General features: G+C 48.5%; 1 protein-coding gene across 3 annotated transcripts; it reads right to left on the bottom strand.

The window, feature by feature from the left end:
• Nucleotides 1-6,605: 6,605 nt before the first annotated feature.
• TRAF2 (TNF receptor associated factor 2) lies at nucleotides 6,606-48,508 on the bottom strand. 3 transcript variants are annotated; one of them, XM_077835923.1, is made up of 11 exons: nucleotides 48,438-48,508; nucleotides 38,840-39,060; nucleotides 36,803-36,881; nucleotides 34,824-34,922; nucleotides 23,982-24,143; nucleotides 20,891-20,965; nucleotides 16,028-16,102; nucleotides 14,010-14,369; nucleotides 12,168-12,345; nucleotides 8,517-8,665; nucleotides 6,606-7,329 (listed from the first exon to the last, which is right to left on the bottom strand). In XM_077835923.1, exons 1-11 carry the CDS (start codon nucleotides 48,453-48,455, stop codon nucleotides 7,111-7,113), a joined length of 1,635 nt encoding a protein of 544 aa, XP_077692049.1. In that variant the 5' UTR covers nucleotides 48,456-48,508; the 3' UTR covers nucleotides 6,606-7,110. The 3 variants fall into 3 exon arrangements, with proteins under 3 accessions (XP_077692049.1, XP_077692048.1, XP_077692050.1); XM_077835922.1 differs by lacking the exon at nucleotides 48,438-48,508 and adding an exon at nucleotides 45,200-45,266; XM_077835924.1 differs by lacking the exons at nucleotides 23,982-24,143; nucleotides 48,438-48,508 and adding an exon at nucleotides 45,200-45,266.
• Between the last annotated feature and the right edge of the window lie 4,215 nt (nucleotides 48,509-52,723).

The raw sequence follows: 52,723 nt of genomic DNA, 5'->3' as shown, positions 1-52,723 counted from the left end.
GAATTAGGAGGGGAAGCAAAAGTGGATGGGAACCTGGGAGGCAGTGACCATGAGATGGTCGAGTTCAGGATCCTGACACAAGGAAGAAAGGAGAGCAGCAGAATACGGACCCTGGACTTCAGAAAAGCAGACACTGACTCCCTCAGAGAACTGATGGGCAGGATCCCCTGGGAGAATAACATGAGGGGGAAAGGAGTCCAGGAGAGCTGGCTGTATTTTAAAGAATCCTTATTGAGGTTACAGGGACAAACCATCCCAATGTGTAGAAAGAATAGTAAATATGGCAGGCGACCAGCTTGGCTTAACAGTGAAATCCTTGCTGATCTTAAACACAAAAAAAGAAGCTTACAAGAAGTGGAAGATGGACAAATGACCAGGGAAGAGTATAAAAATATTGCTCGGGGATGCAGGAGTGAAATCAGGAAGGCCAAATCACACCTGGAGTTGCAGCTAGCAAGAGATGTTAAGAGTAACAAGAAGGGTTTCTTCAGGTATGTTAACAAGAAGAAAGTCAAGGGAAGTGTGGGCCCCTTACTGAATGAGGGAGGCAACCTAGTGACAGAGGATGTGGAAAAAGCTAATGTACTCAGTGCTTTTTTTGCCTCTGTCTTCACAAACAAGGTCAGTTCCCAGACTCCTGCACTGGGCAGAACAGCATGGGGAGAAGGTGACCAGCCCTCTGTGGAGAAAGAAGTGGTTCGGGACTATTTAGAAAAGCTGGACGAGCACAAGTCCATGGGCCCAGATGCGCTGCATCCGAGAGTGCTAAAGGAGTTGGTGGATGTGATTGCAGAGTCATTGTCCATTATCTTTGAAAACTCATGGCAATTGGGGGAGGTCCCGGACGACTGGAAAAAGGCTATTGTAGTGCCCATCTTTAAAAAAGGGAAGGAGGAGGATCCTGGGAATTACAGGCCAGTCAACCTCACCTCAGTCCCTGGAAAAATCATGGAGCGGGTCCTCAAGGAATCAATTCTAAAGCACTTAGAGGAGAGGAAAGTGATCAGGAACAGTCAGCATGGATTCACCAAGGGCAAGTCATGCCCAACTAATCTAATTGCCTTCTATGATGAGATAACTGGCTCTGCGGATGAGGGGAAAGCGGTGGACGTGTTGTTCCTTGACTTTAGCAAAGCTTTTGACGCGGTCTCCCACAGTATTCTTGCCAGCAAGTTCAAGAAGTATGGGTTGATGAACAGACTACACGGTGGATAGAAAGTTGGCTAGATTGTTGGGCTCAACAGGTAGTGATCAATGGCTCCATGTCTAGTTGGCAGCCGGTATCAAGTGGAGCGACCCAAGGGTCAGTCCTAGGGCCGGTTTTGTTCAATATCTTCATTAATGATCTGGAGGATGGTGTGGATTGCACCCTCAGCAAGTTTGTAGATGACACTAAACTGGGAGGAGAGGTAGATACGCTGGAGGGTAGGGATAGGATACAGAGGGCCCTAGACAAATTAGAGGTTTGGGGCAAAAGAAATCTGAGGAGGTTCAAAAAGGACAAGTGCAGAGTCCTGCACTGAGGATGGAAGAATCCCATGCACCACTACAGACTAGGGACCAAATGGCTAGGCAGCAGTTCTGCAGAAAAGGACCTAGGGGTTACAGTAGACGAGAAGCTGGATATGAGTCAACTGCGTGCCGTTGTTGCCAAGAAGGCCAATGGCATTTTGGGATGTATAAGGAGGGGCATTGCCAGCAGATCGAGGGATGTGATCATTCCCCTCTATTCCACATTGGTGAGGCCTCATCTGGAGTACTGTGTCCAGTTTGGGGCCCCACACTACAAGAAGGATGTGGAAAAATTGGAAAACGTCCAGCAAAGGGCAACAAAAATGATTAGGGATCTGGAACACATGACTTCTGAGGAGAGGCTGAGGGAACTGGGATTGTTTAGTCTGCGGAAGAGAAGAATGAGGAGGGATTTGATAGCTGCTTTCAACTACCTGAAAGGGGGTTCCAAAGAGGATGGATCTAGACTGTTGTCAGTGGTAGCAGATGATAGAACAAGGAGTAATGGTCTCAAGTTGCAGTGGGGGAGGTTTAGGTTGGATATTAAGATAAACTTTTTCACTAGGAGGGTGGTGAAATACTGGAATGCGTTACCTAGGGAGGTGGTGGAATCTCCTTCCTTTGAAGTTTTTAAGGTCAGGCTTGACAAAGCCCTGGCTGGGATGATTTAGTTGGGGATTGGTCCTGCTTTGAGCAGGGGGGTGGGACTAGATGACCTCCCGAGGTCCCTTCCAACCCTGATATTCTATGACGATATGGTGATATGGTGCTGGCCAGGCAGATTTGCTAGTGTCTTTCAAGGCAGTTGTGTGAAACGGACAGCTGGAGCTGTGATACAGCTATCCCATTACTGACTGGACTCAGAGGGGAGGTTGTATGAGGCTAGGATCACAGGCCATCACTGGTCTGTTTCCCAGCTAAGAAGCAGGTATCCACAGCTGGCTCAGTGAAATACACATACAGCCACATTTCAAGCTGGTAATTCTCAGTGCATCCATGCACAAAACAGCACCACGGCAGGAGCTTCAGTACAAGTCTCAGCTACCTTCCGCCTGCCTCGTCCATGCGTACTTTACATCCTCTGAACAGCAGCACTGGGGAAGGAACAGCCATGCCTCCATTGGCTTTCCAGCCCCCACCTTTTCACAAAGTGGGTGCTGCATGGCACAGGTGGCATTTAGCCTCTCAAGCACTCTGGAATTTTGTGGACACAGACCCTGCTGCAGCTGAATGCATCATAGCCACCAGCAGGGGGAAGCAAATCAATTCCACTGATGGTAATTGAAGGGAGGCAGTAAGCTGAAATAATTGGGGGGGGGGGAGGGTAGGGTAGGGGGTCCTGCATGGAAAAGCCATCAACCTTAGCACAGCTGGTAAGCGATGGGGTGGGACTCTCAGCCCTCTAGAGAACAACATGAAAAGCAGGAAATCTTTCAAGTGACTTCCTCAGAAACTAGGACCCCTTCTCTCCCCCTCCACTCTGCTGTGCTTAAACGGGCAGCAGCCCAACTGTGCCCTCAGCTGGAACAGGCTTGCTCATGCAATAGGACCCTCTTCCAGGAGATGGATATAACAGGTGGTTCCTTCTGTGCCAGAGCCGGGCTCCTCTGGTCAATATTACAGCCTGGATGGAACTAGGGGGTCTTCTCCAGCATGGGAGCACTGGGGCTCTAGCAGGAAGCCAGTGCAGGCTTTTGGGTGAATTTATACTAGGAGGGAAGGTGCAGCAGTGACAGCGCAAGCATCCCCCAACACCTCGTGTGTCACACAGGAATCAACGGGGCCTCCACTAACAGCATCCAGGCCTGTGCAGCAGGGCGCAATCGCTTGCTGGAGCCACCACGCTTTGCACAAAATGTGGTTTAACAAGCACAGCAGCAGCCATTTGCTGCACAGCAGGCCACTACTGCCACAGCACAGAACAGCAGGGGAGTCTGGATGCTGCTCTCTTTGGAGTCCTCTCCCCTCACTGTTTAGGATAGCAGCTCCTGGGGGCAGGGGCCCAGCACGATGTGGAACAGGGCTGTTTCTGCAGCCCCAGTCCCAGCCATCCTAGGGAGGCTTTGAACCTTGGCCAAAAACTCATCCCAACACCTCTCCACAGGGAGGGAGAGCCAGACAGCTCCAGCACAGCACCTTGGTCTCTCCTGCCACAAGCACTATATAGAGCTGGCTTTGGGTTCCACCCCAGCCACCAGACTGAATCTTGGACAGAACCCACAGCAGATGCCAATATACAGTATGTGCCAGAGACGCCTTTCAAACCTCGGGGTCCCTGCTAGGGCTTTAGGCCAGAAATCTCCACTTGTCCCCTTACTGCCTGACCGCTCAACCCCCCCAAAGGCAGCTGTACTTTAAATCCCCAGAGCTTGCTGTGGAGGGACAAGCCCAGCAGTGACACTGATGTTTCTCAAAAAGCAGGCCCCGGCCACTGAAGACAAAGCTAATACTTCCCAAAGCAGGGGAGAGCTCACCTCCCACTGCCTTCTGCTGCAGCAGTTTAACTCTGCCATGGCCTTGTCAGTGGACCCTCCCAGGGCTGGAGGACGGTAGTACAAAGAGTCAGGCTGGACCCTGCGAACAGCCAATCAGCTGCTCAGTCTACAGGAATGTGTGGTCTCCAGCCTCCTCAGGTAGGGAAAGCACTCTTAGCAAGTGCCCAAAGGCTCAGGAGAGTCACTGCAAGGGGGATTTGGAGAGTGCACGTAACAGAAAACAGGCTCCTGGCATAACGGGGAACAGGCTGGAGAAACAGCTAGTTCCTGAGGGGTTGGGCCCCATCTGGGCACAGTGTTCTGAAACTGAACAGCCCCCAGGCCTGTTGCCACTGGGCATGCAGCAGCACTGCCTCAGGGCAGGGAACAGTGGCTGCAGTCAATGCAGGGCTGGGAGAGCAGAGAGACCCAGACAGCTTGCTGTGGAGTACTGCACAGACTGGAAGCCTGGGGCGGTGCAGGCACTCAGACCCCAGCCTGCTCCAGTGACTCTCCAGTATCTAGAAGTTGGTCTTTAAACTGAGCTGATTTAATTCCCTTTGACTCCCATGGAGCGGCTGTTTTACATCTGTTTATTGGCAGCTGGAGATCATGGAATTGGCACCTCTTTGGATGGGGAGTTCTGCATACAGATAATCCTTTCCCTGCCCCCATCCCTAGAGAACCAGCCACTGCTCCTGGCCCAGAAATGAGAGATGTGTAAATAACGGCTCAATAATAGTGGCCTCTCAGCTGGGGAGCAGTGCAGTGCTGGAGACCCCTGCTGGCTTACTTCTCTGTGGGCACGAGCCAATATGCACCCCTTTAGTCCTGGCAGAAGCTTCCCGTCACCCTAGCCTGGAATCAAAACTCATCTCCACTGACTGATTTCTGACCTCAGCTGAGGTGTCAGGAAGGGCTGGGAGGAGCATGGGGCCAAGTGGACCGAAGCAGGCAGCTGCCTACGCTTGAGTGGTGGCCTACAGTGAGACAGCCTGTCACTGGTCCGAGCTAGGACAGCGTGAAGGCAGAAGTGTCTCAGCTCTGTAGACCAAGTGGGGAACACACAATTTCTCTCTTTAGAGGACACATCAGCGGGGCTATGGCCTTCCTCCACGGAGAGGGCCACAATCTCACAACTCTGGATTCCCTTGCATTTGCTAACTGGTGATCGTTCCACAGAGAATTCCTTCCCCTGCACACAGGCAGCGGATCACTGATGCTAACTGGAAGTGGGGCTGTTGCTCTCTGGGGGCTCCAGCCAACCACCGGGAGCACCTCTGACATGGGCAGCAGGGCCAGCCTCTTTGCCTGTCCTCCAGGCCAGAAGAGCAGGGGAAGGGTTGGACAGGGCTGGGACAACACCTGAAGGATGGTTCAAAAAGCAGCTAGCTGGGTGCTTTGGCCAAAGAGAACCTGAAGGTTTGTATTGGTGGGAGAAAACAGGACCCATGGGGAGAGGAGACAGAAAACCACAAATAAGGCTCTAAAGTGACTAATGGCCACTCTGGAGTTACAGGTGACCACCACAGAGTAACTCTGAGGGGCCAATTAGCCACAATGGCAACACACTGAGGGGGACTCATTCTCCACGAAATAGAAAAACAACTGGGGCCAGAGTGCAAGGAACTCAGGGAGGGAAGCGTACACAGGGAAAGCCCTAAGACAGTTTCTAACCAAGCAGTTGCAGACTGGCTGGCTGGAGAGAGCACACTGAGCTGGCCAGGCTGCTCTGGAGAGCTTGACCGCGAAGGAAACCACCAGTCAGTGCTACTGAAAAGCTACACACAGCAATCAGGGCTGCAGTGGCTGTTAGTCCCCCAGCCTTGTAAACAACTAACCCCCCTTGACAGAGTGAAGAGCCCAAGAGTTCACATTCAAGATCTCCTGCCGCCTGGGGGAGGACACTCGGTGGGGGACCAACGACTCCAGGCGAGGGAACACCAGAAGGGGCCTGCCTGCAAAGGCAAATGGAGAGATGTGCTAAGAGCCAGGATGAGAGCAGTGGGGAAAGGAGCTAATGAGCTCACCCCCTCAGCTAAACCCTCATTCCTGGGGTGCTAACCAGCTCACACACGGGGTACCAAGGCTGTCCTGCCCTAAGCCCAGCTCCCGGCGTTAACCATTAACAGGCAACAAATTAGATTCCAAGGCAACTCTGACTGGTCAGGACCCGCTCCAGAGAGTTACAAGACTCATTTGTTTGGTCGTTAAAAACACAAGCTATGCCAAAGGCACCTGGAACACCAGAGCAGTAGGTTCTATAGGACGCCTACACTGAAAGAAAGGAGGAAAATATTCCGCAGGTGCTGTCCTCCCTCACTCTACACTTCCCCTCCCATCAGATCACTTACAGATAAAACCCAGGCAGGGGTTTGGGTCTCTGACATGGACACTGGGAACAGCTTCCTCTTGCCCTACTGACATATGGCCCCACTCAAAGTGCCTCTGCAGCTATGTCTGCCAAAGAGAGGCCAGTGAGACTCTGCTAAACGGCTTCCCTCCCCCGGAGAGCTAACAGCTATCTCTGCCGTGCCAAGCCCACATACCTCCTCTGCCTGCTCCTAGGCCACGTCTTCCCTCACACCCTCATGTCAAAGATCAAACCAACCAGCAACACAGAATTACAGAACCTTTAAGCAAAAACACCAGAGAGAAACCAGCTCCCTCTAACACGGAGCTCTCCTAGGAGAATGAAAGGGCCTGGCCAAAGGGAGATGTGCAGTGATGCTCTGGGCAAGCTGAATGCCTGTTCCATTGTAGGAGTTGTGCATTAAACAAGTACATAAGAGCTGCCTTCGTTTTAGCTTGAAACCTGGGTGCAGGGAGCCCTGGTAGCTGATTCCTGCAGGGGATCATCCAGTCCCCATTGATCATGGATCAAACTCAAACTAACTTCAACACAAGCCTCTTCTCAAGGAAGATCTGCACTACAGCAGCTGGTGTTTTGACACCAAGGGAGGGTTCCCATCAGACACTGCATTTCCACTCAGCGGAGCAGGTCCCTTCAGGGACGGGGCCAGGTCTGGACTTTGCCCCTGCTTTGGGGCATGCTGAGGGTACAGCACAGGGCGAGCCCTGGTCGGCTAGCACTGTGCTCAGTGCTCCTGGTGGGGAGGAGGCTTTAGAGGCCTGTGAGATCTACGATGGCTTTAATAAAGATGGCGTCGTCACGCACGTAAGAGTTCTTGGCCTCCATCTTGGAGACTGGGCAGAAGAGTGGGCAGCCACTGGCAACGTTCATCTCGGTGACGGGTCGCTGGAAGGACGATGATGTCACATCGGGTCGGAAAGCGTCGATAATGTGCTCCCGGTTATTCTGATCCAGCAGCATCAGGGTCACCTAGAGGTGAATACAAAAGAGAAAGAGCATGAAGCAATATGGCAAACATGCAGCCCCCTGTCTGTGACTCCCATTCATTTTAACCTTTGGAAAGCTGCAGACACACACACAACCTTACGCATTCATGTAGCGGCAAGCTGGGGTAATACCTGCGTTCAGGCTCAATTCCAAGCCCCAGCAAGATCTACACCCTGCAAGAAGGCTCCCTGCTTTCTCCCAGTCTCTGCTGTGCCACAAGGGAAATTCTACACTTGGTTCAGAGGGACTGACAACTAGGGACTTTGCTAAATTCAATCCGAAAATGAAGTCCGCGCAGCAGCCCGGGTAGCCAGCAGCTGCAGATTTTGATATTCAATTTGATCCTGCCCCATCGCATGCATGTCCCTTTGAGATAAGCAAGGCACATCACACTGCTCCAATGGGTCGTTTCAAGCACCGCATCAGTTTATACCTGGTTCTTATTTTTAAAGTTTTCTTCACAACTGCCAAGGTTTAGAAATTTAATTTAGAAAATAAAGATGACAATTCAGATTAAGGGAGCACAATTCAGGGTCCCTAAATATCGGAGAACACAGAACGTGGTTACTATGAAAGTTCTGCTCATTCTCCAAACACATCCCACTCCTGACTGTATCTTTGTCCCTCTTCTCCTTCCCCTCTCCTCCGGGCCTCTCTTGCAGTATCCTGGGCTTTCATCATGACAGGAGCCTGCATTGAAGAGCTCCCCCAAATGCAGTAATCCTCAAACTGTGGGTCGGGACCCCATTTTAATGGGGTCGCCAGGGCTGGCTTAGACTTGCTGGGTTCTGGGGTGGAAACTGAAGCCTGAGCCCCACCACCTCGGGTCAAAGCCGAAGCCCGAGGGCTTCAGCCCTGGACAGTGGGCCTCAGGTTACAGCCCCACCTCCCACCCCTCAGGGTGGCAGGGCTTGGGTCTCCCCTCCTGGGGTCATATAGTAATTTTTGTTGTCAGAAGGGGGTTGTGGTGCAATAAAGTTTGAGAACCTCTGGCCTAGTGTCAACGATTGCATTCTCTGTCTCTGCTTGCTGGAGTGCCAGCTCCCTGGTGTCTAGGAGAACAGGCATCTGAGGGGCCGAGTGGGGCTAAAGCCAAGGGAAATACATCAAGAGGCCTGGCAGGCCTTCCAGGCACCAGGACTGGTTCTGCACTCACTCCCAGCACCTACCTTCTGATTGAAGGGCCATCGCAGAAGTGCATCGTTGGGTCCTTTCATCACCACAAAGAACAGAGACAAGTGGGTCCCACGTCCAGTGCCGTCCCCGTTTAGGTACACACGCAGGCACATCCTATAGCCATATTTGCTTGTGTAGAAAGCTAAGTGATGCAAAACATTGAGAATAAACAGGGGTGCAGAACAAGGGTTAGGGCAGCAGGGGAGCCCAGATGGTTCCCAAACAGTTTCAACTGTCTATTGACTTTGGCTTTTGAAGCATAAGTAGGAGCAGGCTCCCTGAGCTGGGGTCCCACAGGAGCAGCTCCATTGGGTGCAGATAAAGGGGGTTAATAAATGATGGCACATGTATTTAAAAGCACACAAGACACTGGGGCCCCAGTACATGAGGCACTAGGCCCAATTAACATGCGTCCACTGTTAAAAGACAAGAACAAGGAGTTTGCTGACCTTTAAAGGATTTCCCTCCACTCTTCTGCTGCCCTGCAGAGACAACTCCACTCTGAGAGATGGAGCTGGAGCCTATACCTGCTTAGGAAACAATCCCACTGCTGCCTATGTTCCAGTGACAGGGCCAGTCACACCTGTGCAACCCCATTAAAGGGAACAAGGCTGAACAAGTGTCACTGAGGGTCTAGTCTGGCCTACTCCCCTTCATTAGTAGCAATGAGTGTACAAGCAGGAAAGAACCCAAACTGTGTTTGAGATCTCAGGCTGGCAGACAGAACACTCGCTCAGGCATCTTTCTACTTGTAAACTAACTACCATTGACCTGGAGTCTGGGGCTCAGATACTGAGCCCCACCGGGCCAGGAACACTCAAGTTACTTTAAAACAGTGCAGAGGTGTAGTTTTACATTCAGCCACCGCCTTTTGTTCCCTCTTTCTTTAAGCTATGCATCTCCTTTTCCACAAGGAAGGGGACAGCACACTGCGCGTAGCTGCGGCTATATTGCACAGTGTGCCTTTGAAGGAGTCATGCAGGGAACAGCCCGTTCATAACGATGCACCAGTGTGGATACACCAACGTGCTAACGCTGGCAGAATGTGAGGGGAATGGGTAGCTTGTGTGCACATGGAGGGTAATACGATCAGGCCCGTCTTTAAGGGACTGGGTGCACTGTTATGACGGGATGCACAGGGGCAGTGTGGTCCAGTGGGTCAGACACCGAGCTGGGACTTAGGAGAGCTGGCTGCTACTGTTGGCTCTGGCACTGACAAGTCACTTCATCTCTGTTCCCCACTGCTCCGTCTGTCGGTGCAGACTGTAAGCTCCTGGGGACACTATGGAGCTGTGCAGTACTCGGCACAATGGGGCCTGAGCTCAGCTGGGGCCTCCACGCATTACTGAGATGTTCATAATCCAAAAACAAACTGAGGGAAGAAGGGGAAGGACAGCTGAGCAAAGTACGAGGCAAGCTCAGGTGAAGACAGACCAACCAGCAGAGTACCGGAGATATGTATGCTAGAAATCTGCACCAAGTGTCCATTTAGCTCAGTAAGGAAAACTACGCACCTACAAGGCAATTTTTAACCAATCCTAACCTCTGTTTCTCTGCCTCATTTCTGCATTGCTAAAGCAACATCAGGACTGCAGCTTCCTGCCTGGTGGTGGGTCTAAGTAACATGCAGGAAACACAAACCTTTGAACTCAGGGCCTGGCAGGTAAGTTTTTCCTTCCCCATAAACATTCTCTTCTCAAGTGTTTTTCCATGAAAAAACCTCTCTCTCTCTTTCATTTCCAGTCCCTTTCAAACCAAGCACAACACATTGCTTTTCTGTGGGCCTTGGGGCTTGAACAAAAAAAACCCCAAACCCTGTTTGTAACAGGATCCACAAATGTCTATGCTCCCTTTGTTGCAGCAATTTTAAAAAAAACACTGTTCCCACAGCTGTGAGATCATCAGTGATCCTGGCTCATTAATAAAGATGTGACACAGGATGTACGAATTAATATCTTATATAAAAAGAAAAGGAGTACTTGTGGCACCTTAGAGACTAACCAATTTATTTGAGCATGAGCTTTCGTGAGCTACAGCTCACTTCATCGGGTGCATACTGTGGAAAACACAGAAGATGTTCTTATACATACAACCCATGAAAAAAATGGGTGTTTACCACTACAAAAGGTTTTCTCTCCCCCCACCCCACTCTCCTGCTGGTAACAGCTTATCTAAAGTGTGGGGGGAGAGAAAACCTTTTGTAGTGGTAAACACCCATTTTTTCATGGGTTGTATGTATAAGAACATCTTCTGTGTTTTCCACAGTATGCATCCGATGAAGTGAAGTCTCTAAGATGCCACAAGTACTCCTTTTCTTTTTGCGAATACAGACTTACACGGCTGTTACTCTGAAATATCTTATACAGCATCTCACTCCAAAGTGTTTCCTACTAAAATGCAGCTACTTCTGGGGAAGAGTACAGGCATCAGCCAGCATATAGCATGTTACACAAGAAGTGAAGTGGGAGTGAGAGAGGAGACATTTAGGCCAAGGAAACTGGGTCAGACCCCTCCAGGGCTGTATGAGTTTAGTGCCCAGAGAGCAGACAGGATGTAAGATTTTAAGGTCTCATCTCAAAGGCGCACACCAAATGGCATGGAACTCAGTGTGTCTGCTTCGGAAATACAAAGGGCAGAGTTGACCCTGCTAGAACGTGGAGTCTAGGGGGTTTCAAGGCTGATCACTGTTTTTAAGAGGAAGCCTTACTAGATCAAACACAGTTATGGGAAAGCTTCAGTTCCACTGAAAAACTGGAGAAAAGGGATTTTCCAAGGGGCAAAAATGTTTTTGATGGAGAATAAAAAAGTCCCCATACAATATAAAAATAACCACAACTGGTGATGTAAAACAGTTCTTTAGATTGTCTGTTTAAACTAGTCTGTCTCTGGCTTATGTGCAATTCCAAGGACTGGCTGCTTTAAAAAGGAATCGTCCTGCTGCTTTAGAAACAGAGCTGTTCCTGTCGGCACAGACACAGACTCCATAACCCTCGCTAGGGCACTAGCAACGCCAGGGCTCATTTAGTACTGAGCCCCTCCAAAGAGATGGGGTCGGGAGTGCTGGGATGCTGCTGCTTTAGCAAGTTCACAGCTCAGGCAAGACCAACACGGGTAGTGATCTGCAGACTCTCTTTAGAAGACCTGGAATGATGCATGGCTGGGGTGAGCATGCTGACTATCTGAAGAGCAGGCAGCTGCGCAAGCCTCGCTGGAGATATGCATGTTTCTCGATCCCTGTGCAGTAACACAGTTTAGTCTTTGGACACACTGTATATTGTCATGTTATGCTCTAGGTACCTCGATTCCTTCCCTTGCTTACCAGCTCCCTGATGGCCCTAATTTTGGTTGTGCTGTGTAAAAAGGGCTATTATTGCCGGACTATTTCCGGGCCTAAGAGGGCTACATTTCCTGATGGGAAAGAAAAGTCTTCTGCGTGCAAGGAAAAAGGGATATCTTATAGCAATGCAATTTCACTTATCTCACTGTAACAAATCAGTCTCTAATGCATTCTTGGGGGGTGAGGGAAAGAACTTGGGAGGAACAATCTCTGCATGCCACATGCCCCTTTCAACACTACTCAAATGACTGGGCACAGTTGGAGCATGGAAAGCCTCACAGTATTTTGCTAATGTCTAGGTAACAACCTGGAGAGAAGATGGCAGGACAGCGGCCGGCTATCGCCTCCTGACGTTTTCTGGCAAAGTCTGAAATCTTCCAGATGAAAACGCCATCATAGGTGGAAGCTTCCATGTCACGGATCTTTTGCTCCATGTCAGCCATGGCCAGATCTTTCAGTCCAGTGCTCCTTTCCAGCTGCCGGACCTGATCAGTGGAATACACAGTGCACCTTGTTTAGAAATATAAGTTGGTAAGGGACCCAGGAAAGTCAAGGGATCCTGTGAACCTCATTCAGGCCTGATCTTTGGGGGGGGAATGTTCTCCAGATGTGATGGTGGCCAGGAGAGGGAAGAAATCCACCATTATTGGCGAACTCACTAAAAATAATTTGAGATTGCCCTGCTGCTCTTGAGCAAACAGTTAACCAACACCTCTCTTCACTGCCAGAGCAGGGCACTTTCTAGCTGTGATGGCAGAATCCGGTCAATGAAGGGTGAGACGGCCTAGAGCCAGACAAAGATTGCAGAGCATACCGTAAGGAGGATGACCTACGTAACAGGTCTTTTCCTGCTCTAATGTGTATGCAGTTTTGAAATGGCATCTAGATCAGTGGTTCCTACACTTTAACAGCCCGCGAACCCCTTTCACTAAATTGTGAAATCTCGTGAACCCCCTCCTAAAAATGAATATTTCCAGGGATTTAAATTTAAATTTCCTCCGCACTCCGTGGGGCTCCTGCTGCTGGACCCCGTTGACCGCCCTGGTCAACTGAGCTCCACTGAGCTCAGGTAGCAGGTCCTGCTGACCACCAGGGCTCAGGCTGTCAGCCCCAACTGCCTGGCCCCGCTCTTCCTCGGGCTTGGGCTGCAGCCCCAAGCGCAGTGCTGGGGTTCGGGCGGCCGGCTCCCCGGCTGACAGGGGCAGGGCTCAGGCTGCCAGCCCAAACTGCCTGGCCCCACTCTCCCTGGGGCTTAGGCTGGCAGCCCCGCGCAGAGCGCTGGGGTTTGGGCTGCCGGCTCCCCCGCTCACGGGGGCAGGGCTCAGGCTGCCAGCCCCAACTGCCTTGCCCCGCTCTCCCTGGGGCTCAGGCTGTCTGCCCTGCAACTGGGTCCCACCTGCTGCCTCCAATGCCCGGGGTCCTCTGGCCGCCATGAGTGAAATTTTTCTGGTGAACCGCCCGTAATGTTCTGCGAACCCCAGTTTGGGAACCACTGATCTAGATACTAGGGTGATGGACATCCTGAAAAAGTTTAAGACTTAGTCTACACTCAAAAAGTTATACTTGTGTAACTATGTCAGTTGGAGATGTGAATTTTTACCAATATAGTTATACCAGTATAACCTCTAGTGTGGACACATGTACACCAGTATAAAGATGCTTTATTAGCTTATTTTGGTTCCCAAAGCAGAATAAGCTTTGACAGTATAACTGCATCCACACTAGTGTGGGGCAGGGGGAGGTTTGCTGCTTTAACTACGCTGGAACGTTTCAAGCAGAAAACCTTTCTAGAGTAGACAAGCTGAGGATGCAGGTAAGACTGCAGAAATTGAGGTTCTCCCACTATAAGGGTGAGGAGCTGACCAGGCTCAGGGGTCATTACAAATACAGGAGGGATCTTTCAACATCCAGAAAGCTGAAATGCTGCCTCCTCTGTATACCTCACAGGAGTACGTGTCCAGAGAGCTTTTTCTCAGAACATCTCAAATATACTCATAGCTTGGCTCCTGATAGCCGTGAGGTCATATCACAGACCCCTGAACACATTACACTTGCACTAAAGCTAAAAACTTTAATTACTGGGACAATTGATTTGAAAGATGTTCATAGAACACAAAGAATCAGAAGCCCAAAGCCAGAGGTTACAGACCTTGTTACTGAGCATTTCAATTTTCTCCTGATCCAGCCGATGTTGCCGGCTATACGCCTCCACTGTCAGAGACACCCTTTCCACTTCCCGATTCAGCACACACACAATATTTTCAAATGTGATCGTCTTCCTCTCCAGGGCCTCGCACCTCCCCTGCAGCTCCAAGGACTCAGAGAGCTCTGATTCAGAGCACAGCGAATTGGTTGTTAAGAGCATGGAGTTGTCCTGCATTGACCCACGGGTTGGGTGGTGCTTTAAGTCTCCAGACTCAGCCTTGAGGCGGAGCACAAAGCCCAGCAACATATACAGATGCTCCCCCACACATTTGCTTTCGTGCTCCAGCAGCTTTTCATTTTCCACCTGCAGAAAAAGAAATACTCATTCCCATTTGCAGCAAGTTAGCTTCCCACTATGGCACGAGATCCACAGGACCGATTCATCCCCTCCGATTTACAACTGTAACTAACATAAGCAAAGGGTAATGCAACGAAAGACACAGTTACAAACTTGTTGTTCAACAGCAAGCAGGTTTTTTTTTTTAAAGGAAAATTCTAATCTTACACAATGACAGATGTTGAACATTCACCCCACTGTAGATATGATAAAGCTTTGCCCCCCTTCTATAGCACCTTCAGTCCAAGGATCCCTCAGAAGCACTTTACAAACAGTAGTGAATGAACCCTCTCGAAACCTCTGGGACGGGATGTATTACTATTATTATCCCCAAGCTGCAAAGAGAGAAAGTGATTTGCCAAAGTGAGAACCCATGTCGGCTGATACCCTGTCCTGTGCTTTACCCATAAGCTCAGTCATCACACAGAATCAGGAGTCATTTATTTATAAAATCACATCTGTAATAACACCATCCTCCCAGCTACTCAGGAATTACATGAAAACCGTCTAAGACCTACTCTTTGGCATGTTCTGAATGGAGGTGTTTACTACTCTCCAAATTCTCACTGTCTGAAGAGTCCACACTACGAAAGACTGCCCCATCCCTCCCACACACACGCACCCGAGCATGGCTTACTCCTCAGGCATTACCAACCTCCTTTGGCACTTGCCCGCAGCAGTGTGCTATGGCATGCTACTGCATAGCTGAAAGTACCACTCAGCTAAATTGCTGCAGGCAGATGCCAAAAGCATTCCTCTGGGTTCTGGCTCCAACACCAAAAGGATCTAATAAACCAATCCTGGTCCTGATCCAGGAAGGTTTCTTTATTGCATTCAGGCTGATTTGTACTTTCAGCTCCTAAAGGCTGCTGGGCTGCCTGGTCTTGGATCTAGTGAGTTACAGACAGGCTGAAATTATTTGCAATTGTGTAGGGTCAACAGGAGGGTCGTGTGCAAACTGCTTGCAGGTTAGGGCCCAGAATGAAAAATGTGTCCTATCCCCAGGGAGATAAGCCTCATTGGGCAGAGCCTCACAGTCTTTAAAGGTAGATTATCACCGTGGTTTGGTATCCAGGAGTGGCAGTCTGACTTTAAGCACAGGGAGTTTGCTATTCACCGCCCGGGAGAGCTTACTGAACGGCTTCTCTTCCATTCCCCACAACACCCGGCTCCAGAGACAAGAGTGACTATTAGCCTTCATTGGCCAAGCTCAGAAGCCTGGACACACTTCCCCACAAAACAGTCTATAAGAAGATCCCTGAACCATGCTCCCAGGGAACAGGAGCACCTGCTTTCTCTGAATATTAGCATTCTGCTACGAGGAATTTTTCTGCACTGAGGAAACAATCACTTCAAATCAATTAATTCTCTAGATACATCCAGCTCTGGATACTGGACAGAAAATCTTAGACATAAGTTGCGTTCCCACTGCTTAGCTAGAGCATCAGCAGCACTCAAATTTCAACCCCCCACCCCCACCATAGGCCAGCTACATTTCACTTCACTCCATCTAGAGCTCTGTGTGTGTGGATGCAAGACGAGCTGGGGCAACACTCAAGTTATACCAAAAGCTAACACTGCAGTGAAGACAAGGCCCTAGACAAATATTAAGAAACTGGCCTTACCATCTCAGTGCAGCCGACAACGTGAAATCTGCAAGGCACTTTACATTTGCCACAAGTCTTCACATGGTCCTGAAACTACAGAAAAGGGAAAAACAACATGACAAATATAAGCCTAATTCTTCCATTTTACACACCCCAAGAAACTCCACGCCCTACACCCAAGACAAGACAGAAAGGTGAAGATGAACTAGAGGATAACTGACCCTTTACTGATCATGACACAGTTGTGGTCCATGAAGCTGATCCAACAGTGCTTAAGGGCCAGAGAGTTGATTCACCCAATGGTATTGATCGGGCACTTCCTCTTTAGGTGCCCCAACAGCACAGGACACAATGCAGGGATTGGCAGGGCCCAGGGGGAGCAGGGATAATCCCACCTGCCACTTCTGCATTTGCTCCTTAGTGAAGATACAATTGACCATCGCCTGCATAATGAGATCTGTCTTCAGTGACTGTCCAAGGGAACAGACAAACATGGCAGCCTAGAATCTGGCCAAACAAAGCTGTACAGGAAGCCCTGGGATTACTTTGAAGTGACCAGTTAAAACAAGATGCCACCTACTAAAGGTGGGGGCCTCATTGCAGCTCTCATCATAACTCAAACATTCCTTTGCAACTGAAAATGAAGCTCCTTTAAAAAAAAAAAAAAAGGCTTCCCAGGAGCACATACAAAATGTGCCAGATCAATGGGGATTAGTGTGACCAATGACACACTCTTTCAAAGTGATGCCATATGGCAAGCCCATAAACTTTGTCAGGGGAGGAACAGCCATTTTGGACAGATGGACATTCATCCAACTTTGTGCAGGTTTCACAATCACGTAATTGAGCAAATAAAAAAGACAAGCCAACAAATGCAAGAAGGTTTCAAGAGTAAGAGTGACATTCCACCCTTAGCAGTCCTGCTGCTGCTTGCAAGCACTGCATGAAGCCACGGGAGTCCCAAAGCTTCCCCTCTCCCCCGCATATTTTCCAGTTCACTCCTTTGGTGTAACTGTGCCTGCGGGCTGTTGGAGATGATGCACTGTATCAAATCCATGACTTTATACAATGATGGCTCCTAAGGCAGTGTGCTGAGATCACATCACAGCTTGATATTTTTATTTCCAGCTAAGCATAGAAGACCTAAGAACTAGGAGCATGCTCATGTTATTTCTTGTTTGAATCCCTACTACAAACACTTTGCCACAAGCAGGTGCCCTCTTTCAGGGTCCACTAATCCTTTCATAGAATCATAGAATATCAGGGTTGGAAGGAACCTCAGGAGGTCATCTAGTCCAACCCCCTGCTCAAAGCAGGATCAACCCCCAATTAAATCATCCCAGCCAGGGCTTTGTCAAGCCTGACCTTAAAAACTTCTAAGAAAGGAGATTCCACCACCTCCCTAGGTAACGCATTCCAGTGTTTCACCACCCTCCTAGTGAAAAAGTTTTTCCTAATATCCAACCTAAATCTCCCCCACTGCAATTTGAGACCATTACTCCTTGTTCTGTCATCTGCTACCACTGAGAACAGTCTAGAGCCATCCTCTTTAGAACCCCCTTTCAGGTAGTTGAAAGCAGCTATCAAATCCCCCCCATTCTTCTTTTCCGTAGACTAAACATCCCCAGTTCCCTCAGCCTCTCCTCAGAAGTCATGTGTTCCAGTCCCCTAATCATTTTTGTTGCCCTCCGCTGGACTCTTCCCAATTTTTCCACATCCTTCTTGTAGTGTGGGGCCCAAAACTGGACACACTACTCCAGATGAGGCCTCACCAGTGTTGAATAGAGGGGAACAATCACGTCCCTCGATCTGCTGGCAATGCCCCTACTCATACATCCCAAAATGCCATTGGCCTTCTTGGCAACAAGGGCACACTGTTGACTCATATCCAGCTTCTTGTCCACTGTAACCCCTAGGTCCTTTTCTGCAGAACTGCTGCCGAGCCATTTGGTCCCTAGTCTGTAGCGGTGCATTGGATTCTTCTGTCCTAAGTGCAGGACTCTGCACTTGTCCTTGTTGAACCTCCTCAGATTTCTTTTGGCCCAATCCTCCAATTTGTCTAGGTCCCTCTGTATGCTATCCCTACCCTCCAGCATATCTACCTCTCCTCCCAGTTTAGTGTCATCTGCAAACTTGCTGAGGGTGCAATCCACACCATCCTCCAGATCATTTATGAAGATATTGAACAAAACCGGCCCCAGGACCGACCCTTGGGTCGCTCCACTTGATACCGGCTGCCAACTAGACATGGAGCCATTGATCACTACCCATTGAGCCCGACAATCTAGCCAACTTTCTATCCACCTTATAGTGCATTCATCCAGCCCATACTTCTTTAACTTGCTGGCAAGAATACTGTGGGAGACCGTGTCGAAAGCTTTGCTAAAGTCAAGGAACAACATATCCACTGCTTTCCCTTCATCCACAGAACCAGTGGAGACAGGAAACACTGTACCTCAAACGCAGCAAAATCTGCTACTTCTCAGCACGGCAATGGCTTTTTGGTAGCTACCCTCCAGGACCATGCACACCCTTTGGAGAGAAGCACGAACAGCTACACTGGAGCATGGAGTTGTTAGTGCTAATCATAGCGCACATGGGAGCCCGAACAGCACTGACACACATCATCCTGTTTTTAAACCTTCCTTCTACCAGTTAGATATGCTGGACCTTTACCGGATGACAATTCACAGCCACATGCTTCACTATGTGGAAATGAAAAGGCGTTTGATTAATTTGACAAATACTTCCACACCCAGGTGACTCACTTACTTAGGGGGCTTGTCCACACTGGTGCATTGTGCACTAACTGGCTGTATGGACCCTACTGGTGCACACTAAAAGTTCCCTAGGTATTACACTATGACCTCGGGGGGAACTTTTAGTGTGCAACAGCAGGGACAATGTGGACCAGTTAGTGTGCAACATGCTAGTGCGCACTAGAATTTACACCCCTCTAGTGCAGACTAACGTACCAGGTAGATAAACCCTTAGTGATTCAAGTTATTCTCTGAGTTACACGCAGCAGCGTGGTTACGCTGGGACAATGTCTACTGTGGAGCAACAAAAAATTTGGAGAGAAAGGAAAGAGAGATGAAGTTAAAACTTTAAACAACTGAAAGTCCCACTCCGTATTGGTACAAGTCTGGGTCAGCTGTAATGGCTTCAGATTTCAGACTCAGGCAGATTGGCGTCCAATGATCACAATGCCAGGGCTATAGGACAGAGGTGGGCAAACTACAGCCCACAGGTCACATCTGGCCTGTGGGACTGTCCTGCCTGGCCCCTGAGCTCCCAGCCGGGGAGGCTAGACCCCAGCCACTCCCCCGCAGCCACAAGGACAGCGTGGCTTGCACCCGCCCACCTCCCAGGCTTTCCAATAAGCCTGTCCTGCCGCTCTGAGAGGCACGGTAAGGGGGCAGGGGAAGAGGGGGTTGGATAAGGGGCAGGAGGTCTCGGGGGGTAGTCAGGGGGCAGTTGGATGGGACGGAGGTTCGGGGGATGGCAGTCAGGAGAAGGGGGGAAGGGGTTGGATAGGGGGTGAGGTCCCGGAAGGTCAGGGGGTCCCAGAGGGGGGTGGGACAGGGAGCGGGGGGGTTGGATAGGGGGTGGAGTCTTGGGGGGGCAGTTAGGGATGGGGGTCCTGGGAGGGGGCGGTCAGGGGACAAGGGGGGGGTTGGATGGGTCAGGGGTGTAGATAGGGGTTAGGGCAGTCAGGGGACAGGGGGGGTTGAATAGGGGGTGGGGCGGTTAGGGGCAGGGGGTTCCGGGGGGGAGGGAGGGGGCTGGTCAGGGGACAAGGAGTGGGGGGGGGTTGGATGGGTCAGGGTTCTGAGGGGGGCAGTCAGGGGGCAGGAACTGGGAGGCAGTAGATAGGGGACGGGGGCCAGGGTGTTTGCGGAGGTACAGCCTTCCCTACCCCGCCCTCCATACCATTTCGCAACCCCAATGTGGCCCTCGGGCCAAAAAGTTTGCCCTCCCCTGCTATAGGTGTTGAGGCCTCTACTACTGTCCACTTTGAAACCTTCTTTACCCAACTTTTCAGACTCTCTCCTGTTCCCAGTGGGAAGCCCATCCATTTCAGCTGCCTCAAGGCAGCTTTCAGTTATTAGATGGGAGAGTGACCGAGGGGTTAACTTTTCCAAGGTGACTCACAATCAAGGTTTTAGAACTTCAGTGCCTCATCACTTGTCCCAAGAGTCACTCATTGGGCAATCGCTGTGGAGTCCAATGCTAGGTCTGAAGGGTTGTAGGTCTTTCATTTAGTGGAATAGCGGTGTTCCTTCCCTACTAACTACAGCAGTTAACGTAACTCTATCATCTAGGATACGTGTTGTTGTGGCCATGTTGGTCCTAGGATATTAGAGAGACAAGATGGGTGAGCTAATATCTTTTATCAGGCCAACTTCTCTTGGTGAGAGAGACAAGTTCTGAACTCTGTGTAAGCTTGAAAGCTTGTCTCTCTCTCCAACAGAAGTTGGTCCAATAAAAGATGTTTACCTAGGATAAGTTACCCACTATGCAAGGATGAAAGAGTCTCTCTGGTCATTGTGGTTAGCACCCAAATACAGCATTAATCAGAGTCTGATTTAGGTGGAGTTACTCACTACTCATGAAAAAACATCAAGTAATTATAGTGCATCACAAATTGAGATAACACCAGTGCTAAGAGCCTTATGGAACATTGTAACTGGGTGTGAATGGCAGCTGCCTCTCAAAATTAAATGTGTTCAATTGTTTTCCTTCACTCCTCAATACAGACTGAACACTCTCATGAGCTAGCTCAAGGGTCCCTCTTCTATGCTCACAGAATTCAAGTCACATTCTGTCAGAACTCAAACCACATGCAGCGTGTGCTATGAAACAAGAATGTTCAAATACCTTCTCTCTTGGAATCTTCTTTTTCCCACAGCCCTCACAACTCAGTGGAAATTTAGGGCAGATCTCATCGTGAGCCTGTAAAAGAAGTGACAAGAGGCCATTTGTACAACTAGAACAGCTTTGATAAGGCCACTGTGAAGAATGCAACTCAATGAACCCAATACTTTATTACGAATACATTTTACTAGCAAAAGGCCTGTCATGTGACAGCACATAAATCAAATCCTGGCCTAATCGTGGTGTTTCTGTATGTCAAGTCATGTTTCTACATTGCAGTTTCCAGGCTGTTATGGTGTTTGAGTGCCTTTGTGCCTTTCCAAGTACTCAGCATTGATTTAAGAGTGTTAGTTTCAGCTCATACTAATTGTGAGAAAAATCAAATTACTTCTTTGATGGAATAACATAATCAAGAGGAAACTACAGTTGTAGCTTTGCCTGGAACTCACATTTCAGGAGATTTATGTGAAAAAAACCACCCTCCTGATAAGAAGTTTCCATGATCTGCCAGTCCTAACGGACATCAGTTGGCTGAATTAAAACCCCAAAGCCACACTTGACAGCTACAGATCATGAGCTTTCCAATGTTGCCTCCCATGTCCAGATCAGTTCACCAAGCAAGTGCTTCTCAACCAACCAGACAGACAATCATATTTTAAAGATAAAAATTTTTTAAAACCCTACATTTGTTCTGCAGTAAGAACTTTGTTTTAGGACGGAAAAGAGAATACACAAAAATGACCCTAGAAACCTGATTTTTTGACCCCTCAACAGATAAAAGTAAAAATTAAGATGGGAACTCTAAACATCCTCTCATCTTTTCATCTCTTTCCTGTAGTGCTGAAACCCTCTCTTCCTACATTAGTTCTGTGATAAGCAAAATGTCTAATCACTCGATCTTGTGTAAGTTAAAATCTCCTACCCAAAAGGGAAATTTAGACAACGTGTTTTAGTACTCTTCGTATGTGCCAGATAGGTTACGCCATCTTTCTGATATTCTACTGGAGTTCTATTGCCTATACGTATATTGCAAGTCAGATTAAAACAGATTAAATATATAGAATTGTTCACTTAGTACTAGAAACTCATTCATTTTAATGAACTTCCTTTTATAAATACACAGTTCTTTCTGTTGTCTAAAATCTGAACTATTTGGGAACCTTGCAGGTCATGTTCATACTGTACAAAACTCACACTCTTAAAGACTTGTTTTGTTTTTTAAACCACTAGCTACATTTCTACCGCCACATCAGAAACGGAAAAGAGAAATCCATTTGCTAACTCATATTAATGTTTTACTAATTACTCTTTTCCTTCCATAGATTAAAAGAACAGTATTTGAGCCAAGAGAGCAGCTGCAATGTCTTTGGAGATGTGAATGCTACAATCTACTGACAGTTCAAACAGGCTGGATTAACTGTGTACGTCAATACCAAGGATTAGTAGAATTCTGTAAAAGTTGGTGTGGGGTGTGTGACTTCAAACCCCTCAAAACAGAGGGGTTGATTCCCTCCCTACCCAGCAATTGCTCCTATCCTAAGAGGGCTCCAGACAATTTCTTCATTCCCTTCCTTATTCCATAAAATCTTGATAACAGCACCACTTCACTTCAGTAAAGGGAGGAAGGTTTGACCTCAAATGCAACTATTTCAAAAGGGATAGCATATACAATAGATGATCTGACGAGGTGGAGCTGTAGACTCCCTCAAGTCTGCCATTTACAAACAGGTCTCATTTCTACCCCTCTTCCCTCCAGCCACTCTCCCTTCCTAGCCCTCTCATTCAATCCCCACCCAGCTCCCAACCAGTCTAAGACTGCTGCACAGCATTTATCTTCCATGAAGGAAAGAACATTTATGTTCTAAGTAGCAGCCGCAGATAGTGCATGTTCAGTAGAGTCTATCTGAGAGATACACTCTGTTCATGCCAGCAGGAAGGGAAGTACTGATTGAGCACAAATCTGCTCTTATGGTGTAAATGAAACTGCACTGTGCTGTATCTCTCTAAGACATCTACAAATATTAGCTTAAACAGGCACATTTCAAAAAAATTCCATACAAATATCTGAATTTTTTTCTGGATTCTCCACTGGTTTTCCCCGCACTATATCCTTCTCCGCTCGCAGCACAGGTACCATGGAAAGCTGTTCAAAGCAAAGCTATTTTTTTACTTCCTATAAAAGGAAGCCACCCCACCCTTGGGCCAATGAGGCAGAGGGATATCATTCAAGAATGATGCATTACAATCTAACCCCACCGGGATGGAGCAATCATTTACAGCCTCCGCCAGCTGGCAAGGTATGCTGCCACAAGGGCAAATCTCTCTTTTTAACTTGAATGTTCAAGGTTTCATCTCCATCACTTTTAGGCAGCTTGCCATTACTCTCAGAGTGGGCTGTATAACAACAAAGTCTCCTTTCCCATTACATTATCGCCCTGTAAGCAGATTGGGAAAATCCAAGAGAACAGAGGGGAGTGGAAAGGCTTTAGTCTTGCTTAAACACTAAGGGGCTGATCTTGCAGCTACCGAATTCCAATCAGTCAGTGGCAAAATGGCACACATCGTGGTTTCATATCAGACCCTAAGAATGCAACTGAACCAACAGTTCAATGACAACCCTGGGTAAAGTCAGCATCTTGCAAAGCAACATCTAGCTTCTCTCATTCAAGTAAAGCTTGAAGTATTCATTAGTTTGCAAATAACTTCCTTTCCCTAAAAGCGACAGTGAAACAGCCCAGTGATTGCTCCATTGTACAAGCCACTTCGAGGATCTCTACACTGGAGTTTGTGGTCTTCTTTTAGCTTAACTGATTGCCAAGTCACTCAGGATAACTAAGACCCTTGGAAGTGCCAATCTAGACACTTTATGAACATTTGTTCAGGACACAAATGATTGTGATTTACCCTAGCAGCTAGTTAAAACAGGACCATAAATTTCAGACTAGACAGATCCTTGCTTCTCTCAAGAAGTGCTAATACAATGATCTACCTCTAATGGAGAGTACTCACACTTGCTCACTTGCCTCAGGGTGCTTGTCTAGATGGGTCCCAGGGTAAGGATACCTGAAGTGTGCTTATGCTGGGACTCTCATACCTTAATGTCTGGAAAGTAGAAAAGCGATTTGCAGTATTTGCAGTTGAGGCTTCTCTCGGGGCATTCCCGCTCCGAATGGCGCTCCTTTTCATTCAGTTTGATCATTCCCTTACATGCCAGGCACTCAATTAGCATGAACGGGCAGTCCCCTTCATGGCAGCTCTGTGACAACAAGAGCAGCACATTTCAATACAACCATACAAAAAACCCCACAAATGCAGATGCTTTGAGATGCGTAAAGCCCATTTCCTAATGGCTCTCAGGATGAAAGGGCCTTCTGAGCCTGCACAAAGAGGGCAAAGGAAACTAACAACTTAATTCTATTTTCACTAAGACTATGTCTACACTATGCACCTTTTGGCAACACATCTGTGCCACTACAGCTGTGCCACTAAAAGGCACACAGTGTAGCTGCTGTTTGATGGCAGGAGAGAGGTCTCCCGCTGGCAAAATCATCCACCCCCAATGAGCGGTAGTAGCTTTGTCAAAGTGTTGTTCACACCGGCACTTTTCATCGGCAAAACTTGTGTCATTCGGGGAGTGTGTTTTTTTCACACTCCCGAATGACTAAACTTTTGTCATTCAGGTTTCAGTGTAGACAAAGCCTTAGTGTCTTATCCGAGTGTTATCCAGAATGGGGGGGTAGGGGGGCTGCCAGAGACACAAGGGACACAGCAGAGTAGTGGGGGTAGAGTAGGCTGCATAACCCCCAACACCACTGCAAATGTTCTCCCCCACTGCAGGTTGCTCCTTGAAGGCCATACTATGCTGCCCTTGGAGTGCCCTACTGTAGCTGTCCACAGGAACAGCCTGCATACAAAAAGCTGCAGGCTCTGCCAGCAGCCCGATGGCCCAAGCTTCTCTTCTCTGCTCCCATGGCCCTCAGCTCAGCCATGAGATTACTAGAGACCACGTGGCCTTCTGGAGAGACTGGGGAATGCCATCAGGAGCAGAAGCCACCATGGGAGGGAAAGAGGGAAAGCAATAAAAGAGGAAAGAAAATGAACAGAGAGATTGCAGCCGATATTCTGTATAGTCACCCATTTGGCAGAACTGTGCTCCAGAATCTCAGCTTTTATTTTAAAAGTTTCTAGTCCATATAACTGTGGAGAAAAATCTTGAAGAGGTGCCCAGTACAATCTGCAGATAGATGTCTGCCTTCATTTGTAGAGAGGCTGAAGCAATAGCTCTATGAGGTGGGACCAGCCTCATTTATCACAATCAGGGCTCCAGGGACTCCAAGATTCTCTGGCTCTGGAATGTGGCATTTTTCCCAAGATGCCAAAAAAATTCAGCATTTTTGCCATGGAATTTGTCACTCTGCTACAGCCAGATGACTGATATTTTGTTTTCTGTCTCCCTCCTTGCTGTGGCTATCTCTCCCACTTTCCTCATAAGTGGGTATTAACTGGCTTACAGTGCATACTCCTGACACTGCTCCATGGAGCCTGGCAGCAGGCGGTTGGCAAGCTGGAGCCCAGCTTGCAGCCAGAAGTGTCAGCTGGTGAATGCGGCTACCTAGAGAGCAGCAGCACAGCAGCTGATACCAGTAACAAGCTCTCCTTTTTCTAGGGCACTTAGGGGAAGGAGGCTGTGGGCCAAGCCACTTGGAGGGCATGACAAATAAACCATCCTCGGAACGAATCACTGACAAAAAGAATTGAAGATTAATTTTATGTTGTGTTTTCTACTGTGAGCTTTGGCTGTGTGTGGTAGGGGGATGGAAATGGGTCTCTGCCTATCAGAGGATTTTACACTGCCTCCTATCACTGTAGGACCTGAATGCCTTCCATGTAACATCCATAGGAACAACCAAGTTCATAGTTGATTTCATGAAGTCTCTGGCTCTCCCTTTTCAGGGTATACACTCTGATTGGGGAGGATTTGGATTTTAATTTTTTAGATTTTATTGATTTATTTTTAGATTGACTTTTGGTATAGGGGGCTTTTAGGTTGGTTCGGGTTTATTGGACACAAAGGAGTTTCAGCACTTTAGCGTCGTTCTCATGTGGAAAAGGCCTTTTTGAAGAGGATGGGTTTTGCAGCATTTCCCAAAGTCCGTCAGACTCTGGATTTGCCTAATCTCCACTGGAAGTTCGTTCAAAACTAGGATCCCCTTGACAGAGAATGCTTTGTCCCTAGCTCTCATGTCCTTTGTCCTGGGTTTTATGATCTACATTGTCCCAGAGGAATGCAGCTGTTGCAGTGGTTCATATACCAAAACATGGTCTTGAACTCGCTGGAGTTTGATCCATGAATTGCTTTGAAGCTTAGGACCAAAATCTTAAACTGAAGCTGATTAGGAGCCAGTGAAAGGACTTGAGCATGGGCCTGATGTGCACACGGTGGCCTAAATGAAGAAGGTAGGCAGCTGCATTCCGTACCAGCTGGAGCCTATGCATTGTCTTCACATTCAGCTTCATATACAGTGAATTTCATTTCATGGCAAAAGAGTAAATTAACCTTGCTAAGGAAATTGGGAATCAAAGCCATGGAGTACACAAGGCCCTGGATATAGGACATAGTAGATAGCACCCATCCATCACCTGACGCAGCGCTCCAACCAAAGATATTGGGAACTACTGGTCTGAAGGTACCTGCTCTGCAAACCATCACCTTGGTTACATTTAACAGCTACAGATCACAGTTCTTTGGAGACCACCATCTCAGTCTCTCCTTTGTTGCTAATGAGGACATTCCATTCCCAAGATTCTTCTGACAGTACTGAGATTTCTCACACTGCCACTTTCTGGTTTTAGCTCAGTATTCAATGGTTATCTCCACCAGCCAAACAGTATAGCTTAAAAGCACCCAAATACTGCAACTCTGAGGGGTATATGGTCAACTTGCTGAAAGCCCGACAGCCCTGCCTGCTTTGAATAAAGAAGCAACCCTCCTCTTTTAAACACAGAGGATACTTCAGGTCCCAGCACGCAATGCTTCATCTTGATTGAAGCTGCTCAGTCACTTGAATTGAATTGGAGTATTCCATGCTGCCACTTTTCATCTCTATTGGTCTGGCCTCCATACGAAAGATGAGGTCACCAACAAGTCATAAATTAGAACTCTGTGGACCACATCTGGCCAGCCCTGACAGGACACAGCTCCCACCTCCCTTCCAATTTTTAGGGAAGGATGTGGGCAAGGTGAATCAGCCAAATCTGTGTCCCAAAAGTATGGGAGTTTGGACATTAAATATTAATTTTGTTCTTACTTTAGTCTGAGGAGGGAGGCGGCTTTCAGGAAAGGAAATGTGTGAGGGAAGAAAATGCAAACATAGTCAGGACCAGTGCCCTTTACGCACTGGAAAATCCGCACCAAACCAGGTTTCCCCCAAACAGGGTTTACTTTAGATCTCAATCTTTTGAGTTTCTTAAACGTGAACCAAAAGCACCAATTAAATTCCATCAGCTTTTACACAAAAGAAAGAGTGTGATAACAGCCTTGGCATTTCTCTGAAGAAAGTCTCTGAGAGTGCAAAAATGTCAATTCCCAACTGACTGTTAAATGTTGCCTGAAAACTTAAACAGAACTGTGCTCAAACTAAGGCTGCAAGGTGGGGTTTCATCAAGGCTTTAGAAGGGACATGTGACTGATCTGAATGTCCAGGATACTGAATTACAGCATTACATTTTCAGAGAGCCAGATGCTAGAAGTATTAATCAGCAAAGCCACCACAATATCACTGAGTTGTTTTGAGAAGTAAACACTGACATATCAGGCCCTTTCAGATGGGGCTTTCCAATCCCCTCCCACACACATTTTCTGGCACTCCCTGTAGCTTACCTCCCACAGAGCAGGTTGGACAGGAAACAATGTACATCTAGGCAATCAGCTATGCAACCTTTACCTCTAGGACTTTAAGGGAGGCCAGTTTTCAAGACTGTGGATTTCAACCCTAGCTCTAGAGTAGAGGTATCAAATCACTAGACCAGGGGTGGCCAACCTGTGGCTCCAGAGCCACATGGGGCTCTTCAGAAGCTAATATACGGCTCCTTGTCTAGGCACCGACTCCGGGGCTTGATCTACAGGCACCAACTTTCCAATGTGCCAGGGGGTGCTCACTGCTCAACCCCTGGCTCTGCCACAGGCCCTGCCCCCAACTCCACCCCTTCCCGCCCCCTCCCCTGAGCCTGCCATGCCCTCTTCCCCGCGCCCCCGCTCCCCGAGCCTCCTTCATGCACGAACTGCTGATCAGGAGATGCAGTAAGGGAGGAGGAGGCACTGATCGGCGGGACTGGGAGCCGTGGGAGGCTCTGGGAGTGGAGGGGGGCTGCTGACACATTACTGTGGCTCTTTGGAAACATACATTGGTAAATTCTGGCTCCTTCTCAGGCTCAGGTTGGCCACCGCTGCACTAGACCTTCTCTCCAAAATAGGACTTCCTCGAGCCATCTCTAACTACAAGTACAGGGCACTGCAACAAACATTTCCACTCAAGAAAGTGGGATCTGACTCCCTTGCATACAACTTTGATCACCATTTTCAGCCTATGAACTGGCTGAAAATGGTGCCCCAATGCTATAATCCAACTTGGAACCAGAAGCTTCCAACAGGGAAATACAACAGAAGTTTCTTCCTAATTTCAAAGACAGAACTCTGGTGACCTGCCCAGCATCACAGAGTGCTCCAACCACAAAGCTTTAGATGCAATATCTTACTATAACAAACACAGAGAGTGCTGCAAACCTTTTAATATTAATTCCCAAGGAGGAAAGAAAAGGAGGTGAAGCAATTCCAAGGGCCCGCAGGTCTGTACTACATTCCAAGGAAAGCCCATTGAACTAAGACTCCACCAAGAGCACTGAAATCTCTCTAGCAGAAAAACTACTCTGGCCAGCCACAAAACTTCAAGAAGTAACTCTGAAGCCTGAACCCTGTGGGATGGTACGTTAGCTTCCCCTCTACCGACCGAATTAAATTCTGGAAGGGGAGCCTTTGCTACTCACACAGATATTCAACTGGATGTTCTTATTCTCTTACACAGGCTCAGCTGAGCTCTGATGAAAGGCTCCAGGCCTACAAAACTGTTTGTAATGCAAAGTCCAGGGTATTAACATGTGGAATTTGAATCTGGACCAGGACAGGTTAAGATCCAAACAGACAAGAAAGCTCATCTATACTTATTAGCTGAACTCAACTCACAAGGAAGGTTGAGTCTCTTTTAGACCAATTTACTGGCTTCTCCCTCCTGGCCTTTATTTTATCTGAAAACAGACCAGCAAGCCACAGAACTACCTGGCAGACTAATCCAACCTCTCATTTAGTCTACTTAAATATTGCTCTCAGGATTAGAAGGGCAGATCCTGATGCTCCACTCAGGTCTCCCTAGCCTTCAAATGACCCTATGTTCCCCAAGAAGGAGTCTAAATTAAAGCAAGCCCTTATGTCCCTGTCAATTTATTTTAAAATCCTGCTGATGATTAAGAAAGTCTCTCTCAGAAGCTGAAGGACATTCACTTCCCTCATCCCTCTGTTGCAAGGTGGGAGAGAAGTGACATTTCATGTATTTTTAAAGTGCCATTTTATTGCTGTGTGAAGAGTTGAGGACTTAGACGATCCTTAGGAGTCTGTCTGTACCTACTCTAGGTACATATTTGGCTCCCAGCACCATCATATCTCAGCACCTGGAAGTCACAACGATATATTTTCTTGGTTATTTCTCATGCTCCAACTGCCTAACTTCACAGTCTTTGCATCTCTCATCTGTGATTTTTTCCCCTTTCTGCAAAGCACCTGTTTTTAAAAACCCTTTACCCTAGCACACTTTCTATCTACACACACATATTGATCAGTGAGCTTTCATGTGGAAACAGCTTTTAGTGCACAAAAGAAAAAATCTCTTCTGAGGCAGTGTCCACATGTTCCAAGCATTTACCAGCATATTCAAAACACAGTAAGAAGAAAATTGTATTTAAAAATTCAGCTCTCTTCTGACAGTGCTGAATATTTTAATACTTTTCACAATAGGAAGAGTTGAAAGAGACGGCATGAACTTTGCCCACACACTCAGTTTTAAAAACATGCTGCATTTGAAACATGACCTTTGGTAGCTTAAACAGGAAACAAAACTTGGAGAGCTGAGGAAGGACTTTAAGGGCAAAGGGCTGAAAATTTTCAGCTGCAGAAGCTGGTCCTCTTCCTCTCCCACCCCTGTGAAATTACTAAAATGCCAGTGACACAATCTCCTAATTTATAATCAGAGGGCAGTCAAATGAGTTTCTCTTGATGCTAGTGGCTGCGAGCTTTTAAAATGAACAAACAGTGAATTATCTTTTAGGTACTTTCCATGGTCTGTCTGAAATAGCACAGCAAGGGGCTTTCCATGGTGGGAGTGTTGCTGCTGCTGAAGGCAGCAACACACATTGCTGCTTTCAGATGACACAGCACGGCTTTAGGCACGCTATACAGAAGAGCTCTGACACCACAGCACCCTTCTGCAACCCCTGCTCACCTAATGACTGTATCTGTACTAGCCAGAAAGGTACACAGGTATGTAGGAGGCTGGTTAGACCCTGCGTTGACATATTTGTTGGGCTCTTCCCTTCACTCTCAGTACCACTCAATCCAACACCTTGCCACAATGGGGAAGAGATATGAGGTATCAGATAAATCAACTACTACAGTTGCCATAATCCCTCTCCAGCTCCCTCCAGACACAACAGTCACTACTGCCATGCCCACAATCCTTGCTTTACTCCTGTGGGAATTCTGAGCCATGCCGAAAACATGTCCACCTGCAGATTTCTTTGCTTCCTTGCAGAAAGTGATGGAGAAGCCAAGGGAAGCCAGGGGGGATGGGAAGGGCAGGGGATGCCCATGGGCGTAGTTTGGGGAGGCATTGCCCCCCAAACAGAGGCGAGGTGTGGGGCGGCACACAGAGTCACGTGCCTCTGCCCCCCCCTCCGTTTCTGCGAGCACAGAGCTGCCTGGCTGAAAGAGGGTGCCACTCGGTTCAGCTGACTTTGCAGCTGGCTGCCGCCTCCTGAGTCCCAGTGCCAGCTTGCCTTCTGTGTGCTGGGAGACGTCCTGTTTTCGGTATAACCGTGAGTGCCTGTGGTGGGGCAGGGAAAAGGGGCTAGTGTGTGGGAAAGGAGCAGTGGGGAAGGAAGGGGGATGAGATGGGGGGGGCAGGGTGATAGGATGGGGAAGAGAAGGAGATAGGGGAAGCAGGAGCCCAGCATGCGGCATCCCCTTGGCAGCGGCTGAAGTAGGGGCTCCCCTGTTAAGCAGACCCATCAAACTCCCATCCCAATGAGCCCCACCGCCCCTGTACGTGACCACCCCACTGAGCCCCAACCAGCTATACCCAGACCCTCACCCTGACGAGCCCCTCCTCCCTTGCACCTGGACACCCCTCTGAGCCTCAACCACCTTCGCCTGGACCCCCCTGCAGAGTCCCATTGCCCCTGCACCTGGACCCCCCCAACAAGCCCCTGTGCATTCAGATCCCCCACTGAGCCATCCACACCCAGACTGCCCCACACAGAACCCTCTTCCCCACATCTGGATCCCCCACACTAAACCCTTCTACAGGCAGATCCTGCTAGGCTCAGCTTGCCTGCTCACCCACACCTGGTGTGCCTGGTGCAGAGCCCAAGTTGTTTCTGGGGCAGGCTTGACCCTTGCGCTGTGTCAGGGTTGGGTGCAGCCTCACTGCTGAGTCCCTGTCCGGCGGGAGGGGGAGCAGAGTGTTGGAGGTGGGAGATCACCCTGCATGCAGCTAGTTACCTGCGCTCCCCACTGCCATGCTGGAGCCTCCACATTTATGTATTGACAAATACCATTTTCAGAATGTTGAAGAATTTTAAAATATTGTGCATAAAATTTTTATTTTTTGGTGCAGAATTTAATTTTTTGGTGCAGAGCTCCCTCAAGAGTATTGCTTGTCGCTCAGGATAGAGTTCCAGGCTCAGAGCTGCACAGCATGGCAGCCCAAGATGCTTCCACTGGACTGCCTCAGATGGACTTAACTTTATTTTAGCAAAATAATCTTCAATGTTTTCTGATCGTTAAGAGCAGATTAAAGGAGAAGGCTAGTGCTTGTCAACTAATATCTCACATGCATACAGCACATTCCATTCAGAAGGATCCCAAAGTGTCCTCTCAGCTCCCCCACCCATGAATAGCTTCTCTCACTACTGGAGCACAGACACCTCTCGGGTGAAGTGGGGTAGTAATATACAGTCCACAGCAATACTACAGAATAGTTTGGGATGGGAGGTGAAGAAGAATCCTGTATCACTCTTTACATGCAAGAAGGAATTAAGAAAGTAGAATGTAATTACCCAACTTGGAATTTAACCAGGACACCAAGGCTAACACCCCTAATCTTGCAAGAATGCTATACGATTTTTAAATGGCTACCAGAGGTCAGCTCTTCAATTGAATGTCTTATCCAAAAGAAGTTACTTCCAACAGCAAATACTCCTTATCATGCTAGGTTTTGGTGCAGCACTGACTGGCAAGGAAAAAAGCTCTCTCATGAATAACCAACAACATGGCATGTGGCACCTTGTCCTTGGAGGTGTCTCGTCCAAGTAGTGACCAAGCCCAACCCTGTCTAACTTGTGAAATCTTACAAGATCACACGGACATATGGCTACAGAGGATACCTCTTTGGCCCTACAGAAACTGCCCTCATGCCCTTTTTTGGAAATAAAATAGAATTAAAGTTCTCAAACAGTCTCTCAAACCTATTTCCAAACTAGTCAGTAGCTGTTTAAAGTGAGGGGGCTAAATACCTTCCTGCCAGACGTAGCTCCATTTACCTTAATTGAGCTGGGCTCACTTATGCCACAGTTGAATTTGGTCCCACATGTTAAATTGAGGCACAAAATTTCATGCTAACAACTGCCAGTCATACAGCACATAATTGAACTCGGAACCCAGCAATGCTAAACTGAATCCTCAGTAAACACACTGGTATCCTGAAGCTGCTATCTCTAATCTCCTCCCTATAAATTAGAAACGCTACCAACAAGCACTAGGGTTAGATCTTGAATTTAACATTTATTTCAGTCTATTGCATAAATACCCCATGACACTCATAGATCTAGGGGTGAGATTTTCAAAGCAGTCTAAGGGAGCTCAGCACCCAACTCCCACTAAATTTCTAGGCTGAAATCCAAGCCGAGAAGTATTAGAGTATTGGCCAATTAGAGCCCAAAGTGCAGATAAAGTTCTCTACTAGTGGCCACTAAAGGCAAACCAGAGGACTCAGACAAAATCAGAAGTAAACGTAGTTCTTCCTGCCTCCCTGTAATGGCATTGCTAATAGAATCAAGATGTCACATTACACAGATTGATCTTAAATGCTTTGTCAGGAGTAAAACATCACTTCCTCACCCCAATTCCTCAGGAGTCACCTGCTATTATCTCAGTCCCTTCACTCAGTGGTTCTCACGGTCTGGGCTATGATTCCAGTGTTTCCAGAGGGTTGTAAAAATTTCCCAACAGACCAAGTTTTCTTTTATATTTATTTGTTTAAGTTGTTCCTAACCCATCTGATTGCAAATAAATCCTTACAATGCAAATTACTGCAGTAGACTCTATTCACTACAGAGTGCTGGGAAACATGCCATTCATGAAATTTTCAATGGGGATGTATCTTTCCAATGAGATCAGTATCATATGTATGTATATGTGCTAATGGTCACATTCACTGGGCCATAAAAACTGCAGATGGCATTGAACACAGAATTGGTGAGGTTCTGATGCTAAGGGAAAGAGGGGGTACAGAGGACATTTTGTCCAGCAAGCTGATGGAAGAGGTTATTTTGGGGCACACCCACTGAATCCATGACTCTATGGACCTCTTGACCAGGCCTCCTGTGTGTTGGGGGATGGCCCCACCTTCCCAATTACTATAGTCCCTGGATGTAAAAGAGCAGTGGGCAGGACAAAAACTATATCCACTCCACCATCCCCAAAACAAATTCATTTATTCAGGGCTGAAGGTAAATGCCTATTTTGGCCATAATATATGGCAGAGACAAACTGGAGAGAATCCAGAGACCAACACAAATGATAAAGGATTTAGAAAGCCTGCCCTCTGAGGAAAGGTTAAAAAACCTGGGTATATTTAGTCTTGATAAATGGAGGCCAAGGGGGGACCTGATAACAGTTTCTAAATATGTTAAGGTCCATTATAAAGAGGACAGTGATCCATTGTTCTTCGTGTCCACCAAGGGTAGGACAAGAAGGAATCAGCATAGTTTGAAGCAAGGGAGATTTACGTTAGATATTAGGAAAAAACTTTCTAACTCTAAGGAGAGTTAAACTCTGGGAATAAGCTTCCAAGGGAGATTGAGGAATCCCTACCATTGGAGGTTTTTAAGAACAGGGGGACAAACACCTGGCAGGGATGTCTAAGTTTACTTGGGCCAGACTCAGCACAGGTGGTTCAACTAGATGGCCACTGGAGATCCCTTCCAGCCTGATATTTCTATGATTACAGTTTTTTGAGGAGTTTTTTTGGGCTGATGCAGCAAGAAGGATTCTGGGATATGGTGTCTTGGAAGTAAGAAGCGAGTGATTTTGGAGGTCATAGAAGGAAAATATGGTTGGTTTGAGGGATCATACAAAGTATTTGAAAACTTCTCCAATCAGTCTACACCCTCACTAGGATACACAACCACCTAGGTTAGATTGGAAATCTCTGAAAGCTCCAGGAGGCCAGAGCTTATCTAGGATTGAATTAGAGCAGCTGAAAGCTCAGAGGCTGAAGGCTAATGCCAGCAGGAACTCATTTAATTCCCAGTGTCTTGCCCATCACCACTCACATGCAAAAGAAAGAAGAAAGCAGAATGAAGAGATACATGGAGACACTCTAGTCTTTACCTCATACTCTTTAATAGTCCCTTTCCATGGGCAGCCATCGTTAATACAGACAGCCGGCAGACTTTCCACCTCCCGACGAGCTGCGTTATCTGAGAAAGCCTCAAATGGGAAAAAGCAAAGACAAGTTACTCTGGGATTGCAGCTTTGATCTAGTCTCCTGATTCTTCACATGCCATTGCTAAGAAACAGTCTTCCCAAACTTGTTGTCCCACAGTACCCTTAGAGATGCATCTTGTAAACCAGCTCCAGCCAAGGCCGTAGGAGTTAGCTAAGATAAACTCATAGCTGGAAACCAAACCAGCTCACCTGTATGTTAGTGTTGTTCAAAACAGGTATTAGTATCATAAGAATTTATTTAGTGTTTAGACTCTATGAAATGCTTGTAAATTGCTGCATGTACTAATCTCACGTATGATGTCTGTATTCCAGGCTATAAGGAAATATGTACGTTTTGCTTCATAATTTTGAAAATGTTTGCTCTGAACTTGTGAACCCACACACAGGAATCATGCCCCCAATCCATTAAAGAGGCCTATTAAGATTAAAAGGTCCATTAAGGAATATCACAATGCACAGGATTGGTGAACAGCCCTATCACCCCTTGGAAACGTACATGCAAGGGAGTTTGTCTCATGGACTGGAAGGCTATAAGGCCGTGTCTACACTAGCAAGTTTACACCGGCACAGCTGTACCAATGGAGAGAGGTCTCCCGTTGACATAATAAAACCACCTCCACAAGCGGTTATGTCCGCAGAAGAAGCTCTCCCAGGGCCACAGATGCCGGTGAAACTTATGTTGCTCAGAAGGGTTTTTTTTTTTCACACGCCTGAGCAACATAAGTTTTGCTGACATCAGTGGTAATGTAGACATGCCCTAAATGTAAAAGACAAAACAGGGTCACCATTCATTTCTTTGCTGTTTGAACTCTCACACTAAACTAAGGCTATGGCTACAGAGCTGACATTGGTGCAGCTGTGCCGCTGCTAATGCAGATGCTCTAAGCCGACAGGAGAGCTCTCCCATCAACTTAATTATTCCAGCCGCCACGAGTGGCCGGGGCTGTGCCAGTGGAAGAAGTTGTCCCGCTGACATAGCGCTGCCCACACCAGCACTTAGGTTTTTGTAACTTACTTTGCTCAGGGGGGTGGCTTATTCACCCTAACTTATACCAAACTAAGCTGTAGCGTGTACATAGCCTGGGGATGTCTGCCTAAGAGGTTACCCCTTGGCCTCTCCTGAATGACATTTTGAATTGACAGATTACTACATCTCTGTCACCTTTAGGAACCATAGATGGTAACTCATTTGTGTGTATATGCTTGCTTGCTTGAACCTATAAATAACTCTGTTATTTCTTTTTCCTAATTAATAAACCTTTAGTTAGTTTACTACAAGATTGGCTACAGGTGTTGTCTTTGGTGTGAGAGCTAAGACACCCCAGATCAATTTGTAAGTGACTGGTCACAACCTGAGTATTTTGTGATTTCTGAAGTAAGTGGCCATTTATCACTAAGTCCAGCTTGCCTGGGTGGCAAGATAAACTGGAGAGCCCAAGGAGACTGTCTGTGACTCCACAGTAAGATTGTTACAGTGATCCAGGAGTTCACATTTCTTACTGGGTTGGTGAAATCTAATTATAAAACATACCACCAGTATGGGGTAAGTACCCTGGTTTTGATAGTCTGCCCTCAGGCAGGCACTCATGTTCGTGAGCCACTCCAGACTGTGTGACAGCATCTATGACAAATCTTTATTGCAGAGTTTAAACAAGTAAACTGTGTTGTAAGATGTCCTGAATTTTAGAAGTTGGGGAATCAATTGCAGCACTATCATAACACTTGGGATACTGAATTCACACCTGTTAGATAATGGATTCCATCATTCTTAGGTACCAGTCTCTGGCCTCTCACTCTAAACAAAAACAGGAAATGTTTATGAATGACTTCAATGTTCTCTGCTTTGGAGAGATCTTACTTACCGAATTTGTTTCTAAAATAGAAACTCCTTCTTCATATATTCCTTCCTGAATACAGGCTGCACACTTCTGAGGCCCAGAGCTAATGGGGTGGGGGAAAAAATCAGCCACAAAATAAAAAGATTCATGCTGAATTTGTGATTCAGAGACAATAGAGGCTTCTCAAGAGAGCCTTCAGAGCCAAAGAAGGTTTATTTACACAAGTATATTTTTAAAACAGCAAATGGAGCCATTTACTAACATACATTTTGCATTCATTGATTGATCCTTTTTAATGGATATACATTTCTGCTCTATTTTAGTTATTTCTTCCTTGTAGTGATCTTTATTCTAGTTTTCTTCCTCTCATGATTAACTGTTCTTATATTTAAACTTTCCCCCATGCCCTTAAAAGTGAAGACAGAGAAATTAAGAAGGCCAATTGAAACTTCTTTTGCGATCATAAAACGTATTTTTACATTTCACACAGGCGGCATTATTGCCAAGCAGGGACCTCCAAGGAACAAATTCTTTATACGGCCTCGATAGTCACTTACAACAGTACTTAATTAGAGTGGATCAACCTAGATGGACCACCTGGTCTTTGTCACACCCAATAATCTCCTGGGTTTCGGCTTGACCATACCACCTGAAGAACACAACAAACTCAGGAAACTCTGGGTATGACTATGTAGCCTTTTGGAGCCCACGGGAAACAGCCCTCCAGCTCAGACCAACAGACTTGGGTTAGCGGGCCTTGTGCTATCGCTCTAAAAACAGCTGCGTAGACAGTGCTTTGAAACGACAGCTGGGACCGAAGCTCAAGCTCTGAAGCCTGGAGAGAGCAGGCTTCAGAGCCCAAGCTCCAGCCTGAGCTGCAACTTGAAAGAGCTGTCTACACACTGTTTTTGGAGCACTAGTGCAAGCCTTGCTAGCCTGAGCTGGTTGACCGGGGCTGGGAGGCTCCTTCCCGAGAATGGCAAAATGCTGTGTAGACATACCCTCTAGGGCAGTGGCCACCAACCCCTCTATCATGATCAGCTGGTCGATCCTGGAGCCTCTGCCAGTCAATTGCAATCTCCAGGTCACTAAAAGTCCGGTGGTGCAGCAGGCCTCAGGCAGGCTGCCTGCCTGCCCTGGCCCCACGCCACTCCCAGAAGCGGCTGGCTGCTAGCTCGTCTCTGCGACCCCTGGGTTGGTGCGGGGAGGCAGCTCCGCACGCTGCCTCCCCCCCAGCAGTGTCCCCACAACTCCAGTTGGCTGGGAACCAGGGCCGCAGAGATGTGCCAGCAGCCAGCCACTTCAGGGAGCACCGTGGGGCTATGGCAGGCAGACAGCCTGCCTGAGACCTGCTGCGCTACCGGCTGGGAGCCGCCTATGGTAAGCGCCTCCTGGCCAGAGCCTACATCCCTCACCCTCTCCTGCACCCCAACACTCTACACCAGCCCACAGGCCCATCCTACACCAAACTCCCTCCAAGAGCCCTCACCCCCTCATGCACCACAACCCCCTGCCCCAGCTGCACCAAACTCCCTCCCAGAGCCCACATCCCTCACCCTCTCCTGCACCCTAACACTCTGCCCCAGCCTGGAGCCCCTTTCTGCACCCAAACTCCCTCCCAGAGATTGCACCCCTCACTCCTGCACTCCAAACCCCTGCCCCAGGCTCAGGCCGGAGCCCTCTTCCACACTCTGAACCCCTCAGCCCCAGCCCAGAACTTGCACCTTCTCCCACACCTCAACCCTCTGCCCCACCGCGGTGAAAGTGAATGAGGGTGGGGGAAAGCAAGCGATAGGAAGGGGGGAATGGAGTGAGCGGGGTGGGGCCTCAGGGAAGGGGCAGGGTAGATCCTGGGTTGATCTTAAATTCAAAAAGTGATCTTGTGTGTAAAAAGGTTGGAGACCACTGCTCTAAGGCCTGAAGAGAACCAGATGCTGAAATTAAGAGACAGACATAAAACGTGGCCCTCACTCACAACCCACTGAAAATAAGGCTGTATTTCCTTTTTTGCTTTCCTTTGCTTCTAATCATTTTGTTTCAGACTGGAGAGGGATAAATTACCTTATAAGTTTCTTCAGACAGTAAGAACAATAGCGGTGTCCACACTGAGCTTGAAATGGCCTCCTCAGAATATTCTTGCACTCGGAGCAGAGGTATTTGCCCTCCAATTTAGTCCCCAGTATCTCCTTTGAAAATCCAGGCTGGTTTAAATCCAAAGAACCAGGTGGAGTCGAGTTTGCTGCTGCCATGTGAACCAAAAACCCCAGATGTGCCTCAAGAGCCTGAAAAAAGAAAAATGTTTTGTCCCATTTGATTATCTTGTTCTCAGTTGGACACGGTTCACCTTTCACTACCTTCACTGCATTGATCACCTGGAAGCCACCGCAATAGTTGAGCTTGTTATTCCTAAGCACAGGTCTGCAGTGTATTATACACACTGAAACAGCCAACTAGGCAGATTGTGTCTTCTGGCACTTGCCAGGGGCAGGGGCTCTAAAGTTAAATCCGAAACAAGGAAATGGGGTGGGGTATCCTTGCCTAGTTCCCCACCCACCTTAATTATGGAAAAACAAACTTTGGACAAATTGCTGCCTCCAGTCCAAAACAAGAGAGACCCGAGAGGAGACCACTTGCCCAATGTCAAACTGATCAAGAGAATAAACAAAGAGCCTCCTGAAAACTTCCTACACGTTAAGTGACACAGCCATGACCCAGTGCCACACACTTCCATTTCTGGCAGTTGTCAAAATTCACTGTGATCCTATATAAGGCCAGCGGCTCACTTGAGTCACAGGTGGAACCTGTTTGAACAGCCAAGAGCCAAGATTTACAACATCCAGTCAGGTGTCTGAGGGTTCCAGGTTTCTTTGAAGGTTTACAAAACGAAAAGGCAAAAATGGTATAACCTAACGAAAGGAGTAATATACTGGGAATAAAAGGCAGTTTAGTGATTTATTTTTACTGTGTGCGCCATTCAGAAAACCTCCCTCCCAATGCTCCTATGTACAGACTAGACCAAAAGGTGTGTTAACTACATGTATGTTATCTTTGTATCAAAACAGCCAAACGAGCTATAAGCCGGGGTTAGACCGAGTTCCAAGCATTTAGCATTTAAATCTGATGTATTCTGAGACCATATTTACACTACAGCCACTACATCGACACAGGTATAGTGCTGCAGCTGTACTGTCGTAGCAAAAATGCTTCCTAGTTAATGAGAGGCGGTAGCTAGGTTGATGGAAGAATTCTTCTGGCAACATAGTCGTGTCTACACTGGGGACTAGATCGACCTAACTACAGCCCTCAGGGTATAAACTTTTTCAGCCCTGAGCAACGTAGCTAAGTCTATCTAACTTTTAAACATAGACCAGGGCTTAATGTCATTGTGTTCCCTGATGACTGACTTTAATCAGATGTTTTAATGTAGTCTAAATTTATTAAGAGAAGTAACTTGGTGTAAATGTTGGCTATCGATCATCGACCAAGACTGTAAAAATGCCTCCCTGAAATATAAATTAACAGTTCTAGAAAAATTGAGGGCATCTTGCAGGATCTCTCCCTCCACAAGTGTCCAATGGCACAAAAGCAATTAAGTGTAGCTGGACCATGGAGAAGATTCGAAGGGGCATGGGGTGGGGAGTGTATCCAGAACACTGGGAACAAGCTACGTAAAAAAGAACACATGTTGCATAATTGAATCATTGTGTGACCCAGCCAGTCTTTAGACCAGTGGTTCTCAACCTGCGGCCCAATCAGCACACAGCTGCAGCCCATGTGACATCTTCAGGGCCATACAGGTAGTATTGGATGTGGCCCACATAACACATTGAGAACCACTGCTTTAGAGGAAACCAATTTAGGTCAAAATCCTGCTTCTTCTGAGGCAGTGGTGCCTTGGGGAAGATAAGGAGTTACAACCAGCAATGCCAGGAGGCATAACTCCTCCACAGGTAATAAGCAGAAGATTGCTGGATATTGCCTCTCACCAGCTTAAGACCCTGTCCTTGTTCCAATCAGAAATCCTCCCACTTTGGGGAGGGTGAACACTGCCGACAACGGCAGCCACAGCAAATTATGGATGAGTGCGGGGGGGCAGGGAGGAGGAAGGAAGGGGGACAGAACAAGAGGAAGGCTCCTTCTGATTGCATGCAATTATGTAGGGCCAGAAGAAGGGTAAAGCTGTGCATGTAATGCCCTAACCTCAGAGCCAATATTCACTGACAAGAGAGCCGACATCAGGGCAGGTGAAAATGCTCTTGGTTCACAGACTGCATTATACGTTTGCAGCCAGACTTGAATAATCAGAGTCTCTCTGGAGAAAAAGTAAAATTTCAGCGGGAATGTTCCCAACAGAGAGGAACCAGTGTATGAAAAATTAAGCACACTGATCTCAGACCAATATATTCTTAAGGGTATCTAAAGGGTTCCAAAAGGCCACAATTTGACCTAGAGGTTTGTATACATGACTGAAAATCAGCAAGTCTAACTAGGTTATATTCCTGGCTCTGCCACAGACTGAAAGCCTCACCTTGAACATATAAATCCCCCTCTACACCTCATATAATGACAGGTTTCAGAGTAGCAGCCGTGTTAGACTGTATCTGCAAAAAGATAAGGAGTACTTGTGGCACCTTAGAGACTAACAAATTTATTTGAGCATAAGATTTCGTGAGCATCCGATGAAGTGAGCTGCGGCTCACGAAAGCTTATGCTCAAATAAATTTGTTAGTCTCTAAGGTGCCACAGGTACTCCTTTTCTTTTTGCCTCTACACCTCAGCTGTCAAATAGAGTTACCAATACTTTGCTACTACACAGGAGAGTCCTGAGGATTAATTTATCAATGTTTATAAAGTGCCCCGAGGGCCATTGCTGGATGGCACTCTATAGGATGTGGAGACCATTATTTATTACCCTGTTCCAAGTGGGCTAACAAACCGCTGGTTTCCTTCCCTCTACTCCCAGTAAAACTACCATAACCAAAAGCAAGGTGAATTGTTTTGGACCTGGCCTAGATACAGTAGCTCCTGTAACTACCATCATTTCTGGGGAGAAGAGGCATAACTTATAACCAATCACTTTTAGTTCTGTATTGCTGCCTTTTTCCCCCCTGCAAGACAAACTCAATGGCACAGCCTGTTAAAAAGCTTTCCGGATTGGCTAGGCATTACTTTGATTGAGTAGTTCATGTAAATTCCACATAACCCAGAATCACTAGGTACGACCAATTCAGAAGTCAGTCTGATACAAGAGCAATAAGCCACTCCACTGCTGGCTGCATTTAATTTAGCCAAGAATTTCGACATTCACCTTCAGTAAAAACCCTGGCTGTTTCAGGAAGGGAAAAAAATATGTTCTGGCTCAATCACAAGATATGGGCTTGATGGAGGAATTATTGGGTGATATCTTTTGGCCTATGTCATACAGGACGTCAGACCAGATTCTCTTAATGGTCCCTTCTTCTTGTCTTAAAGTATAGGAATAGAGGGTGCTAATGAGTCTGCACTTCCCTCTAAGGGAATACTTAGCCAGGAATTAGAGGTAGTTAGGGACTTTTCTACAAAATGGTTTTTCATCAGAAATGCCAATCTATCAAAACGAAAACTTTGTGTGGTAACAGATCAGTTTCAATGAAACTTTCTTCTGAAAGGTTTCTCGTGTCCAGGACAGAATTTCTGGTCAGACAGAAGCTACCCACCAGAATAGCTTGATAGTCAGAGTAACGTCCCTGTTCCAAATTAGGTAGAACAGAGACTTGAACTTCGGTCTCCCACATCCCAAGCAAGTGTCATAACCACCAGGCTTTTCTGGAGTGAGTTCTCTCTGACTCTCCATGAAATATTTCAAAAGGTTTTGGGTTTGTCCCAGTAAAGAACAGAAAAACTTTTCAATTCTCAAAACCGTTTGACAGCCGTTTCCTGTGCAGCTCTACCAGTGACCTAGAGCAGGGATAGGCAACTGGTGGCCCAAAGGACAAATCTGGCCTGCTAGATCATTGTAAGGGCCAGGAAAGGCACAGGGCTTTGCAGGGGGCAGGTCCTGCCTGCCCACAAACGTGCACATCAGACAACGCTGTGACAGGAGTCAGCAAGCCAGAGCAGTGAGCCAGAGCCAATTCCATGGGACAAGAGCCAGACCCAATTCCATGGGACAAGAGCCGTTGCTGTGGGGTAAGCACAGGATGGGCTCTTTCGCCAGTCCTGCACCAGAACCAGATTTCCCCCTCCCCACAACCTCTCAGGGCAAGACCCAATTCTCCGCCACATCACACACCCCTGCTAGCTAAAAGATTTTAGTGGATTTTGTAGCCTTCTACTACCTTAAAGTTACCCATCCCTGACCTAGAGAGATGCTAGAGCACACCATGCTGCACTTTACATATCAGCTGAGATCTAAAAAATGGTCATTGCCTGTGGTCATCAAAAGATCACAAGGTGAGCTTAAATAGCAGGTGGGTGAAAGTGTTCTCATGTGTTCAATTTAAATAAGTACAGGGGCACCTGTGGGACATTGTAACCATAAATAAATGGACCTGTACATTTTATCCTTTATTCATGTTATGCTTATCTAAACATTTGTACTATGCTCATCACTACAGTAGCCATCTTTCTTCTACACCCCACTCATTTATCATCATGGAAAGACCAGATCAGCAAAGCAGTTTTTACATTCTGATCAGAAGATTGAAAGAAGTGCATTAATTCTAACTCTTCTATGAGCAAGTTCCCACAACTATGGGCCAATTACTGAGAAAACTGAGTCTCACACTTGAATCTGACTCTGCTGGCATTATTAACCACTTCCATTCTTTCAGTGGAATATAGCTAGAATGGAAGGTCATAGCCTCAGAGAGAAAAGTGATCTCTTAGGTACCTTGGGTCAATCCCATGAAAAGCTTTGAAGACAAGGACTGAGCGACACACACTTTAATGTTCAAGTCTAGTTTAATATAAATGTAGTGCCCTTTATAGACAGAGTAACTCACAAAAATGTTATTTTTGCTAAAAGTACCAGTCATGTTAATGACAGTAGTTAAATACATTATACAACAGCTGCATAGAAAACAAAAAATTAGTCTGGCAAGTGAGGGAGAGAATGTATAGGTCTGCCGCACTGCAAGAAAAGCTCTCATTAATAAGAGTGTAGTCCTATTACACCAACATATTCATGTGCCTACAGTTGTTGAACAAGAGTAATGTGAGAATATGGACTCTAAAATCCATACAGAAAGATTATTTTTAACTGTTTTCCTCTTTTTCTAATTTTCAGGTGAATTTCATACTTGAAAACTCTGAAGGCTGAATGCCCCCAGGCATCCACCGGACAGCAGTACTTCAGGATCCCCATCCTTGTGTTTAACCACTGACACAATGTAACCCATGGTTTCAGAGTTGCAGCCCTGTTACTCTGTATCCACAAAAAGAACAGGAGGACTTGTGGCACCTTAGTACTCTAGGTGCCACAAATACTCCTGTTCTTTTAATGTAACCCATGACCATTCTGATGAGAATGCCAACCAGGTGTCAGTAAATGTTTTCCACAAAGGTTTCTGCAAGGCCATCTCCTCCTATCTGCTGGGAACTAGACTGACATTCACCCGCTACGTTTAAAAAGCCCTTTAAGGTTGTCAGGGACCCTGTGGAGGCCACCTTTTTGACAAGTATAGTTCTGTATATTTCCCACAGTCCTATTTCCCAGCATTTCGGGCAATGTTAAGTAGGATGTGAGGCAAGCGTGAATCATGCAGAAGTGGCGAAGTTTCAGCTTTTGTTGCTGAGACCACGTTATTGCACCTACTGGGCGGCATTTAGGTTAAACGGCTCCGCGATAGCCAGGGATCTCCCGTTAGGGAGTCTCTTTGAATAACGAGGAGCGGCTTAACAAAAGCAAGCCCTGACTTGAGTCATTCAGTCTGATCACTAAAGCCCAATTCAATTCGAAACAGAAACAAACCCGGAGCAAAGGCCAGCAGTAAAGAGCTTTCCCACGGGCTGACAGGCGCCACGGCACCAGGCGCCCGGAGCGACCCACCCGCCAGGCGCGCAAGGGGCTTCCCACGCGCGCCAGCGCCCGGGGCTGCCGCCGCTGGAATTTCCCCTCAGCACTTCCCGTCCCGAGTTCCCCCCGCCAACGGCTCTCGCTCCAACACCCCGGCCGGCCCCGAGGCCCCCGGCCGCGCTTCCCGCGCCGGGCCCCGCCCACGCACGGACCCGAGCCCAGCCTCCCGCGGGACAGGGCCCCCCCCGCCCGCCCGCCCGCTCGCTCGCTGCCAGGCGCAGCCGCCGGCCCGGGCCCCACACGCTGCGCGCGCCCGCCCCGCGCTGCGCCAGGCGCCTTGGGGCCCGCACCCCGCCCCGGGCCGGACACTGGCCGGGCGCCGACCGCCCTGAGCCCGCGGGCGGCCGGGGAACCGCCCCACTTACCGGCAGCCTCGCTCCGCTCCCCGCCAGCCACACCGGAAGCACCGCCATAAGCCACGCCCAGCGGACACGTCCCCCGGGCCACGCCCCCGAGGGCTAAGGCCCGCCCCCGCCCGGTGGCGCTGCCAGAAGTGGCCGTTGGCGGCGGTTGAGGGGCAGGTTGGGGGACGGGCGGCGGCGGCCCCCTCCCCCTCGGCCCGACCCACGGGGCCCCGCGCCTCCGTCACCCCCAGCCCCACCGCACCCTGCTCCCCCGGCCCGTGCCTCTGTCACCCCCGGCCCCACGCCTCCGTCACCCCCTGCCCCCCCGCACCCTGCCCCCCAGCCCCGCGCCTCCGTCACCCCCTGCCCCCCCGCACCCTGCCCCCCCGGCCCGCGCCTCCGTCACCCCCGGCCCCACGCCTCCGTCACCCCCTGCCCCCCCGCACCCTGCCCCCCAGCCCGCGCCTCCGTCACCCCCTGCCCCCCCGCACCCTGCCCCCCCGGCCCGCGCCTCCGTCACCCCCGGCCCCACGCCTCCGTCACCCCCTGCCCCCCCGCACCCTGCCCCCCAGCCCGCGCCTCCGTCACCCCCTGCCCCCCCGCACCCTGCCCCCCCGGCCCGCGCCTCCATCACCCCCGGCCCCACGCCTCCGTCACCCCCTGTCCCACCGCACCCTGCCCCCCGGCCCCGCACCTCCGTCACTCTCTGCCCCCGACCCCGCGCCTCTGTCACCCCCTGCCCCACCGCACCCTGCCCCCCGACCCCGCGCCTCCGTCACCCCCTGCCCCACCGCACCCTGCCACCCCGCCCCGCGCCTCTGTCACCCCCTGCCCCACCGCACCCTGCCCCCATGCCCTGTGCCTCCGTCACCCCCTGACCCACGACACCCTGCCTCCCGGTCCCACGCCTCTGTCACCCCCTGACCCACTGCACCCTCCTCCCCTCGCCTGTGCCTCTGTCACCCCCAGACCTTGGCACCCTCCTCCCCTCGCCTATGCCTATGTCACCCCCAGACCACGGCACCCTGGCCCCGTCCCCCTGCCTACGTTACCCCTGACTCACGGCACCCTGCCCTCCTTGCCTGTGCCTATGTCACCTCCAGATCCACGGCAACCTGCCCACTCTGGCCCTGTACTTGGGTCACCCTCTGACCCATCCCCTCATGCCCATGGTACTCTGCCCCTCCCCGCACCAGGTCCTTTGCCTGTGACACTCCTAACCCCCCAGACCTGTCCCTGTGTCCACCTGTCCCCTTCTCTCGGCCCTGTGTCTGTCTCATCCCCATCCCAGCACCCTGCACCCTCCCCCCAGGCCCACAACACAACACAGTCCGCCTGCACCTCATGTGTATCCGTCCCTGTGTTAAGGCTATCTTGGATGCAGATCATAGTTCTCTCCTCAGATCTCCCAGGAAGCATGTTCTCTACTCCTTCCTCAGAACAACTAGGGGGTTCTTAAGAGGATGATCTAAATCCCCCTTCTAACCTGCCGCTCCCACACACAGATCTCCAGCCTCATCGAGGGCCCCTCTAGAATGGAGGAGAGGGGAGAGCTGTGTGCAGAGTCCACCACTTCCCGCACACATCCAGAGATGATCCTCCAATCTCCACACACAGTTTGTAAGCTCCTCAGGGTTGTCTCCTTTCATTTTGCTGAGCTGTAAATGCCAGGCACATCCATTGTGCCACGGAAGTAGACAATACTAAGACATTAATAATTAATAAAGCTTCTCAAAAGTCCCGAGTGTCATAGCTTTCCCCCCACTCTCCACCCCCTTGCTTTAAGTTAATAAAGAATCACAGAAATTCCGCTCCCTGCACTTTCCGTAATCAGACACCTCATGCAAAACACTGCTTTGCCTGACTTGGGGCAGCTGAGGCAGCCACAGCTCTTCCCAGCATCGTTCAAAAGAGAACCCCTTACTAGACAGAATGAAAGTGAGTGCTGAGGTCTCTGTTTCATTTCTCAATTCCCTGGTGGATGCTAGTTTGGGGAATGAGGTGCTGTTATCTGAGACAGCCAGACTCAGAAGAACATCTGGGTACTACTACTTGCATTCATCCCAACCTCAGCATGATGGGATCCCAACACCTTACAAAGCTACAGAAATGAAAGTACTTCTCAACAGCGTGCGATCTTACAGAAACCGAGGTGCCCAATAGCACAGAGTCAACAGCAGAGCTGGGAGTATAACTTACATCTTGTGTCCCCCAGTCCCGTTCTGTAATCACTAAACATACTGCCTCCACCCTGCAGAGGCCCACAGCTTTTACCCTGTGCTTGAGAACAGCAGGCCCTTATTGAAAGCCCATTGAAGCCAATGGAGACTCACACAGACTTTGGATCAGGCTCATTCTATAATCCCCCAGGGCGAAATCCTGACCCCCACGGACTTCAATGGAGCCAGGATGTCATCCATACAGTACATGTGTGTAATCCTTCAAATGAATTCTTTTCAAATGAATTCTTCAGACTGCTAGAAAACCTTAGTCCAAGCCTTTCAGCCCAAGGTGCCTAGGTCAAATCCAGCCCAGTGTGGCAGTGGTTCAAAATCAGTGACTCCTGTCAGATGAGTTGCTGATCTCGGTCAAATCCTTAGTGGACAGGTCGGTGCCTGCACCACCATGGGAGGCTGATATCAAAGGTCAAGGCAGGCTAAGCCTCCACTAACCCAGGCCTTGCCTCCCTCCCCCTCTCCCCTGAAGCCAGCAGAGACTTAGCTCCAGCTGGCAGCCTGGAGCTGGGCCTCGCCAGGGGCAGCCCGGGGCTGGGCCAGCTGGGCAAGGCCTCCACCAGCCGTGAGGGGAGGGCGCTCCTCCTGCTGTGGGGGGAGCATCCAAAGGTGGGGTTCATGCCACCACCATCAACTAGCCCCTGTTGGCAGCCTCAGCAGAGGGGTCCATGGACTGCATGGGCACTGGAAAGTACTCACCCCCCTGAGGTGGTCTTTAGAAGTCAAGCTGATTAGCAGGCCAGTTTAGCTTCTATCCAATCTATCTGTGTAGGCATCTGTATTGCATCGATAATGCTGCAGCCCGTTGGCTGGGTACATGATGAATTTCACTCCTCGTAAGACAATCTATCCCCCACTTGAGGTTCCCCACTAAGAACTCTAGGCAATGCACATCTTCTCCATGCCATACAGAACACCTGCAGCCCACTCTGAGGCATGTGGGCTAAACCCCAGGATGAGGACTGGCCTCCAAAGGCTCTTTAACACACTTGATTACCTTAAACAAAGCAGCAGAGCTCCCTTACCTTTGAGAAGAGTGACATTGCTCATTCCAGCTCTGAGAATCAGCTCTTGGCTGAGCGGTGGTTGCTTAGAACAGAAAGTGGAAGTGAGATGCATGCCTAGAGGAGAGTCAGCAGGGGGCTGGCTTTGTTTTAATAAGAACTGAGGAGAAGGGAATTGAAAACCAGAACCCTGTGTGACGTTACAGGCCATCAATAGCCCCCCACAGGGGGAACTTGGCTTTGCTAAAGGTCAGGCCAAAAGACCTGTGACTTTTACAAACACAGGTGTACATTTCAAAGCAGATCATTCTATTCTGCCTCCCTAACCACCCCATAGAGATCATTTGATACTTAGCTTAGCAAATCTAAGTCCTTTTTGGGCAGTGTAAGGGCTCTTGTCTCTCTTCATTGTGTCCCTACCGTCAAGAATACCATGTCTCAGTGCCACAGGGCTGAGGTCTTCAGTGCTCTTTACACTAGCCGGGTGTGAAGTAGTCAGATTGTCCTCTTCCCAGGGAGCTCAGTTCACCTGGAGCAAGGAGAGTCCCCAGCAGGCACAGAGCTGGCATAGTCAGGTCTGCACCACTGCCCTCATGGAAGCCGCTGGTGCAGGGGGATCTATGCCACAGCTATTCCCAGGTGTTAGATTGGCTCAATGGAAGGGGTGGGGGGAGGGGGCATTGCAGCCAGAGTGCAAGTTATGGCAATCCCTGAGGCAGCTATAATCTACACACTAAGGACTGAATCGGTCCCTAGCAAGCCCTGGGACAGCGCTGCTGGTCCCCACACTGGGGCTTAGTCCAGAGCGGGAGTCACATACACACACCCCAGCTCCTTCAGCATCCAAAGGGGACTGTGGGCTACTCTGGAGCTTGTCAAGAAAAGCTGCTTCTTGTAGGGCTGGCCCAAGCAATTCTGGGGCCTCCCACAAAGCCCCTAGCTGCAATGCTCCAGGTTCAGTGTGCAACCTGCTCCCCAGCTGGTGACAAGAGCAGGTACCAGGCCTGCAGTTGAGGGAGCTGATAGATGACAGGAAGAGTGATTAGCCAGATTTGGGGGGTGTTTGTGCAGTGAATTGGGGGACTAGTGGATGGAAGTATTCTGTAAACGGGGAGAGCCTCAACCAGGGCTCCTTGCCTCCACCACCCCACACTGGCTGGACTGACCCCGCTGTGAATGCACTTGTAGGGTTCCCACTCTCAAGTCCCAGGCAGCTGGCTTTACAGCAAAGCTTGGCCAGCCTCCTTTGGGGCCCTCTGTGTAGAGGAGGCAGGGGGCTTTTGCGCTATAACCTGCTTCCTTGCCTCAGCTGTTCTTCTCCCACTGCCGGGTGGGGGTGCAGCCACACCTGGAGCAAGGGGTGTAATGCCCAGCTAGGCAGACGTCCTCTCGCTAGAGCGCTAAAAGCAGGCAGCAGCGAGGGGCAGTACCCTGAGCACAAACCCACTTGGGCTCTGTGAGTACATACTCAGGGGGGCTAGCTCATGCCACTACTTGCAGCTGCCCAGGCTACTGTGGCTACACAACTATTCTTAGCGCACAAGGTTGGTGAAAGTTAGTGTGAGTCTGTCTGTGTGAGCCAGGAATCACCCTGTGATGGGTTAGAACCCTGAGGAAGTCACCTGATGTGCTGAGATACCACTGAGTCTACCTGTTCTGCCAGCCTGGGCCCCTTTCACCTGTCTTGCTAAGCCAGGCTCTTAAAACATCCTCTAACACACACAGGCAGGGCCATACCCAGCTGCAGATCAGCTCTGGGAAGACTCAGCTTAAGGGATTTGCTCCAGCACTCAGATATCCACCTCCCTTGGAGTACAGACCCAAAGATATATTATATTTGCCTCTTCCCTCAATATGGAAGAGGGTATGCACAATTTCTCACACTCCTTCCTCCCCGATAGAAATCACATAACCCGGGTTGTATTATAAACCAGACATAAATGTATTAACTATAACAGGTGTATTTTAAGTAGTTAAGGAGGTAGCAGACAGAACAAGGCAGATTACTAAGAAAATAAAACAGAGCATGCAAACTAAGCTTAATACATTAAAGAAACTGGTTACATGTGAGTTCTCACCCTAAATGTGGTTCTAATAATCTTCTTCACAGGCCAGATGCCCTTCCAGTCTGGGCTTAGTTCTTTCCCCCCTTTCAGACTTAGTTGTTTCCAGACATCATCTTGGGTGGAGTAGCAGGAGAGAACTGACCACCAGGATTACCTCACTTCCCACCATTAAATAGGATTGGCATAAGGTGGGAGTCCTGTGTTTCCTAGTGTGACACCCCCCCCCCTTCCCTTACAGTGGAAAGTTCCAAGTCGTCTCAGGCAATGTTTTAGACAAGACAAGACCACCTGACTCTGTGGGGCCCTTGTAGCCATTCTTCACAGGCTGACCCCCATGTTTATAGGGAAACTAAACTTTTTTTACAGTCAATTGTCCTTGTTGATGGGCCATCCACCCTGTCTGGCTTTTCCATTGTTGTACCTGAAGTGTTGGCAATGGGTGTCACCCAAAGTAGCATAGTGAAATACAGAGATATAGTCAGTATGCCTAACTTCAGATACAGAAATGATACAGGGACACAAATAGGATAATCACATTCAGTAAATCTTAACCTTTCCAATGATATCTCACATGAGCCATCTTGCATACAATATATTTCAGTTGTCATATTCATAATCCTATTTTCATAAAGCATAGGGAATGCCACATCACACACACCCATCAGCTCCAAGGGTCTAGGTAACTTGAGATCGCAGATTGGGGCAGAGGCAGGGAGAGTAATCAGAGAACAGGCAGAAGCTGCCCCTCTGCTGTCTAGTGATCAGTGGAGCTGGGAGGGCCCATGCCTTGGAGGGACAGTTATGCACACACACTAGGGCAACTGGGGACTTGGGGAGCTGGACTGGAAGCAGCTCAGGGCAGGTCTACCTTGAAACACTGCAGTGGCGCAGTTCCGTAGAGCTTCAGTGAAGATGGTGCTCAGGGCATAACCTTACACTCTGTGGGTCTGCAGCGTCTTTTAACGGCGAAAAAGCCTTACATGGAAATATTCTACTTTACCTCTTGTGGTGAAGTGGGGTTTCCCCCTTGTTATGTTGCATGTGAATGCTACTGTCCTGTATTAATACTGTATGTGCCTCGGCGTCCCTGTGTACTGTACCAATGGGTAGGTGGTAGGAATAAGGGTGTGTGGCTTTTGCTAAGACCCTTGGGGGCAAGTGAGGCTGCCCAGCTGCCTGCACATAAGCTATGGCCAATGCCCTTCATAACCAAAGCAACAGGAGGGGGATGCAACCAGGTGACATTTTGCCCAGGAAGCAGGACAAAGTCTCGGGGAGGAGCAACGTGTTTTTTCGGAGGCCAGGCAAGGGGGTCTAACTCAGGCTGCTATGAGGGACTTGAAGAGGCGGAAGACCAAGGCGTCTGGCCTGAGGTTCCCCCCAGGATGGACTTGGCTGAAAGTCACTGGTCAACTAATAAACCTTCCGGTTTACACCCTGCCTAAGAGTCACGACTGACTGCGGCGCTGGGGTGCAGGGCCCTTTGGCTTCCTCAAGAGCCCCGCTTAGCCAGACTCGCTGCGGAAAGTGTATGGTGAACCAGGGTGCTGAATGCTCTGAGGTCAGATCCAGGAAGGCTGAAGCTGTGGTGGCTTCTTGCCCTGGCAACACACACCACTCCCAATAAGGCAGATGAACTTTTCTTGATGGCCAGTCAGAATCAGGTCATCTGGGGAACTCCAACTTCTGCATGGTGTCATTAGCAAAGTGTTGACGTCTGGCAGTTTTGATCATGGGGCTGGGGCCTGGAGTTGATTCCCAAGAATTTCCTTTTGGACCCCAATTTATATAGTGAAATTTGAGTCTTGCTTAGTTGTACCTTAGCCCACCACTTTACTAAATTACTAAACAATTTTCTAACCAATTCTAACATATTGTAAAACCATTCTTCAACCAATCCTATCCCACCACTTTAATTGATTTATACCTAGCAAAATTAGTTATGCAACAGACAAACAATTAGAGAACCAGGCAGAGACCCTACAGATAAACAATAGAGAAACTGGGACCATTAAGACAAAACAATAAAAAAGTAGGGATTTCACAACCACAACTTGTTGATAAGTGATTTCTCACCAGACAGAATGCCAGCAAACAAAATTTTCTTTAAGACATCTTAAGATTTGTTTCTTTATCTGGTGATGATGGGTAATATGAGGACAGGAGCCTTCTTAGCAGCTCAATACTACATTGTTTTAATGGTATTTAGATGGAATATGAGGATGTAATATTCTGCTTTTT

The sequence above is a fragment of the Eretmochelys imbricata genome, chromosome 16 (assembly GCF_965152235.1).
Source record: "Eretmochelys imbricata isolate rEreImb1 chromosome 16, rEreImb1.hap1, whole genome shotgun sequence".
NCBI classification, from domain to species: Eukaryota; Metazoa; Chordata; order Testudines; family Cheloniidae; genus Eretmochelys; species Eretmochelys imbricata.
This window is presented reverse-complemented; position numbering and strand designations above follow the sequence as displayed.

Excerpts from the sequence above, each read along its gene's own strand:
- TRAF2 (XM_077835922.1), bottom strand. The coding sequence starts at position 45,247 with ATGGCGGTGCTTCCGGTGTGGCTGGCGGGGAGCGGAGCGAGGCTGCCG. Across the intron at positions 24,144-34,823 it reads GGACTATTAAAGAGTATGAG|AGCTGCCATGAAGGGGACTG; the intron begins GTAAAGACTAGA and ends TTGTTGTCACAG. Across the intron at positions 8,666-12,167 it reads TCCTGCCATCTTCTCTCCAG|CTTTCTACACAAGCAAATAT; the intron begins GTTGTTACCTAG and ends TGCATCACTTAG.